The sequence below is a fragment of the Prosopis cineraria genome, unplaced genomic scaffold (genome assembly GCF_029017545.1).
Source record: "Prosopis cineraria cultivar Desert tree isolate PC_DT_omini unplaced genomic scaffold, ASM2901754v1 PC3, whole genome shotgun sequence".
NCBI classification, from domain to species: Eukaryota; Viridiplantae; Streptophyta; class Magnoliopsida; order Fabales; family Fabaceae; genus Prosopis; species Prosopis cineraria.
The window spans coordinates 18,738,188-18,810,276 of NW_026555334.1; the positions used below are offsets into that span (position 1 = coordinate 18,738,188).

A 72,089-nucleotide genomic window follows, 5' to 3' on the forward strand; every position below is an offset into this window, starting at 1 on the left:
CTTTATTTGAGTCAATAAATTCGGACCCATAACCTATATGGACTGAAATTCCACTTCCACTATCAAATCCTAACCATAAACTCATAAATGTTGAAGAAATGGGGAGATTAATGAGTGTGATACCTACCTTAGTGTTTGTAGCCTTTAAAATACTCCCAATGTCGTCTACTAGCAAACCTTAGCAGAGCTTGGAATGCCTCTTTTGATTTCTCTTTTTTTTCCTCTTTATTTTTGTCTCATTTTTGAGTCTGATAAATTGCAAAAAATGGTCATGTGCTGCGACGAACACACAATGCACCGTGGCGCTTGGCACAGAGAGGTCCTTCTCATGTCTAAAGTGTCTATGCACCATAATGGATGATCTCCATGCCACGGCGTGTGGCACAACCATGTCAACTCTTCCTTTTCTTCTCCTTTTAATGGTCAGGTGGCCCGCCCTAATACCAGACCCATAATTAAGGTTAAAATACCATCAAATATGATTATTAGACCTCCCTGGCCACACACCACTTCAACTTACTTAATTACTCTAATTAGGTTTAATTAATCTATGGATTAAAACTAGGATATTACAAAGATAGTCCATGTAAACCTAGAATAATCATCAACTATAACAAAGGTATAGAGAGTACCCCCTAGACTTTCTACTCTTGAAGGACCGATTAGATCCATATGAAGCAATTTAAGAGACCTTGCTGTGGATACTACTTTTTTGCTTTAAAATGTAGTTTTGGTTTGTTTACCTTCCATACAAGCATCATATAGCTTGTTAGCTTTGAATTTGATCTTTAGCAGCCTAATGACAAGTTCCTTCTTTACAAGCTTATCCAATTGCTTCATGTTGACATAGGCCAATCTTTTATGCCACAACCAGCTTTCATCATTCATAGAGATGAGACATTTTGTGTTAAATGAGTCATCATCATAAATATTTATTGAATATACATTTTGAACTCTCTTTCCTTCTAGGATGGTTTTTCCTATTTGTTCATCTCTCATAATGTAACTCACAGCACTAAAAATAACCTCATAACCCTTATCACATAATTGACTTATGCTCAAAAGGTTATGTCCTAAGCCATCAACCAAATAAACATTATCAATACAAGGAGAGTTGAATGTATTCTTATCAACCTTATCTATACCGAGAATTCTTCCCTTTTCATTATTTCCAAAGGTAACAGTTCCACCATCTTTAGTTTTTATGATATATAAAAACATAGAGCTATCATCAATCATGTGCTTGGAGTAATCACTGTCTAGATACCACTTTTCATTTGTGAGTCTCCTTGATACCTACACAAATGTCATGTTTTCTTAGGTACCCTAATTTGTTTAGGTCTTGGTAGGTTAGTAGACCCCTTTAGAAGCCACTTTATATTTTCACTCAACATTTGCTTCCTATAGATATATGACTTAGTCATGTGCCCTTTCTTGTTGCAGTAGAACAAGTGAATTTAGGTGAGTTAGTCATAGTAGCAGCAGGAACAAAAAAGTTCTTGTAATATTTTTACTTCTTATTTAGTTTATAGCCTATGCTAGATTTATCAAAAATACTTCTTTATTGACTCAAAATTTTATTTAAATTATCTTTACCCTTAACGAATTTTGCAAATGTATTTTTCAAATGTTCCTTTCTAAAATATAAAGAGAAAAATCAGTACATAAGGTTTCTTTTTCCAAAACAGTAACATTCTTTTTCAAAGCATCATTTTTAAATTTTAGAAACAAATTTTCTTTTTCAGAAATAGCAAGTTTCTTTTAAACTTGTGAAAGATTTTTTATAAAGAGAAATGACTCATTGTGCAGTTCTTCAAAATTAATTTTTAGCTCTTCAAATGTAAAATCAAATTCAAAATCAGAGCCTAACTCTAAATCATTTAACTTATCAAAATGGCTTTTAGCCATTAGATATAAATTTGTTTTTTATTCTTCTTCTGTAGATTCCTCATCACTGTCACCCCAAATTGAAGAGAAATAAGCTTTGAATTTCTTCTTGTCATACTTATAGCTTTTACTCTCTTGCTTCAAAGGGTGGTCAGCTTTAATGTGTCCAAGCTTCTTGCACTTGTAGCAAATTATCTCTTTTTCTTTCTTCTTTGAGAATTCTTTCCAAACTTTTTCTTCCCAAAGAATTTATCAAATTTCTTGACAAATAGCCATTTCTTTATCAAAGTTGTCACTATCACTTGCTTCAAACTCAGATTCTTCCTTTGTCACTTTTAAAGCCAATGACTTATTCTTCTTATCAACATCTTCCAAGGATGACTTCCAACGTGAGTTTGTGTGTGTGAGGATCCATTTTTATCTTATATGATTTCTAGTGCTTTTGTGAACATGAGTGACAAGGATGAATCTGCTAGTGTTGATACGAACTTTGTTTTAGAACTTATTAAAACACAGTTATAGCAGTTTCACTTAGAACTTGATCATAGGTTCCATAAGGAAGATAAAGATGAGTCGGAGACTTCCTCTTCTAAAGGAAAGAAGCATGAGAGCCCCAATAATGATGAGGAGTATGAAGAGCCCCCTTCTTCTAAGGGAAAGAAATCCTTAAAGCGTGATATTGACTTGCCAGAACAAAAAGTAAAGTATCCTTTATTCAAGGGTAGCAACAATCCAGAAAAATACCTTGGTTAGAAAATGAAGATAGACTAAATCTTCATGACTCTTGATTTGTCTGAGTCAAGGAAGGTAAAAACTGCTTCTTTGAATTTCACTGACTATGCTATTTATTAGTGGCAAGATTTACATTACAAAAGAAGCCAACTTACGAAAAAGTCTATTAAAACGTGGGAGAAGCTTAAAAGATACTTGAGAAAGGCTTATGTCCCCAGCTACTACTACACATAGTTGAATAGAAAATTAAGAATGTTTTCTTAAGGATATATGACAGTGGAGGAGTATGTGCACCAGTTGAATATCTTGAAGTTTTGTACAAAAATTCAAGAAAATTAACGTGAAGCAATGTCAAGAATTATGGATGGCTTGAGGCCAAAGTTGAGAGATAAGCTTGACTTGTACAGTTTTGTGGACAAGGAAGAGCTCATACACAAAGCTATAAAGTTGGAGCAGAGAAATAAGAACAAATGTTCCAAGTCTTCTTGGAAAGATTCTAAGGCAACTTCTAAATGGAAGGATTCCAAGGCCAAAGATACATCCAAGGCCAAGGAAGAAATGAAGACTAAGTATGAGGGTAAAACTTCTAACCCTAAACCTTATTCTTATTCATCTAACACTTCTCCCATTAAGTATTTCAAATGACATGGAGTGGGCCACATGGTGAGAGACTGTAGTAATAAAAGAGTTATGATCTTGAGAGATGATAATGGCGATGATAGTGTGCATGAAAGTTATAAAGATGATGCTGATAATGTTGATTATGATTCTACCTCCCATGAATCAAATGATGAGCTTGAATGCAATGGTGTAGTTGACTCTATCTTGGTGGCAAGAAGAGCTCTCAATATTCAACCAAAGGAGGATGATGAACATAAGCAACGTGAGCATATTTTTCATACTAGATGCTTCATAAAAGAAAAAGTGTGTAGCATGGTAATTGATGGTGGTAGTTGCACTAATGTAGCTAGTACTTTACTTGTAGATAAATTATCTCTACCTTTAATTCCACACCCTAAGCCCTATAAATTGCAATGGTTGAATGATTGTGCTGAAATTAAGGTTTCTAAGCATGTGTTGATTACTTTCTATGTTGGGATTTATACTTGTAATGTATTATGTGATGTAGCCCCTGTGCTTGTTAGACACTTGTTACTAGGTAGGCCTTGGCATTTTGATAGTAAGGCTACTCATAATGGTTTTAGAAATTATTACAAGGTGCCTTTTAAAGGCAAGACTGTTGTATTAAATCCTCTTAGACCCATCCAAGCATATGAAGATCAATTGAAGATTTCTCAAGATTACAAGCAAAGGATAGATCTCCTTGATTGTGGCATGAGTGAGAGAGAAAAAAAAGAGAGTATTACTTTACTTGAAAATCAATCAAAAGAAAGGAAAAAGAGTGGTGAGAAGGTGAGAAGATAGAAAAATGAAATAGTAGGAGTGAAAGAAAATAGTAAAAAGAAAATACTATTGTGTGGGAAAAGTGAGATTCAAGACGTTGTAATAAGTGAGCAAGCTCTTATTGTAATTTCTAAGAATATTTATTTTTCTATTGACACTCTTGACCCTACTTTACCTTCTAGTGTTGTCTCTTTATTACAGGACTATGGAGATTTATTCCCTGACAAGATTCCTGATAGATTTCGTCCTTTAAGAGGAATTGAGCGTAGGATAGATTTCTTACCCGGAGCTACTATTCCAAACAAATCATGCTTATAGGGCTAACCCTAAAGAGACTAAGGAGATCCGACACCAAGTAGAGGAATTGATGATGAAAGGCTTTGTGTGTGAAAGCCTTAGCCCTTGTGTTGTCCCTGTTATCTTGGTGCCAAAAAAAGATGAATCCTGGAAGATGTGTGTTGATTGTAGAGCAATCAATAAAATCACTATAAAATATCATTACCCTATCCTTAGACTTGATGATATACTTAATGAGTTGCATGGTGCTTCTATCTTTCCTAAAATTGATCTTATAAGTGGTTATCATCAAATTCATATGAAAGAGGATGATGAATGGAAAACTACCTTTAAAACTAAATTTGGATTATATGAATGGTTAGTTATGCCTTTTAGTTTAACTAATGCTCCTAGTACTTTTATGGCATTAATGAATCATGTTTTTAGAAAGTTTATAAGCAAGTTTGTTATGGTTTACTTTGATGATATTCTAATTTATAGTAAATATTTGACTGATCATGTGAATCATCTTAAAATTTTGTTGGAAACCTTGAGGGAATATAAGCTTTATGCTAATTTCTAAAAGTATTTCTTTTGCATGGACTCTGTTATCTTTTTGGGATTTGTTGTTAGATCACAGGGAATTTGTGTGGATGAGGAGAAAGTTAAGGCTATTCGTAAATGGCCAACCCCTAAGAATGCAAGTGAAGTGAGAAGCTTCCACGGCTTAGCAAACTTCTATAGGAGATTTGTTAGGGACTTCTCTAGCATTATTGCCCCTCTTAATGAACTTGTTAAGAAGAATGTGACCTTCATATGGGGTGAGACATAAGAAAGGGCTTTCCAAACCTTAAAGGATAAATTGACTAATGTCCCTTTACTTGTTTTGCCTAATTTCTCTAAAGCATTTGAAATTCAATGTGATGCTTCTAGTATTGATATAGGTGCTGTTTTAATGCAGAATTCTAAGCCCATAGCTTACTTCAGTAAAATCTTCATGGTGTAGCTTTGAATTATTCCACTTATGACAAAGAGCTCTATACTCTAAAGAGGGCCTTAGAAACATGGCAACATTATTTATAGCTTAAGGAATTCAACATTCATTCTCATCATGAAAGTTTAAAATTTCTCAAGTCTCAAGGTAAGTTGAACAAGAGACATACTCGCTGGATGGAATTTATTGAGACTTTTCCTTATGTGATTAAGCATAAGCAAGGTAAAGAAAATATCATTGCTGATGCCTTATCTCAAAAGTATACATTACTTTCCTATGTGCATGCTCAATTACTTGGCTTTAAGATTCTAAAAGATCTTTATAAAACTAATTCTGATTTTGAAAATATTTGGAAATCTTGTGAAAATCATGGATCTGGTGATTTCTTTAGATTTGATAGATTTCTTTTTAAGAAAAACAAATTATGCATTCCTATTTGTTCTTTGCGTGAGTTACTTACTGAGGAAGCACATGATGGTGGTTTGATGAGACACTTTAATATAGAGAAAACTTTAGCTATTTTGTCTAATCATTTCTCTTGGCCTCACTTGCAAAAAGATGTCATATCTATTTGTGATAAATGCATTAAATGTAGACAAGCAAAATTTAAGATCCAACCTTATGGACTTTACTCTCCTTTACCCATCCCCTCTCACCTTTGGAAACATATTTCTATAGATTTTGTAATTGGATTGCCTAAATCTTCTACAAGCAAAGATTTCATATTTGTTATTGTTGATAGATTCTTTAATATTTTTTACCATTGCAACACACAACACATCCACTATAATAGATGGCACAAAATGACCCAATCAAAATTAGCTCCTCAATTAGGCCTAGGTAGCCTAATATATCTCAAAACCCAGTCCAAAGGCTATTACCACATCTAATAGGCCTATCAGCTTTATCTAGAAATGCTTAATTTGGTTAATACACAATTATACTTACTTAATCTTGGTTAATTCATTTAATTTGAGAATTAAAATTAGGGACATTATAATTGAGCTTGCCCATTTACCAACACTAGTTTTAGACTTGTTTTCTCCCTTCAATAAAGCAAGGAAATAGGCGGGCTTGATACATATAGGCATGGCCCTTATAGACCTAACCCTTATAGACTCAAGCCCATAAACCTAATTTTCCTAAATTTGACCATTTTTTTAAGCCTAACCCTTATTCAAAAGGTTCAAGTCATACACGTAAGCCCATCTCTTTAAAAAAATAATTTTTAAAAATAAAATTTAATATTATTACATTACAAATTAATTAAAATATTCTAAATACAATAAATAAAATAAATCTAGATCTTCAATTATATTACAGTCATAATTCAAGCTTTTACATGCTAATCACTTAGATATACATGTATAAATTGTACATAAATAAGATGAGAGAAAAGAACAAATTCCAAATGATTGAATCAACCCAATATATATATATTAAAAATAAACTTCCATCATAAAGCCACCATCACAACTAATATACTCGCGTAAATTTAAATTTAAATTGGAAGTTAGAGGAATCAAATATCCCACACCTAACCTTGCTTAACAAATCAAAGAACCAAACCAACAATTGTTTCATAATAACACACTATAACAAAAACATTTTAAATAACAAATTCATCAAGGAAATAAAAGGTAGATAGAGTTCATGGCCACAAACCTTATTTTAATTCATAAAATGACCTAGAAAATGAATTACAAAACATTCATATTTCCTAATTTTTTTTTTCAATTTTTGATGTAATTTTTTTGAAAAAAATAATATAGACTTGAAGGGTCGCTCGAACCCATTTTTACAATAATTAATAGGATTGGATTTAGAAACTTAATCACACTAAAACTCCCCTGACTTTTAAAGGTAGAATATCAATAAATGACCCTTCAAAGAATTTAATATCAAGCAATGACTAGAATGGATCGAATACTTATTAAAACTTTAACTTCACTTGTTAATTGTTCATGTTTACTTGTTCAACTTATCAAATATTAAATTCTTTCAAGGGTCCTTCAATGATATTCTCCCATTGTTTAAATCTGAACCTTTATAAAAATGTATTTAAACGATTGATCCATCAAGCTTGACCCCTATTCTCAATATTACGATTGAATATAATGAGCTATTTCTTACTTTTAGGGTATCATTATGAAAGTGTTATTTGCTGTTTTCTTCAACATGATAATTAACAACCAATAAGGAAAGACTTAACACCATATGTTTTAACACATAAATATATATTTAGCTTAATTCTTTAACTATTTGCACTTTTGAATTGTCTCATGCATGATTGTATTATCAACTATGCTACAATGGTTCAGTTAGCCAATATTGCAACCAAAATTCATAGACACATATTTAGAAATAAGTCAATATGCTGGGAAATATTTAAAAATGTTACATTATCTAAGTGTGAGTGGACTTAAGATGATAGGGGAAGTCCTACATCAAATAAAATTGAGCTTAATGACTAATATAAAATAAAGAGAAATGATCCACAAACTTGAGCCTAATATTTTGAGTTAAGATATACCGTCCCTCTACAACTATTGTCCATCTATCCTCTTTTTGATCAGACTTGTGTGTATCGCACCATTTGAGTCCCTAAAATAATGACTTGGTGTTTGCAACATCTTTGATATAGGGAGCTTATAAGAGAAAGGATCCATAAACTTGAATCTTAAACTTTTGAATTAAAATGTGACATCCTTTGGCTATGTTTTCCCTCTTATCCTTTCCCTTATTACCAAGAAATGACTCTCTATTCCTAACAAGTGGTATCAGAGTCAGGTTTTGCTTAGAATTTGAAAGCCTATTAGTTCACACACATTTGATACCCAAAATGGAACTAGCCCTAACTATAGCAGGGAATTGTATGCACTATAATGTTGCATTTATTTCTACATCTCATATATAACTTTAGCAATATACTTAATCATAATTCAACCATCTTTTCACAATAAAGAGGATAAAATCCATATAAACAAAATTGTTCAAGAGTTCATATAAGCCTATAGTAAATGTTCCCAACTTTTCTAATGAAGGATATGTTTGTTGAGTCATAAAAGATGCCTCAGAGAAAATGTTGAGTAGATGATAATATAAAAAATTTAAATTTTAGACATAAAAATATTATTATGTAAAAATACACCCTTTGCCACCAAAGTATGTAATGTTGAAGCTGCCACTATAACACACCAAATTTTTTTTTTAAATAATTTAACTCAACCATAGTTGGGTTACAGCCACCCAACACATTTCTATATCAATAATTTCAATATAAAATATTTTATAATTGGTTTCAACTCACACACTATAACATTTCGGATAAATCGTTACCTCCCACATGCTATTAGGTTAAATCACATTTGTCCATCCTTATACCCCCAACAAGTAAACTAAATTACATTTGTCCATCCTTATACTCCCAACAAGTAAAATAAGCAATTTAGTCAATTTTCAATACAAGCCAGTTATTTGGCCTTATAATCATGCCATTTTAACCAATCCAAAGTAAACCAAATATTAAAATTACAGTCATCCAAATTGTACCAAAAATAGAAATAGTTTAAAAGACATCATTACATTTATATATTCATATAATTGACAATAAACAAAAAAAGTCCTAATATTGGCAATATAACACATTATAAATCATAAATCAAATACTCAAAAGAGACAGTGGATCTATGCCACTAAGCCTCTGGGACTCCTCCACGTGTCACTCGTGGCTCTTCTCCTGAAAATTGTTAACCACATAATGAGACTCAAAAGTCCCAGTAACCAAAGCCAATTTATGATAGTGTATACAAACAGTTAAGTGTGTGCTTACTAAGTGAGAATTAAAAATAATATAATTTCAACAAATATAAGAAATATTACAATACACACAAACAACCATCCTTATATCCCTCCATTAACCTCGAGCCGTAGCCCTCACTCAGTGCTAAATTATCCGGCCAAAGGTAGATTAGCCCGAGCCCTTACAAGCCACCTATTGAGCTCCAATAGGGGCGTACTACGTGGCACATAAATACAACAACAATAGCAAGTCTCCCAACACCTCCCACAATAATCAAATAAATTCATAATAATATTGCACAATTATATAATATTACAAAATTTATAATTTTCTCAATAATCACCCAATTAACATGAAGTAACACAAATTATAAATTAAAAGCATGGTTACCTTGTGGCTTTTTCAATAAATTATTCCTTAAAATTTCTCTCTCACCACAATCTTCACCAGTAATACAATCTACAAATAACATATTATTTATAAATATTCGTTTCAATTTTTGAAACTAATAAAATAATTTTAATAATAGAATTAAAAATATAACATAATTCCTAATTTCAATCTTAATACAAATCTAGAGTTAATACTATTAAGTAAAATTTTTTAACTCCTCTTTTAATTATCAATAAACATTAATAATCTAAAAATTAACTTCTAAACTAATTTTTATTATCAAAATTTTCTTTTTATTTCATAAATTCATACCTAAAATATCCAAAAATTAAAAATTGAGTCTCTAGCTTAGAATCATAATCCTATAACCATAATAATTCATTTCTCATCTCAAATAATCATCTAAACCTCAATAAATCAACATATATTTTCAGATCTAGTTTAGAATTTGATCCATAAGCCACAAATTCAAAGATCATCAACAAATTTATACTCTAGAACATTTATTATACTACTAACAACCTCAAAAACTATATTTATTCAACATAAATTCATCCCTCTTCCAGATTTTAAATTTTCTACCACTACAAACTCAGAAACAAATGAAGAAGGATGACTAAGAAAAATTTTTAGAACACTCACTTAGTCTTGAAAAGTTTAAAATCACACCCTAAATATCCTATTAAAAACTCTTACCTTAAAAATTTAGATATTTCGCACTGGCGACTCGCGTTCTCTCTGCCTCAGCACGCACGAAGGAATGAATGAAGAAACGAAGGAACATGTGAGTTTTTATAAAAATTCAGTGGGTCCCACATCTTTTTTTATTATTTCTTCTTTTCTCTCTCTCCCTTTTTTTTTATATTATTATTATATACAATGATTGCACGGACGCTGAAAGAGGAAACCAAACTTTCTTCTTCTTCTTCGTTTCTTTTTTTTTAATACCTTTTCTTTTTTTATTATAATAATAATAATTTAATAATATTTATTTTTTATTTTTTTTATTTTTTTATTTTTAATTTTTAATTTATAATTATATCCTAAGTTAGATTTAATAATCATCTCCTACTAATTTATTTACCTCTAAATATTTTTTAAAATTTTTATTAACCTAAATTAACTATTAAAATTTAAATTGAGATGTTACAGTCACTGTATGGCAACATAATGAATAATATAGCTAACAAAAGAATCAGCAGTCCAAGTAAGCCTTCCAAACCTCTCTGCTCGATATGTATGGGCAACATAACCTTCTTCACCTCCTGCCATAGTAAAAAGTAATTTAAAAAATATTAATACACAAATATAAATTAAAGAAAATATATATACTTAATATTGAATATTGTTTAACATTAATACATAAATATAAATTAAAGCAAATGTATATACATAATATTTTGCATCTAAATGCAATATATTATTCCCATCTTTTATTATATGTAAATGTCAATATGACATTTTTTATTGGACCAATTAACTTCATGAATGATATTCAATATTTTTACATGTTAATATAAAATTGCAATATGAATTATTGTTTTATTTCTATTTTCCACCTCCGAAATCAAATCTAGATACATGCTCAAGAGAACAATTAAAAACTCAAAATTTTCAACTTCAACAACACTAAACAAGGGTCCTTTTATTATTTCTTGTATATGTATCCCAGTGTTAACAATTTATAGAACCAAATCTCACATCTCAGTATAAATTGAAAAGCTTTAATCTTCATCATACCTAGATTATATATATAATTAAACAAATTAAAAACCAAAAGCTAAATAAGAATAAATATGCATAGATAAGCATAATTACAACACTCAGGTTCATTACGTTAATCGATTATTGAGTCAATATATTAAATAAGGAATTATAAAATTTTAGCTATAATTAATATTACACTATAGACATAGTAAAAACATTAAAAGCTTACAAACATTACCACTAAAATTTAAAATCTTCTTAATCAAGATGTACAAATTCTTCTCATTCCTTTTATTTTTTGCAAGAGTTAAATCTTTCATAGTAAGATCTAATGCTATGTACCTATAATTTTTTTAAAATAGTCAAAAATTAAAATTTATCAATACACTATAAAATATAGAGTTATATAAATGGATCAACATCAATGCTTAAAAAATAAATTTTCTTCACTTTCAATTAAAAGTCATTCCATACTAACATTAAAACATAAATTTCATATTACATTATAAATCAAATTTTGCATTTTTAGCTTCAAAGTTTTTTTAAAAAATATTGTAGATATATAACACAACATTTATCAAAAATGAATATATCACCAAAAATTCATAAAAAAAAATTAATATTACCTTATATTTTTTTTCTAATTTCCTGACTATATTTAAAAAAATTAAATAAATAAACTACAAAGGTGAATAATATCATTAAAGTAAGATAAACTATACAATTATAATAGATTTAATAACTATCAGAAAAACTAACTCTGATACCAATTGAAAGTTGGTATCAAAAATTTATTTTGATTAAATTCTATATACTTTAATTAAAAGATATATGTATTGTTATATGAATTTTATATATCAAAATTATTTTGTAAAGGTGAAAAGAGTAAAATTGATTCTCCCAAATTGCTAAGAAATTTATCAATTCAAGTATAGCATTGCATTCAAAGCCTAGTATACATGTTTTTTGTCTCAAAATTTACAATCAAAATTATTTTTTAAAAAAATAAAATAATAAAATGTGCTTTTTGGAAAAAGCAATAAATTTTAAAAAATTGATTTGTAGATTTTTTTTTTGAGAAAAATCTAAATTAATAGAAATATTTTAGAAGATTGAAAAATGTAACTCCCAAATTTTAGGTCTAGAAGTTCAAGAATATGTTAAAATTTATTAAGATGCTAGACCTAAATAATCAAAAGTCCATAAGATGCTTTGAAAAGATAAAATTGTTCTTAGGGATGATAATTTTAAAATCTTTCTTTGGCATAAGCGTAATATTTTTAAAGATTTTAAAGAAATGTTTAAAATTAAGAAATGAGAAATTTAAAGTCTAGAAATGTCTAAGATAAGTTAGAAAGGAATAAACAAAGCCTAAGAGAGCAATAGAGATATATAAAATCAATCTTAAAAAATAATCAATAAATTTACCAAATTAAATGGAGGTAAAGTTATTTGATAATGTTATCCTTATATCGTTAGTCTCCTAAAGAAGTATTATAATGAGATCTTAAAGATCATAATAGATTCAAAAATGGCTTAATGAGATCGCAATTAGATCTCATAGTCACAGTAGGCTTAATAGACCGTAACTAAGCCACAGAATATATAATAGTTCTGTAGGAAGACAATGGTCTAGAATGAGTTTAAAATACAAAAACCTCTTAAATTTGGCTAACTATATAGAGAGTATTCTTAAATTTTTATTAGATATCTCAACTATTAACTAAGCTAAAAAAGGAAAGAAAAGAAAAGTGAGAAAGAGTAATAGCTTATTAAGAGCCATATGATAATTATTAATGTTCAAAGGTAATCATACTTAATTAAATATAATGAGATTATGAAAAAATGTCCAGAGTTAAAAACAAACAAGAGTGAACATTAACTCAAAAATATCACACTCAAATAGGGACAAAGTGTAATTTTTGAGAGTTTTGGATCTTAAAACATAATTATAGAAAATTAACCAAAATTCATAAAAAAAAAACTTAAAAGAAATAAGTTTATGAAAGGAAGAAATATTTGGATGAACTATACCAACTTTATTGGTTAGGAATTTCTCAAAAGAATTACTTTACACTTTAAATTGCTCAAAAGAATTTTATTGGTTAAGATAATATCGATGCCTAAAAGTTAATTTTATCAACAGTCCATTTTGAGGGAGAAGTGGCGTCACATTGATATGAAGTCGAAGAAGATGTTGGGCAATTTACATAGTCTAAAATTGATTAAAAAAATATAAGTGAGAAATTAGATTTTGTGGATATTAGAATTTATCAAACATGGTTGAGTCATCCACTTAACCTCACACTCCACTGTTCCTCAACATCATTTTCGGTCACGAAGTACGGAAAATAGAGAGGGAAAGAGCTTGAGCTCTTCCATGGTGATTAGAGAAAGATTAAAAAAAAATCAAGCAAAATCTCTATCCAACCCTATTTTCATTTTAAAGTATCTTCACAAAAGTTGTTCCTATCATCAAGAAGAACATCTTTATGGTTTTACATTTTTCAAGAGGATGAGTTTAAAGTGGCAAAGATGGAGGAACGTTTGAGGAAAACAAGAATAAGATAGTGCATGAAGAACAGGTAAGCATAAGCTTTATTTTGAGCTACATATCTTGAAATTTAATTAAGTTTTCATGGTGCTAGTTAAAAGGAGATATTATGATTTTGATGATGTCAAGACCATGGAAATGATGTTAAAAGAGATTTAGACATGATAGATGAAGAGTTTAGCAAGTTTGTGAAAATTGGAAAAGTTTGAAATTAGGGAGAGGTGCTATCCAATTTTCTTTAAGATAAATGATGAAGTTAATCAAGTTTAATGTTCATGAAATATGATTTAAAACCTAACCTTAAGCCATCTAAAAATATATGAAGCATGAAAAAGCTTGGAAGCAAGCAAAATCTATGGTCTTAAATGCCCATAATTATATCCAAAGTTGGTTCAAGGGAAAGGAGATAGAATTTTTTACATTTGATTTTTGAGAAAAATGACATTACATGAATTTTTTATGACAAAAAAGGTTCATGTAAAAACTTAAAGAAAGCAAGAGTTAAATAAAGAGTGAGTCGTTATGTGTTGACAATATGATTAATGACTCTACAATTGTAATAAATATTCTATAATATATATTTATGGCCAATGAATATCATGAAAAAAAATTGAAAGTTTAGTCATGGGGAATCAAGTTATGGAAGCAAGGAAAATAAAGAAGAAATAGTAAAGCCAAAAGGTAGTAAACTTACCCTATATCATATACTTGGTATTTATGCTTGTATGATAATATGTATGTCTTGTTTTCTTGACTATAAGAATCATGAATGAATGTTGTTTTTTAAGTGTACCATGGTCTGTGTAAGATGAATGAGACATTGAGCATGTAACATGTGCCAATATGTTAATTGAAACATGCAATGCAGGCATGTCATGTATGAAGCTTTTGCCTTGTATACTTGAATAATATTGTTTACTACTAACCAATTACTAACTATTCTAGGTTATAAGCCTCCAAAAGAAGAGCTAAAGTAAGAAAAAAAAGGTAAGTGGAATAGGAGATAAATTTCCTATGGCATTACTTTTGGAGATGGGAAATGTTTAGATAAGTCCATAAGCTATGTAAATTTATAATAAAACCTTGGTGCGTATAAGTGATATGCAGTGATGTATGGTGGCCAATTTGGAGTCATAAATTAACTTTGAAATCATAATTTTAATATATATGATTGTCCAATTTAGGCTCTTTTCATAAAAAAAATCAATATTCCACTGTATAACATATAGTAATCCAAGTCCAATGCTTATGTGGATTTTTATGAGCAAGCTAGACACATCAAGCTTTCCAATAAGCCCTAAACTAGGTTATTTAGACGTATGAATCTTAAGTTATGAATTTTTTAAGTTATGGCACAAATTCTATTAGAGAAGTAGAAACTACATTATTTGGGATGCAAAAAAGCTTAAAATGTATTTTTATTATATAAAAGATTTCAATAGATTTAAAGATAAATTTAGATCTTCATACACATTTTTTAAAATTTAATGATTTTTCAAATTTCAACAAAACTATGTACTTATAATAATTTAAAAATTTTAATTTATGAGCTTAAATTTTCATTTTTCTCGAACCATAATCACTTTTAGTTCTATATGGAAATTGTTAAAAGTGAGGATTTGACAAATAGCTTGTCCAAGTATTTTAACCAAATAACTTGAAACAATGTATTAAAATAATTTTTTACAAATATATTGATGTCTTGTTTAGATTAGTTGAAATTTAAATTTAAACCAAATCCATTATTTAAATTCATAAAATCTTGTGAATTTAAATTTGATCCAAATCCAATCAAATTTCTTATATAATTCTTTTAAAATTTCAAATACCTAATCTTTCCTAATTATTTCAAATCCTAACCATACGTTTGTATTACTATACTTTCAGGTTTTATTAGTGAAAATTTTATGCTACCCAAATAAAAAATTTGAGAGAATCACATCTAAAGCCCTTGGAAGAAAGATAATTACTCTTAGGCGAAAACAATTTGATAATACTCTGCACGCCAACAAGCCTTATCCGTAATTAATATTAATGCTAAAAAGACTGAATTGCCTCTAAAACGAAAAAATAGAACCCACTGGAAAACAAAAGACGCTAGAAATTTTTATCTTCAACCTCGTGATGATTGATCTTCTCGTGATCCCCATTGGACATGTGCTCCAGAGCTCTAATGTTTTATTCACATTCTCGTTCAACTTTAGGGCTTTGAGAGGCATGGACTACCCCATTGCCATGCGACTCTACCTAACTTCGAGAACCATGGCTTCCAGAATGAGGACCATGTTGTTCATTCACTCGTTCATAGGCCTAATCTCAAGGGCTATGTCGATTAGGGTTCGCATCTTCGACAATTTCTCCAGCTTTTGCATCGATGTGTCCTCGATTTCCTTCCTCTATTTTCTTCTCTTTTGGTATTTAGACGACACAAACATTGATCACTAATCCGAATATGAACAAACGAAAGCATTGAATCCCCATACCTTATCAGACTTGTAATGCCAATAGGTGTGATCGGAGAGATCAAACTGTAGGCGTCTGGTTTTTTGGCTGGCCAAGACCTCATAACAGAAAATGCCATGGATGGGCATTAAGCCCTTGAGAGCAATAAGATAGCTTCGCGTCTTGTTCATGTGCAAGGTCAAACTGAAAAGGGGCTTCAAATGCGACAAAGAGGCGACAAGCCATTGCCTGACTCTCAACGTTCTTGTCGTTAATGTAGCCTCATTTTGATTGGCAGCTTTGATGATGACCATCTCGGTAACGGAGTTCCGAAAGCTTGTGGCCAGAGTGAACTTGGCTACCCTGATGCCGCCTTTGTCTTTGATAGCTCCAATAACCCAAATCAACTCATCCACAGCATCATTATGGGTCCTATTTTCCAAATCAGGGACAGTTAAATCTTGTCAGCTTCAAAATTAATTACAGATAAGGCCCTTGGGCCTACAATTGTAATTGGCCTAAAGAGTAATTATCTTCTTTCCAAGGCCCTTAGATGCAATTCTCCCTGAAAGTTTTTAAATACATGAAATTTAAGCTTAAAATCTAAATCTAAATCCATCTATCCAAATTTCAGCTGGTAGATTTCGACTCTCTCGTGTTTGATATATTAACTACAGGATGACGGTAAAGGCCCTTCTCTTTCTCGCCTAGAGCAAAAGAGAGTAGCAAAGAAAGGGCTTCCCAACAAAAGGGGCAATTATAGTCTCACCTTCACTTTTTATGGCCTCTCTCTCAAAAATACAAAATTTTTAATTACATATTTAATAATTAATACTATAAATGCAATAAAGCCGTAACATTAACACTTTAATCAAATGAAATGAACAATTGGGAGGAAGAAAAATTAGGAGAGAAAAATGTTATTAAAAAAACTCATAAAAATAGTAAAAAAATTACTATTTTTGAAAATTCCTTCTCCTACTTTTCTCTTCACCCTATTTTCTTCCCACTTTTTCTTCCATCCAAACCAAGCCATAAGAAAACCTGGGCGTATCCGAAGAGAATATTGCTGGCCAACATTTACTCTTCGGAGTAGCTGTCAACACTATCTTGCTCATATATCTGATATTCTTCATCACCAACATTTTCTTCTGCTCTATCCTCATCATATCCACTAGAGGGAAAGCTATCAAAAAGCTCCTGGAGATGGGTTCTAGAAATGTTCTCTGCGTTCATATCTGAACTCTACATAGGAATAAAAAAGCACATATGGATCCAAGGATACATGACATGAATGATATTTGAGAAACTCTAACAATACAAGCCTTGTCTCATTAGATGAGATCGGCTGTATAGATTGGACAACACCATTGTACACTATCAACAACCTGAACACAAGAATCATCAAGAAACCAAATTGAAATACAATTATTAAGTTTGATTATCATGGCATGACATCCGCCCAGACAATATTAGTGTAGAAAGCTGTAGCCAGTCCATTGTTTTCACTAAAAGCTTGAATTTATGAAATAACACATCAGATACAATACACGCAGGGTATACAATTAATATCAATATTAATATAAAATATAAAAACCATAGCATATTACGACTCCACCAACAGAGGTTAGTTTAATTAGTAAATATTTAACTCATAACTCACAAGATCATGGAATTAAATCCCACTACCAATGTAGAAACATTATTAGTGAGCGATTTATACGAACTTTTACAAGTGCTTTTTTGAGCTTAAAAACATGCCAGGCCCTTGTAAGCCTGGGACCCAACTTATCCAAAGTTTTTTGTTACACAAAAAAAAAAAATACGACCCATTCTTAATTCTCAAAATATTCATGCAATAGGAAAACTGGTTATGAGATAGGGGTTCATATGTCCAAGTCACATACTCATTAGTTTAAGTCATGCCCTAAAATAAGGCAGGTTTCAGTGTATTAAAAAGAGAAAAAACATTTCAAATAGATAAGGATACAAGAATGTGGTGGCAAAGGCATATCCCCATCTTCAGCCTACACAAGAATCAACCGCATCAATTAAAAATTAGTCTACATCAAAAGCCAGTAGGAATGCAGTTGATCGATGATAGAGTACTAATTATGTGGGATAATGAATAATTTAGGCAGTTACAAAAATATTAGGAATAATTATTTATTTTAAATTATTTTAGATATTTTTTATTTGATAATATTATTTAGGGTATTTTATGTTTTGTTGAGTTTCCTTTAAGAGCAGCGAGTGCTTGTAAATTAAGTCAATAATTATATTTATTTATTTATTTCAGGTAGTTATGCCCCATTGTGTGAGTTATGGATTAATGGGAGTCTTTTTTGGAATTATTAGTTATTTTTTTGTCTATAAATAGGGATACATATCATATGGAAATCACCTGGAAATAAAATCATTATTTTTTCATATTCATGGAGATTCTTCTAGCTTTATTAGCGGTACAAGTTAAAGATTCTTGCCCATCTTTATATAAGATTTCCCTCCTCCATTAATTTATGAAGTTAGATCCTGATTTAATATTTTAATAAAATTTATCTTTCTTATTTCTCTCTACCTATCGTGATCCTATCAATCAAATTCAAAATGAGGTCAGACACGGATCAAACCAAATCAAGTTCGTCACAAGCGTCCCATTCTTCATCGCTATTGTTAGCCTCAGCTGTATCTTCCTCATTATCTTCAACATCAATAGCTTCATCGTTCTCTTGCATGCCCAATATTCCTTTTACAAAATTTTCATTAATATCAGTACATAGTAAATATTATTTTGCAAAGTCTCAATAAGTAGAAAATGCATTAGTTTGTAATTACAATAAACATGAAATTGATTTTTATATAACAACTAAATAATCATGACATTACCAATTAATTAATTCAAAGAACAAGAGAGAAAAAAATAAGAGAAACCAAGATAGGTTTTTCTCCTTTTGTTCATAATAATGGGAAGGAAAAAAGGTTAATTCGGCATGTTATTTGAAGTAAAACATACAAGGAAAAAAAAAGGAATTCCCCTTAAAAAAACAAAAGAAAACGGATAAAAAGAAAAGAAAAGAAAAACCAAAAGGGCTGAGAAAGCAACAAATGCCCTACTCCTTTTCCAAAAGAGAAACCCCGTTAGATAAACTGATAAGAACATGAAATGCAATTCTCATTATAAAGGGAGATAAAAGTGATAGTAGGCAAGGAAAGTAACTCAAAATTATTCAGCAGCTTTTGATGTTGAAAAAATAATAATTTTATTGAAATAAGGAGAGAGTAAGAACATAGAAAAACAAGAAATTCTCCTAAAAAGAACACAAATACAGTCACAGAACAGAACTACATAAGAAATGTCCAAATTTAGGAGACCATGTGCAAAGAACAAAAGAGAAACCGTGAATACAATTTTATCCCATGACGCATTCAAAGGAAAAGAAAGAACCTTGAAAACCAAATAAACCACATAATCCCACAAACTATACATTGCAATAGATTTTTGCTTCTTTTTTGTTACCAAACCCTCAGACCGAATTTGGAGCAGAAGTTCAGTCAGAGCACCCAGAACTCGATAAAAATACCAAAGAACAGTTCTTTATCTAGTGACACTTGAAGCTAACAGATTTTCCATGGGCCCTTAAGACAGTACTGATACATGGCCATGTGACACTAGTTAATTTAGTCAGATTTGACAGCCTCTACAACACTAAGCAAAACGAAAATAAAGAAACTAGGAAGGTTGTAAAGAAACCTGAGTTAGCCTGCCGGTTGTCCTCTCCATCAAGCTTTATGTTCTCCCTACAGCAATCCCTCTTTAATTTTTCAAACCTTGAAGTAGCAGTTCTGAGTAAGTTTTCTGCACCAGGTTTTGGAAATACTGATAGGAACCTCATCATAAGACGTTGTCTAAAACAATTGAGTATGTTGTGTGAAAACCATCCTGTTGCAGACTATAAAAACGAGCATGTTAAAAGCAAATATGATAGTTTGCCAACTTTCTTATGATAACTTATAAAGAAAAATAAATCAAGTAGTTTCTGCATTTTTTTAAATTTGACGTAGTGTAATTAAAGTTGACATGCATGCATAATTTCAGAACAAAATAAGATTATACAAAATCAGGACCCAGCTTCATTTTTCTCAATAAATTGCAGCATAAATATTTAAATCTAAGATTTACCGCAAATTTGCAAAACTTGTTACCTCCAGACCGCCACTAAACATTACTCAGCTGCTTCTTTGATTGTTCAAGAATGCAGAACTGTATAGGACCTCATAAATAAACATAGATATCTCCGTCTTCAAGCTAATTTAATGCCTTATGACTTATGGAACCTACAACTGCTAAGGGAGACATTGAGTGTACTAGAAGTTTACTTATCTTGAAAGGCTAACAGGCTTTTAGCTTAATTACATTAGAATTAATAGACGTAAAGAAAAAGAAACAAAGGTTTAGTGGCGGGAACCAGAAACTTCTTGACAGAAGAAAAGGAAAGGATTGATTTTGTTTGAGGATGTACCTTGACTGCCAATAAAGAGAGAAATGGTAAGTTTTCACTGAGTAGTTTTGTGTTTTTATTTATTTATTTATTTTGGGGAATATCAAATCAAAGGGCTATTAGATGGGGAAAAAAAACACTGGTAGCCTAAAAAATGGCAAGAAACAGTAAAAATGCAAGGAAGGAAATGCCTCATCAAACAACCTAAGAAGGCCTCTTGAGAAAGTAATATTTTTCAAATAAAGGCCGTCGAACTATATCATATACTTTTTGTTTGTTTGAAATCTGAACTTGATGATCATTTTCTCATGGTTAAGCAGAAGCAGCACATACATTCAAGAAACGAACAATGTCTGAATCTGACATGTTAGATGCTTCAGACACGACATGAAACTTCATACTACATACAGGCACTTCAGATTTTGTTGTGTCAACAGTATGCCTTGTGGCTTGTGTTCATTCAATATCCACGATTACATAGATGCTTAGCAACAATATTTCCGTAGCTATCTATTGGAATGTCAATGATTAATCACGTTGTTAGGCTCCTTATTTATTGTATTGCATGAAAATGTGTTGTTCGTGGAAAAGAACTTGAGATCACTTCTTCCATTCCTTCCATCCTTCAACATTTTCCCTAATTTCCAACCCATATATACTCACAACCAGTCAAGAATCTGAATGTAACACAGACAGATCTGAAATCAGTAAAAATGCCATGCAAAAGCAAATTTTGAAAGTGTACTCAAGGAGGAGAAACGGTCTAGCAACTGGTCAACAATGTACAGCTGAAGAACTTTGCACACATATTCTATTCTAGGTGTTCTCTGATGCCAAGCAGTATGTTGGAAATGATTTGCATGTTCCCAATGCATTATGGAAGGGAGTAAAGATCTTGCACACAGTAACCCATCAGTCACTACTTCATAGGATAGGTTATCCCTTAAATTTCAAGCATTTGTTACTAGTGATTCTAATGAGAATTACCAAGGGATGAGAAAAATATGAAAATATTAACATAATAGCATCTGAGTCTATCAAAGAACTGTTATTGTCAGTGTACGCATTGAAAAAAAATGTTAAATGAAAAATCATACAATAACTTACAGTACAAGTTGCCTGCACAGGAAGCTTCTTTATTTCCAGTTGGATGTAATCATCAACAAGCTCAAATAACTGTAATGACGTTTGGATCTTGTGAGGGAAAACACGAAAAGTACATATGTCCTCCCATCTATGCTTCTTTCTGCATACAAAAGTAACATAAAAGAGAGAAACAGAAGTTAAAACATTGTAGTCAAACATACAGACATTAAGAATTACAAGATATGATATTTCTTTTTTGGCCAACATACAAGATATGGTATTTCATGCTAAAAAAATCGTCAGATTCATTAACATCATGTCATAAGGAATTGCTCAAAGTTAAACCTTCTTGGTAAAGGCAAAGATGAAACAAAGAAAAGAACTTACTTGTTGGCCAATTGAGAATCACAGTAACTTCTCAATGGTATTGGGACTCGATAATCAATTCTTTGATAACTGCGAAAATAAAGGTTTGAACATTAATAACAGAGTGAAGGCCCAATGTTTTTTTTTTAAAAAAAAAATAATAATAATTCAGTAGATAGTTAAAAAGGCTCCTTGTGGAATTCAGGCCTTTGATTTCGCATCCATTAAGTTATTATGTAGTAACCAAGCAGCAATAAGCATTTAAAGGAACCTAGACCATTATGACAAAGCTAAGTATGCTGAAGTTGATCAGCACTTTATCAAAGAAAAAATAGAAAAGCGGATTATTAAGGTAATTTATACAATTCTACTTCAACAAACAACTGATGTTGTGACCAAAGCTAATTCCAAGAACCCAATTTGACATTCATTTATCCAAGCTGGCAATGCTTCACATACATCCCCAGGGGGCATAATCATAATATTTTTGTTACGTCAGGCTTATAAATAGAATGAAATTATTGTATAGAATTTGCACCAGAGAGAGAAGCACAAACTCTATAAAGCTTTTTGTCTTTAAATAGGGACCAAAGTAGTATGGGGTGCCTAAGTGCCATATTAAATAATATGGACTGTTCAATGAAATATTTCAAGTAAGTAGGCTCTTTCACTTCAATAGATATCTTTCAAGGATGGGCTTTTCACCCCAATCTAAGCTGTTTGGAGTGTCTAGTTGGGAGAAACCACTTCAAGCTAAAAGCTTATGTTATTAGAAGGCCCATGAAAATTTTTGCTAATTTTCAACATGCCTAAGCAAGATTATGAACATTGAACCAAACAACTTTCTAGAATTCTTGTCCATGACAGATTGAATTCTTTTTTGTTACTTATGAAGGTAAGAATATCCATGATATCTTAGTATTCTAAAAAGTCTGATAATATCAATTAGAATTTATTAAACACTGAAACTAAACAAGAGTGTAAGAGTGACCAAAGTACAAGAGATTAATCAAAAGTATAACTTACATGCGAGAATCATGATCTTTCCGTGGGTCATATCCCTTCTTGATCCAAAACCTAAGAAATGGTCCGCTAGAAAAGTAGTAAGCGATTCTAGAAAGAAGCCTGCAATAAGAGAGAATAGAATGTTACCGTCAGGAATTCAACCACTACAATTTAAAAAATTTAGTTCGTAGAACTTAAGCAAAAAACCTTCTAAGCATGTCATGTGAAAAATTTAAGCCTTTGTCAAGTAAGCATTCTTTAATAGAATCTTTTGGCCAAATAGGCCGCTCGTCAAAGAGCCTAGATATAGCCTTCTGTGATTCCCACTGATCTGAGCCTTCAGGCACATATTCCTCCCAATTCACTATCTTTGGAATCTGTAAGAAAGTTAAGCATAACCCAAAACCCAAGAGTGCACCATTCATTGCAATATATCTTAACAAATTTTTATTTACTTTTCCTTTAAGACGTCAGCAAGAAGCACCAACGTACTGCAAACCTTTTGCATGCAATCCACTATATTTTAAAATTGACAGAATTATCAATGCAAAGGAAAGTTTAAAGAAAATAAAATACATGATCTTACACTCCCAATGGAATAAACATAATTAGCAGGTGATATTTCACGATACTAATTTGAAAGGAATTCATTCTAGTAGTAACGTTTTGAGACCACAATACTTTGTTTTTCATTTTCAATGTAGGAGAAAACTTGTCTTATTTCTTGGCATGCAATCAATTTGCAGTAATATATTCACTTACAAGTTAAAAGATTCCAGAACTGCCACTGATTACTAATCTCAGTAGAAGCAGCTTCTAGAGAAACCTTCAGGTGTTAATTATTCAAATTATATACAGAAATTTGGGGGGAGAGTTAGACAAGTGAGCACAAAACCAAAATGATGGTTCTTAGAATGAAATCAAAAACAAATTCTTAACTTTCTTCTCTTGACACCCCTCAGGAAATCTGAATTGGGAAAACCAGACAGCGATAGAAATCTGAATTAGGAAAACCAGAGATAGAAAACTAGACGGAAATTGGTTAACTTTCCTACCTTGAAGTTTGGTCACCCAACATATTTTTAAATGAAATTATATGAGCTCATCGCACCTCTATCCTAAAATTGATCCCCTTCACTAGATAAACAGTCCGTGCAACCTAAAATATGTCCTAAACTAACAGCTTTTGCCAGTCAACAAACACCCAAGTAATTAATTAAAGACCCCAACTAAACAATAAAACAGAAAATTTAACCACATAGTTCCAATAAAAAGCATCTGTCGTTAATAGTTGCTTACCCTTAGAAAATAAAAACATTCATTAATAAAGGCATTGAATTTTGAGCCTCAATAACTCACAAAACGATTATCTACTAATTGTGATAAGGATATCTTTAATGTCAAAATCAATTGCAAGAACTGACTCTATGTCCATCTGCACCAAAAAGAACAACAGTAAGTTTTCTTCATGCAAATATAAAAAAGGTAAAGGTGCAAATCAAGCCATGAGTTATTTTCTAAGGACCATTGGGTAACTTGTACTATGAGGTGGTACCAAAAAAAAAAAAAAATATCAACTATAGAAAAATGAGCATCCATAGCCTTCCATCCATTTTGGCTAACGTCTGTTTTTATGCCTCGCTCTTTCACTCAATCTCTCTCTCACTCTCTTCTTTGCCTCTACCTCTCTTTCACCCTCAAACCTCCCTCACTCCCAACGAGAAGCGTTGCAGATCATCAGCAGAGGAGGAGGGGATGCCTATGCTCCTTTCTCTGACAACAACTCTCCTCCAGCCAACAATATTTGGAAACATCAAGAAAGGGACAAAAGAGGTCAAATAGTAGTCACACCTGTGGGACGATTGTAAGAGGGCTCCCATTGCGCAATGGCAAGTCTGAAACATCAACAATATGTGAAGGTGAAGGAGAAGGGTATCTTCCGATCATTACTTGAATGATATCCTATTGGAGAAGCTGTCGCGAGAACGAAGTCAAAGACGTGCCACAAAGGCCTACTTGGAGAGCATTTCAAAGTCGATCATTAATTGATCTATAATGAGAGCCACTTTCTATTCTTTAATATATTTTAGCTTGATCAAAATCTTTCTACTTAATTTACTCTCATGAGGCTGCTTCTTCTTTCTACTTAATTTTTGTGCTTCAATTTGCCATCATCATCAAAGAGAGGGGAAGAAAGAGAAGGCAGAGAGAGAGAAAGTCACAAATGACAAAGAAGAAAGAGGGATCAAATGAGGAGACATGTGGCTTGATAGTCAAATAAATGTTTGTTTGTTAAAAACTAATGGTAGGCATCCCATACTCCATTGTACCACCTCATAGTATAAGTTATCACACGCTCCTCAAAAAAAAAAAAAAAATCCCAGTCAAATTTGCACCTTTACCCATATAAAAAAATATTATAAAGGCATTCTTTCATGATATTGTACATGCACTTATAAAAGCCCCAATGCAAACATGTACAATGTTTTGATTGGAACAATTTCTTTTAATTAGATTTCGAAGTCATGGGCAGAAAAAAAAAATGTCAACTGTGTAACAGCGTGCAGTCTTTGCCGATACCTTATCATGAAGATGTGCCTGTAAACAAACAAAATCAACCATTATTTCCAACTGACTGGTGCATTCTAATATAACAAATGTTTTATAGTCTAAGCCTACATCTCATTAAGAAATTAATTCAAGAAGAGTAATACCTCAAATTCACGTTGTGGGCTAGCCTCTTGTCTCTTTTTTGAACTCGATGTTGATGGTGGTCTCAAACTGAAATATAGAAAATATGATTTTAAAAATAATTAAAAATACTCAAATCATGAATATATATGATTAGAACTCAATATTTTAAAATGTTTTGTTTATTAAAATTATGTGTCATTTTACTTTGTTATATTTTATCAAGGATTATGATCTTGATAGGATTTTCATGTTATCAAGCATTCTAGAATGCTCTCTTTTGGGATCCATCTAGAGTCCTTATTTAGATCACTTTTCTGAATGATTACTATTAATAATATATCAGTTCTCTTCCTCCTTCCCTCCTCTATTTTGCTTCATGTTGGCTACTAGTCTAGCACAACTCCCCCTCGCAAAACACTGAGGGTTTCTCTTCATATGACCTGATAGTATATTTCATCCACTTAGGAAAATAAGCAAAAGTCTTCAATTGTAATAGATGATATCTAACCAGATATTGCAAATCAGAAAGTATGCAATCAACTAAACAGGAGAGGCTGCAGGAACTTACACTACATTTTCTGGCACATCTTTTGGGGAAAAAAATGGAGGCACTATAATCATAACATCCTCCTGATCCACATCCATGAGACCACCCTTTTCTATAACAACACACAACCAAATACAAAACCACTGCATCGGTCAGTAACTATTACATGCATTTCAGAAACATATACAAACACAGAAACATATGGTACCCACCAAAGAGAGGCTCTTCAAGTTCTGACCAGTTTCTCTTTCTCCTCTGCGCAATATTGGCATGAACTGGAATAACATGTTGGTAGTCTACCATTCCTTCATAATTTTAGAACACAACAAAAACAAGTCAAATTACTTTAGAAGTTGCATAAATTTAATGAAAACTACCAGATCTCAGCATGAGGCCACTTAAAAGTAAAACAAGCCAAACCTATGTTTCTAACCATTAAAACAATAAGCTTCAGGAACATGAGCAACAATATCAGCAATAAGATTTGCCTCTCCATCTGCAGATGTACAGTTATCTGTTTCTTCAGCGGTAGCTGCCATATCAGTTTGTGATTGAGTTGTTTGCGCCCCATTTTGCATCTCATTATTTGACAATCTGTTAGAAGTTTTAGAATCATGACAAACATGTGCTTTTTCCCTAGATATTTTAAGAAGAAAATTCTTGCAAGGACGAAGCTCCCCAAATGCAGGATGTGAATATGGATCTTCAGGGCGGAAATGGAGCTCCAATTTCTCAGATTGTGAACTGCGAGCCTGCAAAACATCATGCCAGACCATAATATAAGTGAAAATGCAAAGAAACTAAAACCCATTGACAAATTGTTGCGAAAGGGCCTAAGGCGCCATAAGCCCAAATCAAGGTTAGACCTATTTTTCCTTATTTAAATAAAATCTGCTATCTGTTATTTATATCTGATTTTATCTCTCATCAGCACCTGATTTGATTTGCCAAGATTATAGGAGAGATATTAGTGATTGGTGTAGCTTTTCTTCCTCTCATCTCTTCTATATATGTAAACGCTTCTTATGAATAAAATATCAGTGCTGTTCTACACTAATTATAACACAAATCATGAATAAGGGCCCATTTGTTTCAAGTTCATTATGAAAAAAAACAAAAAACTTCAGTAATTTTGAGAAATTTTAGAATGTTTGTTTAAACTTTTCAAAATAAATAAAATCTTAATAAAAAAAGATTTCTAATTCTTTTACGAAGTTATTCTGAATGCCTTCTAACTATTTTGAAAAGCACTTTCAAATAAAAAATAACTTCTGCATTTTATTAAATCTCTAAACAATGAATCAAGTTTTTATACAATTTAAAAATCACTTATTTTCTAAACATAAACAAAATGGGCCATAAACGTTAGTATTGTGAATAAGTGAATAAAAGAGCAGAACTAAATTGGCAGAAATAAAATTTACTTGTACCTTAAGGATGCCTTGAATTCCACCAAGAGTATCTACTGCACGAGACATGGATGATGGATAACCAGGATAATGGACTAGAAATCCACAGGGGCTAGGCAGAAACCCCGAGACTGTGCCATCTTTAATCACTCCCATCAGATATACAATGAAGCTTCTCCAGTTCTACTCTGGCAAAACAAGTTCCCATGTTGTATTAGGTTGATCTTTCAGAAATGTTTAACACTCTAACCATAAAAAACAAGGTAGCATGCTTACACTATATTGGACATAGATATTTAATTTACTAAAATATCCACAAAAAACGGCATATATGAAAGAAACACTGAAATGGAAAATTTCAGACAGCAATAACCATGCTACTCCAATTTCCTTTGAGCTGTGCTTCACAAAGCTAGAGGTACATTAATATTTAGGAACTAGGAACAAATTATCAGCATTCTACATTCCACAAATCAATTGGACTACACAGGAAGAGCTAAATTATCAAGGGCCTGATGCAAATAATAATACTCATATTTCAGAGCAGCCTATGATAGTAATCTCATAGCATCCAGTCTTAATGACAATAAAATCTGCCATCAAATCTCAAAATGACAATAATGTGTATACTTTCAAGGCAAAAGAATGATACAAGCAGCAACAACAACAAGCTTTTATCTCACTAAGTGGGGTTAGCTATATGGATTGTAAGACGCCATTGTACTCTATCATTTACCAAGCTTTTAGAAATATTAATTAAGAGATCACGCTCAACAACTTCCAAAAGTATTCTCTTAGACCTTCCTCCACCCCTCTTAACAGGGCTCAAAGTTATATGTTTTCTCTTCTCACTGGTGCCTCTCACAGCCTTCTTTGTATATACCCAAAACATCTCAAAGATTAATTTAAAAGATAAAGACTCAAAGATGACCCCTGATGTGGTCCAATCTTTATAGGAAAGTTCTTTGTTTGACCACTAGACGTTCTTATACTAATTAACACCCCTTCATACACATCTTGTATAATTTTAATGTAAGCAATCCGTACTCCCTTCTTTTCCAAAACTTTCCAAAACACTTCCCTTGGTATACGATCATAAGCTTTTTCCAAATCAATAAAAGTTATGTAAATCTTTATATTTACAATGATACTTTTTTATTAATCCTCTTAGTAGATAAATCGCCTCTATGGTCGTTCTACCTAGCATAAAACCAAACTGATTCTCAGAAATACTTGTCTCCAATCTCAACCTATGCTTAATTACTTTCTCCCACAATTTCATTGTGTGGCTCATGAGTTTAATCCCTCTATAGTTAGTACAATTTTAAATATCTCCTTTATTTTTATAAATAGGAATTAATGCACTTTCCCTCCAATTGTCAGGCATTTTCTTGGACCGTAAAATCACATTAAATAACTTAGTTAACCATCTCACCCCTTCTTCACTTAAATATTTTCACACTTCAATAGATATACAATTAGGTCCACTGGCTCTACAATTTGCCATTTTCTTAAGAGCTTTCTTTACCTCCTTATCACATATTATTCGATAGAATGACAAATTTTGTTCTCCTTCACAAGTTATTAAATCCTCCAAGTTACTAGACGAACCCTCTCCATCATTAAAAAGTTTGGAAAGGTAAATCTCCCATCTATTTTTAACTTCATCTTCTGTAACTAAAATTCTTCTCTCTTTATCTTTTATACACCTTACATTCTTGATTTTCTTTCTCTACTCTTAGTAATCTTATAAATGTTTTATTCTCCTTTCTTTGTCTTAAGGCTCTTATAAAATTCTTCAAAAGCTTTAAAACAAGCTTCACTCACAACTCTCTTAGTTTTCTTCTTATCCATACGGTACCTTTTTCAATTTTCCTCATTGTTACACAAATGTATGGTTTTAAAACAGTTCTTCTTATGTTTGATTTTGTCCTGTACACTATTATTCTACCACCAAGACTCCTGATCTCTTGGACCAAAACCTTTTAATTCTTCCAAAACTGCTTTTGCAACCTCCATAATCTTTTTAGCCATATCCTCCCACAAGATGTTAGCACTCCCCTGAAATTCCCAAATTCCTTTATTCAAAAGATTCTACTTAAAAATATCTTACTTCTCACCTTTTAATTGCCACCATTTAATCCTTAATGCTACTAGCTATCGACATTTTTGAATTTTACTCATAATACACACATCAAGGTCAAGGACCCTATGTTGTGTCATTACAACATCCCTGGGAATCACCTGGCAATTTTTACAGAGTCTTCTATCCGTGTTCCTCAACAAAAAAAAAATTCAATCCTTGACCTTAAGGCTCCACTTTTGTAATTGATGAGATGCTCATCTCTCTTTTTGAAACAAGTGTTGGCAATTTTAAAATCAAACGCCAACAAGAAATCGAGAAGAGTTTATCTTTTATTGTTTAGCTCTCCAAACCCAAAACCACCATGCACCCTCACATATTGACCAACCTCCCTCCCGACATGCCCATTAAAGTCTCCTCCAATAAAAATCTTTTCACTATGTAGTATGTGTTAAATCAATCCCTCCAAGTCCTTCCAAAATAATTCCTTAAGACTAGCTTCTGTCTTGATTTGAGGCACATAAGCTCTAGCAATTTTAACAATCCCACTTCCAACTATCATTTTTAAGGAAGTAATTCTGTTTCCAATTCTGCTAACTTCTACAATATTCTTCTTTCACTCCTTATCAATAATGATGCCTATCCATTGAGTGTGATTACTTTTTCTATATACCAAAGTTTGAAACCTTGAATATCCTTAGCTTCTTCTCCATCCCATTTTGTTTCTTGCAGCCATAGGATATTGATTTTCCTTTGAATCATAACCCCCACAACCTCTACAGATTTACAATTCAATGTCCCAACATTCCAAGTACCAAATATAATATTGCTCTCATGCACTAACTTCTTTAGCCACGCATGTCCAGAATGATCAGTAGCCCTTGCTCATTTAACAATACATTTGGGCACCAATGCAACAGCTCTAACTCACTTATCACTGTACTCAAGCCATGCAACGCGTTACTTACAGGAAACGACCTAGCATTAGCATTATAACGTCTACCTAATCAAAGAGCAATTTATCGTTCAGCTAATGACAAAGCCCTTGAACTTTCACACCTCTACCTAAATGAAAAACATAGAAAAGAACTGCATATGGTTTCTCAGGCAAAAAATGATTGCCACTAATTGACACACTCTGAAACCTAGACCCTTATGGATTTTGGGAGAAAAATAATATTTCTCATTGATTAAAATACTGAGTACAAGTTGACTATATATAGACAAGGGAAAATAAATACCATTAATGTCTAATAAAGCCTAATAATAAATACCATTAATGTCTAATAAAGTCTAATAAAGACTATACAATATTTACAATAAATACCAAATATTCCACACTCCCCCTCAAATTAGATTATAGATGCTAATCATGTCCAACTTGTTTATACAATCTTCAAATGAAGGGCCAAATAGTCCTTTAGTCAAAACATCAGTTGCTTGCAACTTTGTAGGCAAATATGCAAGCATATAATTCCTTCTTCCACCTTTTCTCTGATGAAGTGGCAATCTATCTCCACATGTTTAGACCTATCATGTTGTACAAGATTTAAAGCCATGCTTATGGCAGCTTTATTATCATAGTAGAGCTTCAATGATGAACTTGCTTCAACCTGTATTTCATTCAAGACTCACACCAACCACAACTTCTCTGTTATTCCTTAACCTAAAGCTCTTAACTCAAATCCAGTACTACTTCTTGAAACAACTCTTTGCTTCTAGCTTCTCCATGTGACTAGATTACCCCACACAAATGAACAATAGTCAGAGGTTGACCTTTGATACCACCCCAACTTGCACCCGTGTAAACTTCTATAGATCTTTGTTCATGTTTTCTAAAGAACAGCCCTTTACCAAGAGTACCTTTTAGATATCTCAAAATCCTATAGACTACTTCCATATGACTCTTCATTGGGCAGCTGATATATTAACTGGCTACACTGACAACGAATGCTATATCTAGCCTTGTATGGGGAAGATATATTATTTTTCTAACAAGTTTCTGATATCTCTCCTTGTCAGTACCTTCTTCTTTTTCTTCTTCATACTTCTCATCTGAGTTTTTTTCCTCCTCAAAGTCTTTCTCTTTTCCATTCTTGTTCTTAGGTTTCTTCTTTAGTTTCTTGACCTCAATAAGAGTTTCAACAAGTCTACAACCTAACATACCTCTCTCAATAAAAAGATCAAGTATTTATTTTCTCTAAGAGACATAAATTCCTCTCCTTGACCTGGCAACTTCCATCCCAAGAAAGTACTTTGGCTTCCCGAAATCTTTGACTTCAAATTCCTTACTAAGGACCACTTTTACTCTTTCTATCTCATCAAGTTGATCTCCAGTGAATATTATGTCATCAACATGTACAATAAGAATACATTTCTTACTTCCCTCAACGTTAACAAACATTGTATGATCTGACAAGACTTGCTTGTCAAACCTGTCAAGCCAAGCTCTTGGTGACTGTTTCAAGCCATACATAGACTTGTTCAATTTACAAACTTAATTTGCCCTACCTTTATCGAACCCAACAAGTAAAGTCATATACACTTCTTCCTTCAATTTTCCATTCAGAAAAGCATTTTTGATGTCAACTGGATAAAGAGATCACTCAAGATTAGCTGCCACAATCAATAACACTCTAATAGTGTTCAATTTTGCCACCAGAGCAAATGTTTCTTTATAGTCCAAGCCATATGTTTGGATAAACCCCCTTGCAACCAAGCGTGCTTTCAACTTGTCAAGGGCTCCATCTACCTTGTATTTTGGGATAAACACCCACTCACAACTCACTGTTCTCTTTCCTTTTAGTAGCTGACCAAGTCACCATGTCTCATTCTTTTTTAAAGCTCTCATTTCTTTCATAACAGTACTTCGCTATTTAGGGATGCTTAGAGCTTCCTGCATAGTCTCAAATACCTTCACTTTATCAAAATTAGTAACAAAAGCCTAATATTGAGGAGAGAGTGCATTGTATGAAACAAGCCTCTCTATCAGATGAAGAGTACATGAGCGAGGTTGCTTCCTCCAAACAATAGGAAGATCAATAGATTCACTTACTTATTTTGTACCATCAAGCATTGGGGTTTAAGGAGTTATCCCAAATTCTAAGTCATTATGAGTTTCTGCTTCAAGAGCTACCTCTAGTATCGACTCTCTAGGTGCTTCAGGTACAAGTTGCTCACTATCTTTCGATTTCTTTTTTCCAGTGTAAACTAAGAGTTCTCCCTTTTGTGGTCTTTTTGCATCTCCTCCTGTTTGCCTATGTTCCTTAGATTGTGGCATAAGAGGAGATGGTTCTGGAAGGGATGTTGGAAGGGTAGATGAAGGTAATGGCTTCGGTTCAGTTGGTGCAAACCATAGCTCAAAAACCACCAGTTCTCTGTCATATTTTTGTTCCCACGTCTGAAATTCACATTTCCTCTCCCCCTGAATTGAAGAATTGGGATAGAATAGAGAAGCTTCATGAAAGGTAACATCCAGGCTGACAAATGTGTGTTTTGTAATAAGGTCAAAGCATTTGTATCCTTTTTGAGTAGGAGAATAACCAAGGAATATGCATTTGATAGCTCAAGGTTCAAGTTTGGTGCTCTAGTAGTTATGGACAAAGGCTATGCAACTAAACACATGAAGTGGAAGATTGGTTTCAATATGGAATGTTGAGAAAATACTTTGCAACTTGTGAAGAGGAATTTCAAAGGATGAAATCCAACTAAGCATATAATTGATCAGGTAGGTTGCAGTCAAAATGGCATCCCCCCAATAAAATTTAGGCATATAACAGGTCAACATAAGTGCTCTAGCAACATCAAATATATGACGATTTTTCCTTTCCACAACCTCATTTTGTTGGGGTGTATGGGCACAAGAACTAGTATGGATAATACCATGCATTTGGAGAAAATAACTCAGAGATTGGTTAAAATAATCAATGCCATTATCGATGTGTAAGACTTAGATGATAGTGTTGAACTAGGTTTTGATCATGTTGAAGAAAGTCATGAACATGAATGCAGCCTCAGACTTGTTCCGTAAAAGATAAACCCAACTGACACGAGTGTGGACATCAATAAAGGAAATAAACCATGTGGCTTTAATACAATTAGATGTATGGGATGATCCCCACAAGTTACTATGAATGGTTGTGAAAGGTTTGATAGATATATATTTGGCTCTCAAAAGGATGTTCTATGGTGTTTAGCTAGTTCACACACCCCACAATGAAAGTCATTAACATTCAGGTTTGGACATAAACTTGGGAACAATCATTGCAGGTAATGAAAATTAGAATAACCCGACCTCCTATGCCATAATAGAAAATCATTAACTTTAGAGAGAGATGCAGAATTACCAACAATCGGGGAGTTACCCACTCGAGTGGTGGCTTTGAAATAGTAAAGCCCCTTATTCTCCTTAGCACTTCCGATTGTCTCTCCAGATGATAGATCTTGAAACACACAATGGCATAGGAGGAATTTAGCATAATAATTTATTAAAAGTAAGTTACAATCAAGTTTAGGCACATGAAAGACAGATGCCAACACTATAGAATTAGAAATTCAAATACTCCCTTTTCTAGCTATAAGTGCTAAAGAGCCATCTACAATCTTGATTTTAACATTTCCAGCATAAGGAGTGTAAGTAGTAAACAACTCAAGACAACAAGTCATATGGTCGGAGGCTCTCAAATCAACAATCCAGACTATAGCATTGCAAGATGTTTTTAGGGCCTGAAGAAACATTCCTCTTTTGGCAATTTTTGCTTTAGGCCTATGTTTTGCCACTGATACTACGGTCCCATATCTGGTCAACTTCATCAGAATATTTAGAAGTCTCCAAATGACCACTTCTAAGACTTCCCATGACACGAAACCCATATAGCAGAGAATAATCAATAACAATATCCCAAGAGCACCCCAAATTCCTTCAAACAGACTCCCAAACATACTGTAAGGGTAAGCCAATGTTGAGGAAAGGGTGCCTAGTCGTGGATGAGGCTTGGATCTCGCAGAAGGGTCTGCATTGCCAAAAAAGGGAGTCATGGCCTAAATGGAGGTGGCATGCCCTGACGCGCTACTAGGCTAATTCTGACAGCGAATCTTCAAGTGGCACATGTGGGCCACACGCACCGATGATCGTCACGTCCTCCGAGGGTTTCGCCGATTGGAGCTTTCTAAACACACCTAAGGGTTCGGTGAGAACCACAACAATCTCAACCAATACTTGCATCACAGTCCTAGGATGTTGTATAGAGTACCTTACATGAACCATAACCTAGGAAACCCTAATGACAATTTTAGGAGAAAAATAACATTTCTTATTGATTAGAATACTGAGTACAAGTTAACTATATATACACAAGGGGAAATAAATATTAATAAAGCCTAATAAAGACTATACAATATTCACAATAAATACCAAAAATTGCCATAACCCTAGTGTTAGGAAAGTGTTAGATAAAACCTTAAAAGAATATGGTATAATATAAAATACAAATAAAGCATTTGTATGGATAAGTTTAATCTTTGTAGAAGCTCACATGAGCACTTTGCAAGCTCCTTACTCAAAAAATGCCTGACACAAGGTGTTCATCAAAATGTAGGTTCTTTCAAAAAAATGCCTCTCCTCTTCATTTACAATTGTGATGAGACAAATTCATAACTTTAAGAGTTTGATATAGAATGAGAACAATGATGTCAAAGTCAACTTGAAGCTTTCTTAGGCATGACTCATATTGTTGATATATAATTAAGATCCACCTTTCCTCTCTAAAAGGAGAAATTTCCTTAGAAAAAGTAGAGAAAGTGTCACGCCCAAAATACTGAGCATGGCTGGCAGAAAATACATGGTTATCTTAGCTTCATAAGCCCAACTAATTTATATTTTCCTAAGTACAACTAGTAAAAATACACTTCAGTGGTATAACATCAAATGATATTATAATATTCACTCATGAATCTTTGTAAAAATTTTCAGCAGATCTCCTTCAAGAGTCAGATAATCTAAAACAGCAAAAATATTTATATCAAGTCAAACATAATATAAGCGCTATTTCCTCTATCAACAAATAATACAAATAAAGAGGTGGATGCCTTGCATGTTACTTGGAGCAACTATTGAATACAACAAAAGGATAATTCAAATTTGCCATAAAATTTTCTTTGCCATAAAAATAAATACAACCATCCAACGAGTAGGTGATCCACTTTATATGCAAATGAAGTGGCTGTAAGTTTTCACTATTTGGATTACAAATAATTTAATAAGTAAATGATGTCTCATAATAAGGCTCGTTCCTAATCATTCTTGTTTCTTGAGATGGATACATATTTATCGATATAATACTCAATATAAATGCATAAATAATATCGTAAAGAAGTATATGAAACATATTTGCGAACTCATTACAGTAACAAAAATAGAATTTGAAATAGTTATCATGGGTTCAACTTACTCAAAAATTTAAAATAAGAATTTCTTCAGTAATAAAAATAAAGTTAAAAACACTTTCTTGAAACAGTAACCAGGGTTTTTGGCATGGAAATCCATGATATAAGACTACTTAATATGTTCAAAACCAAAGAGAGGTGTCCTGCAACAAATCTTAAATTTTATATGAAAGAACATGAAAATGTGATCAATTTTAGAGGCATAAATCAGCAACAATATTTAAGACAACAAAGAAGATTTTCTCCTGCAAAAACAACATCAAATAGTCACACCTATGAATTTATTTCAATTATAATCATGAATATAAAGACCTGCAACAAAGGACCACTGTCAGTCCTAAAATTACAGTCTCTCATGCAAGGAAAAGCAAATAACAACACCAACAAAAACATACTCATTACAACTACAAATTGCGTGAATGCAAGTTCTGTTTTCAGTTCAAAAAAAATCATATAGCAAGCTTTCCCAATGGACTGGAATTTCACACAATACTATAATATGAATTAAGATTCACACATGCTAGGAGTCAAGAGATGGAGATCATTGTGCTAAAGAGCAACATCAACAACTTAGAGATAACATAATCATGTTACAACTTCTTTTGATTTTCACAAAGTATATTCAGCACATAGTTGAGCCAAGAAAATTTAAGAGAACGAATAACTAACTAATATGACCATTATTTAACAATATAATCTAAATAACATAACCCTTCACCAAGCATTTAACGAAACTTTAGGAACATATCGAACACTTGTACGCCAATAAGGAGGTTAAATAAGACTCAATTTAGAGTAAAACCAAAGTTGCAACCATGTTGGCTAACTATTAATTACAATTCTCAAAAATTACTTTTCCAAACATTGCATCAAACAATTCATATATACCCATAGGCTAACATAAGAACAAAGAAAGTCCTAGAATTAATAACCAAATGCCTTTCCAATAACTCCCTAATTTCATTTCCAAATTTTATGATAGAGAATAATTGCCTCCTATAATTTCATATTCAATTGTAAACTTCTTAAACTCTCCTAGGTTTCAAATAAATCAATTAATTACCTTCCTTTTTAATCATTAGCACAATAATAACCCTCAAATGCTCAATTCAATAAATTTTCTTCCTTATACATTTTATCAAACATCTTGAGTGCAAAATTTGAACCACAAAACAAACGTCTCAATTCACAAACTACCAACAATATTTTTCCAAGCATCAACACAATCTCTTAAAAGTTTTCATAATCAATTTTCTTAAAGAGGTTTTTCTTAAAATGAAAGCGGGACACGACCTTGAGATCTTTATATCAGTCATATAAGTAAATTTCTTAGTCTACTAATTTCCATCAGCTCACACTTTCGCTCCTTTCTTTTCTCCCAACCAGCAGCAACCACAAGAGAAAGAAAAGAATTTGGACATACCTAACACGCAGAGCGAGCTACAGAGCCAAAAATTCTCTCTCACAGCAAAGAAGAAGAGAATGTTCGGTCCTGCACTATTACAGCGGAGAGTGGACAGCCACGAGAAGAAAAAGAAACGAAACTCTGCATAACAGGGAGGAAGAAGACGAACTCGCGAACCCCAGACGATTTGAAGCAGCAAATGAAGAAAAATCACTCTTGCTCGAGAACTTAAAGTACAAAGTTTTGCACAATGTTTTGGACTGAAATAATATAGATTAAAAAAATTCAAAATTTTGCACAACTTCACACGCACAACGAACTCGTATCTTTTGTGCATGTGTCCGAAGATGCTAGAGAACGAAAGCTATTACGCGCTATTACAGATATATAAAATGAATGGGACGCTCACAGGCGTATATAGCATCAGCACAAAGGGAAGATAGAGATAGATTAAGAAATCAAGACAGAACCAGACAAAATTGAAAAAGCTCGCTGCAGGAAAAGGGGGAGGATAGACAGTGTCAGAGACCAACCTGACGGTGTTGTCCAAACCTCAAACAGACTCAAAATAATGCTCTTGAGTGGACAAGCGGAGCTCCCGGCGATGATTTCCAGCCGTCCGTGACCTACTAGCCGGTGGTGAGTGGTGACTCAGGTTTTGAGTGCGACGATAATATGATATAATTTTGTACATTGTATTTTTAAATTAAATATATATATATACACATTCTTACAATTTCATTTAATTTTAAATTAAATATTTACAATTTATTTTATTTTAATTATTCCTCATAAATTAACTAGTTAAATTTTTTAATTTTTTAAAATAAAAATTCTTATATTTTTCCTTTTAAAAAAAATTTAAAACATTTATATTTTTCTTAAATGATTATATGAGTTTAGAATTAATTATATAATGTTTATAACTCAAAATTTATATAATTAGGTTATCTTCTAAATATTTTTTATACGTGTAAAATTTTCATAAAAAATTATAATAAAATTATAAATAATGGATTAAATTAAATTTTTTTATTTTGGCTAAAAATATTAAATTAAATTTTCTACAAACTCCAAGAGTATTTTTGCTTTGTAAAATTTAATAATTCATTATTAATTTTAATATTCAAGAATCCATATATATAATAGATGAAATTACAAAAGCTTGATTAAAATAAAATAAACTGTAAGGACCTAATTCAAATTTAAGTGAAATTGTAGGACTTAAAAATCTATTTAACATTAAGAGTGAAAAGGTTACAATTACTTTTAAACGTTACATTCAATGATATGTTCAATCAAACTAAGTGTGTGTTTAGCTTTTAGTTTGTCAAAAGTTTATTTAATAAAAATTTATTTGGCAAAAGTCAGTTTAATGAAAATTAATTGTTATAATGAAATTTGTATTTGAATATATTTTTTCAAAAGTCAATTTAATGCACTAAAAGTTGTTTGAATTATGATAGTGAAATGTGCTTTTAAATATACAATTACTAAAAAGGACATTGATTTATAATGATTTATAATTTTTATTAATGTAATATATTTGAAATATTTAAAAAATTTGATAAATATTTTAAACAACATAAAATTTGATTCATAATGCTAAAAACTTGATCTCTAATTATTTATACTTTTTAATTTATAATTTTAGAAAATGTGATAAAAATTTGTAATTTTTTATTATACATTAATACTAAAAATTAACATGATTAGTTATTTAATTTATAATGCTAAAAACTTGATATCTAATTATTATTATTAAATTTATACCTGATTGACCATAATTAATCACAATCATATTCATATATCGAAATTTGACCCTTCTACAACTAACTTTCACAATTCACTAACTTCACATACTATGCTATTTCTTGACATAACATAGCCCACTTGGCTACTTCTCAACTCATATACATGCAATCCTATTTATAATACAGTGTTAGCCTCTAAATTACTCATGTCATTATAATTTTATCTTTTGGCTTAAGATTCACCCATAATAATCAAAATACAATCTTAGCCCTCAAATTACTCATTTCCGCATAATTTGTCCTTTGACTTAAGATTCACCAACACACAACCATTGCATCCCAAATATACTCAAATTAAAGCCCCTTTGTCTTAAAAGACACATATACACATAATTCGGGTTTGATTTCACAAAAAACTCAATTCAATACATGCATGCAACCTATAGCAACTCATATACACTTATATATACAATATTTCAATTCAGTTCATTACACAACCTCAGAGTACACGGCTTCTCAACTCAAGTCGGTCCAGACTCTCTTTCCTTGATCTGCTCACTTCCCGGTCCTATAAACATGTAATCACAGGGGTGAGATAAAAATCTCAGTAATAGAATAACTCATTCCTATTGACTACTACATACAACAATATGAAAGTAAATATAGTATACCATTAAAACCTCATAAAGTAGTATTTACATCATATCACATTTCATTTTCTACTTTTCATCATATCATAAAATACTAGCATGATCTCTACCAACCAAACCTCCAAATCACCCCAACATGAAACCATAAGCTCATCTCAAACTAATGTACACTCTCATCAGTCTTGAGCTCACTTGCAGTGGTAGAATCACCTGACCAAAAATGTTCTAACGTACAATATGGACTATGATTTTCCCCCAATACACACAATGGGGCGTCATTGACTCCCACCCGTATCACAAAGATACTAAAAAATCTTTCATCTCCAACACAGTACCTTAATAGGCACTTAGGAGATTTTCTCTAACATAGCACCTTTCAAGGTACTAAGGAAAATTGTTTCCAACACTACACCTTAACAAGATATTAAGGAAATTTTGCCATATGATCTTTATCATCCCCTATACTCGAGTGAACTCCTACCACTCCGATTATGCTTTCTCAAACCATTTAAGGTTCTCTTTTCACAATTTACTTTTTCTTATACATAATATATATATATGTATCACTTTACATTATAAAACACAATTTCAATACTCATTTCGATCAAAAGTTATTTTACACACACTATCACTCAATGCTACAAAACATGCTCAATTCAAAACTAGTTCATGCATTACATAGCATGCTAACATATAGTTACAATAAACAGTCAACAAAAAGAAGTTATTCGGTTACCTCAACCCTTCTGTCACTAGAAAGGTTACCCATGAATTTTCACTATTGTACAAGCTTATCTCAAGCTTCCTTTCTCTACTCACTCGTCTAATATGCCAATCTGAACACATTTGGCACATTTTAGTTATTTGGCCCATTTTGACCAAAAACTCATTTTTACTATTTAGGGCTATATTCATCCATAAACTCTTTTCCATTTATCCAATCTAAGTCATAACTATCCAATTACTACTTTACATTGCCTCAATCGGTTTTATTTCACTCAAGATAGATTTTGCCCTAACTTTCTCTCTCTAAAGGCCTAAAATTAAGTCTCCAGGTTCAAAGCTCTACCGTTCAGCTTTAAACCAGTCATAAAGCTCTAATTTAACTTTCAAGAACATTTTTATTACAATTGAGCAAGAATCAAACCCCTCAAATTCCACCTATTCAATTTTTCTATAACTCATTTTCAGAGAAATTTGTGTAGAATGGAAAGTAAGAGTTATACGTAGCTTACCTAGCAAGTTACCAATTCGAATCACCTTCCATCGCTCCAAAATGACTTAACCTATCTTCTCAACCCTTTTCCTCTCTCTGTTTCGTGTGTTTCTCAATTTCTCTCTTCTGAAATTTTCTAAAATTCATGACTTATGAACTGAATTTCTGGTCCATGTGCCATGGTGCATGCAGCACAAGCCGTGGCACGTGGCACAATGAGATTTATTCTTACCACGGGCACTTGCTTCGACTCGAAACACACTTCTATCACCCATATTTGTTCATCCAACACATGAACAAGCTAAAATGCCAATTAATCATCCGAATCTCTAATCTTACTTTAATTTTCACTTCACCCTTGATTAACCTATAAAATTAAGATTAAAAAATTCAGGATGTTACATTAACATCTTTAGACATTTTGTATGTAAACTTATATGCATCTAACCTAACTAATTACATTTAAGTAGGAACTTATAATGGTTTATTGCATTTGATCTAACCATAATAATTTAGTGAATGGAAGAAAAGTATTGACAAAAAAACAAAAAGATTGCATGTTATTTTGTAATTTAATGTTTTGAAAAATATAACTCATCCCCATGCCAATAAATAAATAAATAATGCTTCATAAATAAAGTACTCAAAAAAGCACTTTCAAAACAAAAAAATTGTTAATTAAAAGAATTCATTAATTTTCCTTAATAATAAAATTCACATTATATTTTTTTTTGGTAAAATTGTATTATAATTTTAATTAATAATCAATCATGTTCTAGAAAATTATAATTTTTTATTGTTATAAATTTATGTCATTGAAAAGTGGCTATAAAAAATGTTTACAAAAATTATTCTATTATGAAAATTAACATATTTTTTTATATAAAGTCAAAATTTAATACAAATATAATTCATAGGAAAATGTCATAAAATTAGAGTATTGCAAAATAATCAAGAAGAGAAACTAAATACAAAAAAAAAAACTTCTTAGACGACTTGGAAATGAGTGCTAAAATTTATGAAGCAAATGATTAATGCCCAAGACTATGGTGTCGAAACTACTATCACAGAATGCTATTAGAGAAAAGTATGGTTTATAAATGTTGTTAATTTGAATTGCAGTATTAAATAGATCATGATGAACACAACAGGAATCTATCCACCAAAGAGCAGCTCTCAAGCAAAGGAAAGGAAACTGAGATGCATCTTGAATCTATTTCATCATCAACTTTCCATTAATAAATTGAGAATTGATGGAGACTGCAATAAAGTAGTAAAGCTTTCTATCCTTTTTAAATTTCTAGAGCCATATTGTCCATAAATCAAACTTGGAAACAAAAATAGGATGAATTGCAACTAGTTGTGAACTTGATGAAGAGAACCTTAGTGTCAAAGAAGAAGACCAATAGCAGATATGGTCAATAAAGTAACATTGACTCTTGAAATTCCTTAATAGAAGAGTTGAGTTGGGAGCTAAACCTTGATGGACGATCGACTTCCTCAATAGTCACAATTGATCAATTAAAATGAAGATGTGCCTAATCAAATCAAAATGAGAATATTTGAAAAGTTGCTTGAAAGTGAATGTTAACCAAGAGATAAAACTACTGTCCTGGAAGGTTGAAGTCTAGATGTTCAAAACCATCGAACACAAGGGATTGATCAAGTGCACAATGAGCAAAGACGTGATCAATAGTTTCCTCACATTCACAACTAAAAGGACACAAATTAGTATTAGCAAGGTGATGCTCTCTAAGAATTTCACCAGTTAGGAGAGCTTTATGAAGTAATTTCCATACAAATAGAATGTGTTTTAAAGGGAGGTGAAATTGCCAAAGAGATTTCCAATGAGAAAAATTCCTTAATAGAGTTGGATTTCTAAGTTGGGAAGCAAGCACTTCAAAACCTTTCTTAGCAAGATATTCTCTTGCCTTATAACTAGTCTAGCATAATTGATCCTCTTGTTGATAGAAAGAAAGAGGAGTGTTAAGAATTAAATTTGACACCCTATGACCATAAAGAGATTGAATAAATTGTGAATTCCACTGTTTAGCAAACCAACCACTAAAATGGTGAAGAATTAGATCTTGGACATGAAGTGATGTAGGATTAGAGGTGAAAGAAGAGAAAGAAGATATAAAATTTGGTCTAAACCAGAAGGAATCATTCAAAGAGATGTTTGAGCCAAAACCCACTTTCCATTATAAATTGGATGTAATCAAGTCAATAGAAGAGCACGTTCCTTTCCACAATCAAGAAGAATTGTAAGGCCTTTAATGATGGTTGTGGAATTTAAATTTCTATATTTGATCTTTAGAGTAGTAGATAGCAAAAAATTAGCATTAGCATTCATAACTCTCCAAACTTAGTTGGCTAACAAGGATTTATTCACTAAAGATGTGTGTTGAAGACCTAGGCTGCCTTGACTAATAGGCAAAAATAGAATATTCTTGTTTTTCAAGTACAAACGCCTAGTGTTCTCATCATAGCACACAAAAAAATCAATGCAAGCAGCATCTATAGCCTAACAAATAGATTTTGGGAGTTTGACACATGAGATGAGATAAATGGTAGAAGCTAACAGAACAAATTTAGTTAAAATCAACCTTGAAGACTATGAAAGCATTTTGCCTCTCTAAGAATTTAGGGGGAACATCCAGTCTATCTAAGTTCCAAGATATTTTCCCAATTCATCTGAAAGATTAACTCCTAAATAAACCACCCTCTCATATTTAAATTTAGGGGGAACACTTGGACTGTAAAGGAGAGAAAATTTTCTATGATTAATGGCATTGCCTAACTACTTGCAATAAGTGCCTAACACATCCTTAACGCTCAAAAAAGTGTTGACCTCAAAAAAGAATATCGAATCATCAACATATAGTAAATGAGAAATGGGGGAAGATTTAGTACAACTTTTGATGCCATTAATCATCCTAGAGGCCTTGGATTGGGTAATGAGACAAGATAGAATATTAGCAACCAAAATATATAATAAGGCAAAAGTGGATCTCCTTGTCCAAGAACCTTATAGGGGAAAATAGGAGCAAAAAGATTACCATTAAACCTTAACTGTTATTGGACTATTGTAAGGCATTGCATAATGACATTGTTCCATTTCTTGGGAAATCTCATTTTAATCATGGCAGCTTCAATGAAACTCCAAGACAATCAATCAAATGTTTTTGAGAAATTGACTTTCAAAGCAGCCTTTTTTTCCTTTCAAGAATTGGATGTGTGAATTTGGTGCATGAGATCAGCCCCAAGATATTATTAAAATAAGTCATTTTGGGAGAAAAGCATTTTAGTGAGGAGACACTACAGAATAAAAAATCTCTTTGAATCTAATGCAAAGGATCTTGGATATGATCTTATATGAAACATTACAAAGACTTACAAGTCTTAAGTCTTTGATCGTTTGCACATTAAGATCTTTTGGAATGAGATTAATGTGAGTTTTGTTGAGGCTTTTGAGAAGAAATTTAGAGTTCTACAAATGAAGCACTAAGTCATAAGTATCCTTACGTACAAGTGACCAAAATTTTTAGAAAAATGTGCATGAAAATCATCAATACCCAAGGCACTATCTTCAAGTAGGCTGAAAACTGATTGTTTGATTTCATCAAAAAAGGGGAGTCATAAGCTGAGTAGCCCGGGCATTTGAAATCATAGGCAATTACAACAAGTTCATTTCAACTAATATTTCATCAATACTATGATAATTAGGATCACACTAGAGACCAGAATAGTAGGACCAAATTAATTGATGCAACTCTTATTGATTGTCAATTTAGCTATCATCATCATCATTCTTGAGACTTTGAATAAAATTCCTCGTAGCTCGTTTAGACACCATGGCATGAAAATATTTAGTATTTCTTTCTCCCTCAACTTTCTATATGAGTTTTGCCCTTTTTTTTTTGCCAAAACCTATTTTGACAATCATAAAGAAATTCAAGGTGATGTTTGCATGAGAGAAATGAATTGTCAGAAATGAAACCATGAGGATTTAAACACTGAGTCTATAAGGAACTAAACTGTTTTTCCAAATCATCAATACAACCTTTAAAATTACCAATTGAGGATCTGTTCCAATAATCCAATGCAGAAAGAGTAGAGCTCATCTTAACATTAAAGATAATAATAATAAAAAGAAGTTGGGAAAGTTGATGTATAAAAAATTATAAAACCAAACATAATAACTCTATTGTTGAGAACTATTTTTTTTTTCAAAACATCAAATATGATGACATGAGTAATAAATAAATAAAAAGCATCCATTGCCTTTTTGAAAATATGGGCATTATAGCATAATTCTTAGCCAACAAACCAATTTAACAAATTTTAGATAATCCAAATATAAATCTCACTAATTCATAAGAGTAGGAGCATAGCATTTGCAAACCAAGTACATGAAAATAGTAACAATTAAGAACAGAAAAAATCATTTTGTGGCAAAATTAATTGATCCATCATATGTATGAAATAAGCACTTGAGATAAAAAAATAATCATAAAAATAAAGAATTGTAAATCAATTAAAAATGACAAGTAAAAACACAACTATTCAAACTATAATTAAATCAATTATTATCTCTAAATCTAATCCTACATAAATAGAACTTACTAACACTTTCATACATTGTTGCAAGTATGCAATCACAAATTTCTTAGACACACTAGCTTAGTAACCTATATCTTATGTATTAAATTTAGCAAACATGAAGCACCCTTCTTGAGTTTCAAATTTGTTACTTATAAAAGAACATAATTTCATGCTTAGTATCTGACATTTGACACAATCATATCAACCATATTTATATTTAAACTCGACCCAACTCTTTTTCTATTTCAAATATGAAAATAAAAACATATCTTTTTCTTGAATATTTTTTCCATAACATTATTCAAATATTAATTTTATCTTGAATAGAAAAAATTAACTTTGACCACTCCACTTTCATGAGACTTAAAGTATGTAGTGGAACCAGTAAATTATTAAATTACAAGTATAACCAACTTTAATTCTCTAATTCAAGACAAAAATGTGAACAATGTCCTAATCATGGTGTCAATAAGGGAATTAATTCCTACGCCCTTTTTAAAAAAAAAAAGTATGGACGCTTTTTTTTTAAAAGTGTGGACATTGATAAAGAAAGATTTCAAAAAATATACTGAAGGACAAAGGGATTTGCCATTCCTATCTTTCTAGTCCAAACACACAAGAAATGGCCAAAGGAGTCAAAAATAATACTAAAGGCACCTCTAATAGCATACTTAACCTAATCCTTTAAAAATTTGTCTACGCGATACTATATAAATACCTAGTGTTGGAGTTTCATTTATTTTTATGCAATTCAATAATTAATATATGCAGTAAGCAACTACTAAGTGTCTACTGTTAATGTAGCATATAGGGCTTGGTATAAAATATGATTTATTACATGGGACACTTGAGTCTTTCAAATTCACAATAATTAACCACAAGTCTTTTTACATCAAAAGCAATTTTATCCCCATCATTAAATTCTTACAATTCAATGACTTGAGAAAGTAGATTCATTCTCTTTCCTAGTGTCAGCTGGTTGCTGTTGATGTTTTCCCTAACATTTGGAAAGAAAAGGAAAATGCTAAGCAAGTCTAGGAAGCATGCCACCACTTTGGGCCTATACATATTTACACTACTAATCAATTGAAACAAATCAAGTCAACTTTCCCTAGTAAGAAATTTGGCAGCATGGATAGAAAATACTGCAAAATATTGACATTATTGCACTAATACATTTAATTGATCAATCCCATCAACATTAGCCAAAAATTACCAATAGTGTCTTAAATGATCATGTATAAATGTGTATTATAAAAGATGAATATTGACTATGAGAGGATCTCTTAAAGATAATCATAAGATATGGTTAAGATTTTTGGGCAAAAATGAATTGTAAGAGTCTGGATAATGATAAACTCCCATCTTTTAAAAGCCCAACTTTAAGGCTTCTTAACAATGTAGCTGAAGACAAAATCTATGCACTTAAGTTGATAGAATAGAATATGATAAAATTTAAAACTAGAGAATAATTAACTGTCTTAGGTTGCATTTTTGTTGTATCAACTCTGTAATAATCATCAAGAATTCAAATTCTTAGTGATTGCTCATATCAAATCCTAGCTTTATTTCCAAATTCTTAGTGATTTGTTAAATCAACTATTATGTGATTTCATCAATTTGTGCTTTTGTATAATTCAATTAAAATTCTTGCCAAAGCTTCCCCTCCATGGAAAATAAAAGTAATTGAAAATTAAGTTTATCAATAAATGTTGAAACCATTAATTAAAATACTTACCCCAGTACAAGAATAGAAACTATTAGGAGGTTTAGCTCAAGATTAGGCTCATGGTTTGTAGACACTATTATGTCCTCTGTGTGTTATGTCGTTTGACAAAAAATAAGTAAAAAGGTAGCAATAACATTGTCATTGATAGGACATGAACTTGTGAGATTGCATATAACCATGCCATTTGAGTGCTAAACAAATAATATTGATCATAATAATCAACAAATTAGATTAGTAGTAGAGAGTAGAAGAGAGCAAGCAGCTAAACATAAAATTAATATTTAACATAGTAGTTGATAATGTGTGGTGCCCAAGTGACCAATAGACACTCTTAAAGGCTAGAGTGTAGAACTGTGGGACATGGATGGCACATTGTAACATTGAAAATATGCACATATATTATTTAATTAAATAACATCAACTTAATACTTTAACAGTAAAACAACACAAACACACACATGCAAAATTAAATCATACTTAAATATGACTTCAATAGTCAAATGATAATATATTATGATACACCAACATAACAATACACCAAACAAATGGCAAATGCAACATATTTACGATATGCTAGACATGAAATGATTTTATCTATACCAAGAATATTGTAAGATAGACCATGATAGAAGAAACAACAATTTTAAGTATCATCATGACACATCAATAGAGAAAATTTAACAATTAATTCATACACTAATATGAAGCTAGGTTATACCTTCAAACTAACACCAAGGAAAGGACAACCAAATAAAGATCATAGAATGGAAGTTTTCATGTTATATGCTATTCCAAATCCAATTTTGGCTCCCTTATAGCTTTCAAATATTTACAAACAAACACAATAGGAAACATTACTTAGTTTTAGAGAAAGGGGAAAAAGAGTAAAATTTGAAGTTTGAGGGCAAAGGTGCTAGTTTGTATAATAGGGGTAAAGCTCTAAAACATAGGTGAATGATCTTAGAATCTTCATTAATTTCCAAAATACTGACTTCTTTTATGCCTCTATGCAAGCCATCTATAAGTTTCTTGTGTATCTCCTAGAGATATAACGTCAAAGATGTAACCATAAGATCATTTTCTAAGAACTTAAACAGCCAGAACAAAATTAGAAAAATGACACTTATTGATTTTAGAATAGATATGGCATCAATGGCCAATAAAAATGTATTTTTTGTGGTTTTCATACTATCATCTAGATTTATTTTTTTAAAAAATTGAATGTACTTCAGCTTCATCACTACTTGAATTAAGAGGAATCCATAGCACTCTTGCATGTATCTCATCTTCTTCAGCAAATTATGACAAACAAGGGAACATATGGAACTTTAGTTTCTACCATTCAAGTGACTCAAATTATTAAACTTCAAATACTAAATGAACATGCAAGTTGTACACTAGTAAATATGCACATTATAAAGAGCAAAGGAAAAATATTTATATGGACTGAATCCTCTCATTCTTTTTGGAGTTAGTAATATTAGATTAATAGGCCTAAAAATCAAAGTTAACTCTGGAATCATATATGGAGGAATTGATTTTCACTTCACCAGTTGCACAACAATCACTATCTTGGAAAATATTTAGAGATTTAGAAAGGAAAAAAATAGAGGACAATGTAGATATCCGATACCTCCACAAAATTGCTTCGGATTCCAAAAATAACATCTTCATCGAATAGCTTTGAATAGGAATGTTCACTCAATTGGTCATTCAATTCATCTGGATTAGGAGTTGAGATATGAATAAGGCTGTGGTGATTTTGGTGGTGGAGCAAGGAAAGAGGCAACGCCCCAGAATTGGTGTGATATGGATTTAGTGAGCTTGGAGAGATAATCATTGACTCCCCATACAGACGGAGTAGGTGTAAGAGATTATGATTCTGAATTGGGTTGAACAAACTCCAACTCGAGTTTGAGAAGTGACTCTTGGTCACTATCATAGTTGATGTTAGGGTTAGCATTTTGAGCTTCATTTTCATTTTTCATTGTCATTATCAAGCCTAAGAGAGTTTGAGATAGACCTTATACATCATTAAATGTTTTTGAGTAAGAGCCTAAAGAAAACACCAATGGCTTGCACCTCATGGAAACACAATCTTCCCTTTAACAAAATGAAAGACCCTAACTCTCGCCAACACAAAAGCCAACCCATAAGACATGAAAAGAGGATAGCTGAGGGAGGAAACATAGGGATAGAATTGATTGTTTGAGGAAAAAGGTGGCCAGCTGGGGAAGCTAGAATGAATTGGTGAAATAGATGAGACTGTAGCAAATTCGTTAAAGTAAGTTTTTTAAAGGCTACATAACAACAGGGGGCATGCCATCTTATTGGAAGAATTCATGGGAACTAAGTAAAACATTGGCATGAACATAGAGGACAATGACAAAGCATGGATGAACGAAAAGTGTGATAAGAAAAAAGAAAATAGGAAGACAAAAATTTTAAACCAACCTTCTAAGCCTGCCAAGATAGTTATCAATAAAAAGCACACGATCGCCTTAAAAGTAGGCCCCACTCATGGTGTACTAGAAGACAAGAAAAAAGAGATTAAAAAAACCTTCAGCCTTGCACCTTAAGCATATTTAGATTTCAGAATGAAAAGCATAACATATGGGAATTAAATGAATTATCCCCCAAAGCAAACTCAAATGAAAAGATGGTTCAAGATTATTATCATTAAAGTACTGTAGGTGGCTCATCAAATTTTAGATATAGAATTGATGATAATATATATATATATATATATATATATTCCTTACACCCTACTATTTTTAGGTCCAACAACTAAACTCATGCTTTCTTTAAAGTGTCCACTGACACTCTAAGGCCTAACAAAACTTAGAATGTTATAGTTTCTAAAATTAATTATTAATATATCCAAACATAGACATCTTGGTTTAGAGAATAAGTGGAGTAGATAAGTGCGACAAAAATCACAAAGAGAAGCAGGAGGTGTCTCAAGTAGAAAAAAAACAAACGAGCTCAAATTAGAACATCATGGCCTATAAAGTTTTTATTTTTTATTTTTATTTTATATTTATTAAAATAAAAATATAAAATTACAAAAAAAATTACATAAATCTATTCATAATCAACTAGGACAATGTTGATTTAATTTGGATATTCAAATCTAATATTACCAATTTTAATAATTTTATAAATTGACTTTCAAATTTACTCTGGACTGTCCAAATTTAAAATTTTTAACTTATACTTTTTAAAAAGTGACCATTAGGGGGATTATCTTTATTTTTTGTATTCTAAATAAAAATTTATAAAAAATTTAATATTAAATTCATACTGTCCAAACTCTATTTGAATCCTCTCATTTTCTCCTTTCTCCTTTTTTTTTCCCCTCATTCCATCTCCACCCTTAAAAATAGAATAAATGTTTCAAATTTAATTATATTTTATAAAATAATTATCAAAATATCATATAAAAATAAAAAAATAAATAAATAAATTTAAACATTTAAAATTTGACCTACATAGTTCACAGTTGTATGCTATTATTAAAAATTTTATGAATTAAGTTTTTTAATTTATTTGATTGTAATTATAAAATGTGTAAGAACAAATTTTAATGATTTAAAATTATTTGTTTATTTTTTAAATATAATATTATGATTATTATTTTATGAAACAATAAATCTGAGCCATTTATTCCTTATCTAATGGTAGAGATGGGATGATGAGATTGTTGAGTCATATATTTTAATGATTACAAAACCAATAGAAGATGTGTGTCTTATATGTGTAGATGCATAAAGATTCATGGATGAAGACAAAACCTCAAGAGTATGAAGAATCAAGAGAAGAAGAAGAATTATAGGATAATTTATTTATTTTCTCTTAAATTCAATGTGAAAACTTTGAGAGCTTAATTACATGTTATCAGTCTTTAAAGTGAATGCATCATCTTAGGCTTTTAAGTCTTATTTATACATATTAGGACTTGTCTTAGTGAATTCAAGCTTATTTAGGATCATAAAAGTTGAGCTTTTTACTGATTGATGATTCACATGTGATTTAGTATGGTCCCTATGTGTGATTTGTCATGTTAAGCACACTAACAGACATTTCACACCTAAATCAGCAGTGATCTATGCATAATTTGTCACTTGTATTTGTGTGATGCCTTGATAAAGCTTATGTGCTCCAATTCACATAAGTTAACCTTGTGTACGCACGCTTGAATTGTCACCTTATGTTCCCATATATATTGTGAAGTGCCATTTCATGCTTGAATAAGAAGATATTCATGTGTGTTTTATCACTTTGTCTTTTGAACACATTTAGCCTAAGTAAGTCCCAAGCCATTTCAATCATATTTCATCTTGTACACTTGCATGATTTTTCACTTATTATTCTATCTTTTCAATTATGCAATCCACGATTGAGTGCACATGAGTACTACGCATGATATGTTTCTTAGAATGGCTTAGTTTTGTAACTAACTATTTCACACGTGTGTGATAGAATGTTCCACGCATGATTTGTCTTCTTGAATGGATTGAATTTTATAACCAGTCATTCCACACGTGTTAGTAAGTTCAAAGTTATAATAGTATCATGCCTATCAGATACATGAACTAAACAATAAAAAATATTAAGTTTTACAATACTAACATGTGTGGAATGGCTGGTTATAAAACCCAATTCATTCAGAAAGACAAATCACATGTGGAACACTCGATAACACATGCATGAAATAGCTAGTTACAAAATTAAGCCATTTTGAGAAACATATCATGCATGGTACTCATGTGCATTCAAGCATGAATTGCATGATTGAAAATACTTAAAACAATAAGTGACAAATCACATAAGTGTATAGGATGAAACATGCTTGAAATAGCTTAGGATTTACTTAGATTAAATGTGTTTAAAAGACTAAGTGATAAAACATGCGTGAATACCTTCTCATTCAGGTGTGAAATAGCACTTTATAATATGCATGAGAACAAAAGGTGACAATTCAAGCATGCATGCATAAGGTTAACTTACGTGAATTAGAGCACATAAGCTTTATCAAGGCATCACACAAACATAGGTGATAACTCACTCATGGATCACTACTGATTTAGGTGTGAAACATCAGTTAGTATGCCTAAGGTGACAAATCATGAATGGGACCATATTGAGTCACGCATGAATTATTAGACAGTAAAAAGCTTAACTGATATGATCTAAAATAAGCTTGAATTGATTAAGACAAGTCCTAATATGCACAAATAAGACTTATTAGCCTAAGATGATGCATTCGCTTTAAAGATTGATAACATGTGATTAAACTCTTAAAGTTTTTACATTAAATCTAAGAAAAAATAAATAACTTATCCTTATAATGCAGAACATTAAAGACATTGTAGATAATTTAAAAGTTACAATAGTATCGGATAGGCACAATGAAATAATACATGTTATGAGAACTATCTTTAGGGTGAGAGGCATACATATTGCTATAGGCATGTTAAAGAGAACCTCAATATAGAGTATGGAAAAGTTTTTCGAGGTGTCATAAGCGATACTACTATGAGGAAGGATGATGTGTTGAATTTATTAAACGTAATTGCATATGTTAGACTTGATAGTAAGTTTGATAGAATAATAGCTAATATGCATTCCTTTAGCCCTCAACTGGGCTAGTAGATTGAAAATCATGGTAATGTTGATTGTTGGGTATTGTCAAAATTTTCATTCTAAAGGTGGGACAATATAACCTCAAATCTTGCTAAATCTTACAATGCATGGCATTCATATGTTTGTTAATCTTGCAACTAGGGAGTGCACTTGCAAGGCATGGTAAATTTTTGGTATACCATGCCCACATGCATATACAACTATCAAATACATGTAATACTTAAAATGATCTAAAATTGATCATTAATTTGAAGTGTCACTTAACCACCCTCTTGGACACAAGCATTGCACCTCCTCGACTATAACAAAGAATGAATCAATGTCAATGACTTTCTCCTTCAAGAAATCATTATATCTCCGCTAGGTTACTAGGTGATACATGCACTCTACCTCATTGGGCTTGCCACCCTTCGTAACTTCTATCATAAAGGATGAAAGTATTGCAAGTTTTATCACCCTTTAAGACCTCCTCTATAACATCCCAAAAATTTTTCCTATGAATTTATTAATTAAATAAAGGGTAATTAAGTAAATTTAAGTATAATTATGTTTGAAGATAGTTAGAGATCATTAATGGGCCTATTGGGTTTGCCTTTGGATTGGGCTTAGAAATGAATTGGGTCACTTGGGCTCAAATTGTAAAGAGAAAATAGGAATTGGCCCATTGTGCACTACATTGTAGTATAATTAATTTATGCCACAACATAATTTCCTAAGTCAATTTAAAAAAAAACACAAAAAATGTTTGAAATTGAGGGAGGGACACCAAAAACAGAGAGGAAGGGACAAAAAGAGTATTTTATCTACCAGGGCTTTAACTTTTGGGCATTTTGGAGGTGATTAGAGTTTGATTTCACTTAGGTATGCCTTCTTTATCTCTTTGTCTCTTTACACATTTTGGAAGTAAGATTTGATGTTGAGAGATGAAGATTTTTAGACCTAAGACTATAGGGTTAAACCCATTAGTCTAAATAGGACTAATGGGAGTTGTTTAAGTATTTTACATATAATTTAAAAGTTTTTACAAATTTGTGAGCTTGGGTCATCCATTTTGGATGAACCCTAAACCTCTAAACTATGATTTTGAATTGTTGGGTATTATATTAGTTATTATTTAAGTTAATGGAAGATAAATAGAGTTAGTAGGAGTTAATAAACCTAATGGTTATACTTAAGAGCAAGAGATTGAAATGTTAGGTAATAAAGTATTGATTAATGTAAGTTGAAAAAGTGTTTATGATGATATTAATTATTATTAGTATGATTAATTGTAGATTAATCATCTTGTGCACCATTCAAGCTTTAGTATAGCTTGTAAAGTACTTTTATTGAGTGGTAAACCTTTGACTTCTTAAAGGTTTGAGGTAATTGGGGAAAATTTAGTTTGTGCATTTGTTTGTTAATTAGTTATAGCCATTTATAATTGAATAGAAGATATGAATATGTTTTTTAATATATGAAAGAATGCAAATTGTGACATAGAGTTAATATTTAATGGTTTTATTGTGAAAAAAGAATTTGATTGCGTTAATTATTTCTTATGCTTTTTTTAAGCATGATTTGAAGAAAACATGGATTTTGGAAGGCATGAAATTGTGATGGGAGTATAGAAGAGTATGAGAAGTAATGAGTATGATATGAGTATGATACCTGTATGCCATATAGAGAACTTGATGAATGATTGCATATATTATATGTTAACCATGATTTCATTGCATGATCATATATGGGGCAGGGGTTTTTCCTATAGGAAAAGGAGTAGATAGTGAAAATCCACATGGTAAGGCCACTACCTAGAGCTCGATAGCTTGTCTCTTTATTTATTATCCTACTTATTCTTTAAGGGATTGTTCTACTTGTTTATCTAGGGACTGAAACCTAACTAGTCTTGATTGATTCATGAAGAGGCTAAATTAGGGATATGACACCCCATTATTGTTAGTATTGGGGGTAAATTGTGACTAAAAAGTAAATGTAATAGCCTTAGCTGGGAAGCTCCTTACAAGTGGAGGGCTTGGGTAGTCTAATGACAAGGATGAATCCTATTAAGTAACCACCAATTTCATGTTAGAGGTATTAGGAGGGTATAAAGTTAGCATTAATCATGCATATCATTACATAGCCACATGGTTGTTATTTTTGTGGTCTTACACGTTTTATAAAGAGCACATGGTTGTTAGTGAGGTGACCCTTGTATATTAAATAATCTAATGTCATATGGTTATTAGTTTTGTAACTAAATGAATTGGGTAGTTTAATATATGAATATGTTTCATTTGAATATGCTATTTGTATTATTGTGATTAATTAAAATGTATTTGCATAAGCTAGATTAATTTTAGTTACTGAATGGTTGTACTCACCTCTCTCTCTTTAACATTATAGGTGCCAGCTCATTAGAATAGGATTGAGGGAATGTAACATCTAAAAAAATTAATCAAGGTTAAGCTAATTTAAAAAGAGTAATTAATTAAATTAAGTGAGGTGTGTGTCCAAAGAAGTCTAAAAAGTGTGTTTAACTGTGAGTTCAACCCTATATGTAGGTCCAAACTGAAGTTGGGCCATCTATGTATCAAAAGGTATGAAAGAACTGTAGAATGGTCCTCTATGCCACATGTCGTGGTGTGAGGAACGTCCGCCATGGCACACAGAGGCAACTAATGAGGGATGAGCCTCTCTATGCCATACACCATAGTGTGGGCTGCATGCACTGTGATGCATGATCAGAATTTTGCTTAAACTAACTTATGTCTATGCAAAAAAAAAAAAGAAGAGAGGAAATAGGAAAAAAATGAGAAAACACCATTTACTCTATTAGGGCACAAACTTAGAAGGTATTGGAAACATTTTGGAGCTTTCTAATACTCAAGATAAGTGTATTATGCTTCTCTCTTCACTTGCCTTCCATTTTCATGAAGATTAAAGTTAGAGTTTGAGTTGAAATGAGGATTATGGATCCATGTGAACTATAAGTCCAAACCCATTAGCTAAAATAGAAATAATAGGAATAGTTTAGAGTATTTAAACCTCACATTAATGGTTTTTTAAATTGTTAGTAGTTGAGGGCCATTAATGGTTGAAAATGGTGATAAATATAGTTGTTGGTGTTTTGTTCAAGCCATTAATGGTGATTGTTGACTCATTAATGACAATGTAGGTTATTGAAACCTAGTAATCCATTGGGTATGTTAAAGAGTGAATTTGTGATTTTAGTTAAGAGAGAATTTGGTGTTATAAAGTTGGAAATTGCCCAAATATAGGGTAATGATGTTATCCTTGTGATATAATTATAGATTGACCAAATTATCACCATTCAAGCTTGAAAAGAAATTTTAGACGTGTGTGTTTTGAGAGTAAACCTTTGACCTCTTAAAGGTTTGAGATAATCGGGGAAAAATCTAGTTTGTATAGTTATTTATTACTTAGTTATTTGTTGAATTTAATGATTTAGAGCTTGTTTGGTATTGTCTTGAATTATAAAGAGTAATATGCATCTTTATGTATATGTGACTAGGGATGATGATATAAGAATGAGTCATTGTGAAAATGATAAATATGTGATTCTTGGTATGTGGATTTGTGTAAAGAAAAAGAAGTACGTGTATGTGAGATGATGTAGTTAATGTTTGTTGAATGGCGTACTACTTGTTATATTTGCATAAGTATGATTATTGGCGAAAGTTTCAATTCGGAAGAGGAGTAGATTGGTGTGGTAGTAGCTGCTTACTGTTGGAATCAAAAGCTAGCCTTAGCATTGACCGTTGGAATCAAGAGGTAGCCATTGTCCTATGATTGATTTGGGACTGTCCCGATAACATCCTAAATTATTTCAATCCCAAGAACTAGTTACTAATCAGGGGTAGATTAGTAATTAGTGGATTGATTGTGATTTGGATGTTGAGTTAATAATTTGTGTTGATTGGATGTTGTAATGATAGCATTGAAGGGTAGAGAAACAATCCAGGATAAATTGCGCGAGCACAAGTGAGAATTTTCTCACTGTGCCACGCGTCGTGGTGGAAGCTGCACGTGTTGCGGCATATAGTGGAGAATTTTTATTTAAAGGTTAAGTCAGATCGTGAGAAATAGAAAGAGAAAGAAGGGGAGACGTGTGTGAAAGGTGAGGAAGCTTGGGATCTGCTAGGGCAAGCCATAAATTGAGGTCTAGAGTCTGCTTCAATTAGTAACTTACTGGGTAAGTAACATGTAGCCCTATGCTTTAATTCTACCCCTTTTTTATTGAATTTTATCGATTGAGAAATCAAATCATGAGATTCTTAGATGTTGTAATCTAAAAGAAATGGTTAAAATAAGATATCGAATACATAACTAAAGTTTTGTGACTAATATGGAATTGAATGGTTGAGCTTTGAGCATTTAGGTTCAAAATAGCCTAAAAGCTAGGTCAATAGGGTGAATTTGGGTGAATGAATGGGTTAGGAAGTTGTTATGGTTAATTGAGTAGCCTATAGGGTTAGTGGCCATGAACAATGGATAAGTGAATTAAAAAGGGTTCAATTGAACTATTTTATGTGTTAAGGGATTTGGTTTAGCCGAATTAATGCCTATGAAATATGTTGGAAATTGATTGAGCAGCACTGTGTTATGTAGATTGAGCACCTGTAAAGTTGCTCGTGAAAATTAACACCTTTGAAAGCTTAGTATGATTGGTATCCCTTAGTATCAAGGGTTAAAGGTAACTAGAGTAACCCTTTTACTTATTTGTTTATGAATTTGTTTTCAAGTATTTTGTTATAACTACATGCATGGTATTGTGAAATGATAGAGTAATAGCATTATGAAAGTATATGCATATAGGTGTGTAAGTATTGAATGAAATGAATTTGAAGTGACATGTGCACTGACATTCATTGCATCTGTGAGATATACCATGGATTATGGTAGGGGAAGACGCAGCCTTATCATCAAGAGGTCCAAAACATCTTAATGATCTAGAGTATAGAGCTTGACTTTGTCATGACAGCTCTAAGATATTAAATGATCTGTAAGGTTACCCTAGACTAGGGTAAGGGGCTGTGGTCCTACTTTATATAAGGCTAGGAAGTCTTCATGATCTAGAGCATAGAGATTAACTCTGCCATGATAGACTTAAGAGACCACACATACAAAAATGACCTGGTTTGAGTAGTGGTAAGGTAGGCCTTGTTCTTTGTGATTGGATAGCCTAGTTCGGGTGTAGAGTTTACTTTATTATGAAGAACCAGGAATGCATTGCATAAGCATAACAAGATTGATGAGAATGAATTATTGTATATGCATATGTTATTGCTTTTATCATTACTCATGCTACTTTATCACATGTTTATGATTTTGCTTACTAATCAATAATTGGGGTTACCTTTAAGTTACTGGGATGCATGTCTCGCTCTATTACTTTTGAAAATAGGTGAAGAAAGCTTGAGAAGGTCGGGAAAGGAAGTGACGAAAGAGTAGCCTCGATTGGCAGTGGTATAACTACCTTTGAGTAAAAATGAATATATAATGTGTTAATAGAGTTTCAGTTGCCAACTAGAATGCATAAATGTATGTGAACTTGAGAAAGTAAATTATGATGCAAATCTTACTTATATATATATATATATGATATTGCATTATGCCGAGGGTGCCTAGTGAAGGGTACGTGGATAGGCCTAAATGCGAGACAAGTAAGTATATGATGTTGTAACTATTCCACTAGTGTGTATATGTGTTGATTATAATTAATTATGCGAATTGTGTAACATCCCGAATTTCTAATCTTACGTTAATGACTGAATAGGGATGAATTAGTGATTTAATGTTGGATTAGGTTCTGAGTGGTAAAGTGTTATATTGACTCATTGGGATGTTATATGAATAGATATGAGTAAAAGAGTAGAGTCTCAAAGCAAAGTGTGTGAGCATAGTGAGGATTTCCCTCACTGTGCCACGCGCCGTGTATATGATAGATGTGCTGAGGCATATAGAGTAGAAATCAGATTAATGGGGATGTGTCTAGCTAGAAACAGAAGGAAGAAACATGGGAGGAGAGGTCTGGTGTGGAAAAGAGAAAGGATCTTCTAGGGTAAGCTAAATCAGGAGCAAGGACAGTATCTCCGACTCATTACTTACTGGGTAAGTCACATACTACTTTAACCTTTAAATCTACCCTATTTTCTCTTAGTTTTAACCAATGAGAAAGTAAGTTCGGGAGTTTTAAGGAGTTGATTTCTTATCCAATAGTAATAAAAAGGTTCTTTGGAGTTAAACTAGTGCTTTATAACTGGTTTAAGTTGAAATGATAAAGTTTTAAAACTCTAGGCAAGAATTGCCTTAATCTAGAGAGAGAGTAATGAGAGAAAATTTGCTAGAAAATGTTAAAGCTTGAAATGAGGGGTGATCAGTGATAATGTGCATAATTAGGTATGAAATGTGGATTTAATAGAGATTAAGTGTTTAAAATGCGATAATTGGCACTTTTGGTCAATAGAGAAATTGATTCTGAATGCCAATTCTATATAGATTATAGTGTGTGATGCGAATTATGAGAAAGGAGCTTGAATATGGTTAAAGTTACATAGGTAACCCTTTCTATCAAATATAAGGGTTGAGATAATCATATAGTTCATTATGTTTTTGTTAACTATTATAACTACGTAAAAGTGAATATCAAATGATAAATTGTGAATTTATGAGTTTTATGCATGATTGTTATTGAAATGGTTTTGGCATGAATTTTGCATTGTGAAATAAATTTGAAAAGTTAGTGATTTCAGTGGATATGTATATATATGTTGTGGAAAGGTGTATAAGTAGCAGAAATTGTGAACGAGCATGATCATAGGGGGTAGGAGTTCACCCAGGAGATGTGAGGATGTGTGTATGTGTAGAGATATGAGTGAAAAAACCATATGGTTGGGCTGGCACTATGGGACATCCGATGTAACATTGTAGGGGCTATTACGTTAGGTAATTCGATACAGCATATTATGGGATTATTACCATAGGACATTCGGGCAATTTGCCAACTCCCTAGTGCCCATTAGGGTGTAGTTAGGAGCCAACGACACCTCTATCACAAGTGTGTGAAGAAGGAGACTGTAACATCCTAAAACTTCAAATCTGGAAAAATGGGTTAATTAAGGGATAAATTAGTTAAAAATATGATTAATTTATTTAATTATGTTTTTGGGTGGCTAATTGGATTTTTGGGTCATATTTGGCTCTAAATTGAGATAGAATAAAAGTCGGATCAAGTTAGGAAGCATCGAGGGGAGTAAAATCAAGTTGTTGCTCGCTGTTCCGTGAGCCGTGGCTTGCGTGGTGTGCACTGTGGTGTACGGCACAACAGGCAACTTAAATTTTCGGGAATTATAAAAAATGGACAGTTTTGGGGTAGAAAACCTAGAGCACGAAAGGGGCAACTTTGGGCACTGCTAGGGCATCAATTTGGAAGGATTTTCAAGATCATTTGAGCCTTCAAACTCTTGGGTAAGTTTCCTACCCTTCTCCTCTACCTTTGCATCTCATTTTCCATGGGATTTGGAAGAGTGAGAATTTGGTTTGATGGGATTAAACCATGAGTCAATGTTTTAAATGTTTCTATTGACTCTAAAGGTTTAATTTAGGTTTATTGATCTTGAATATGTGGTAATAGGAAGCTACTTTCTTATTTGGTGGATTTTAGATTAAGCCCTCACTTGATCATAGGATGTTTAAGTGTGATAAGTTGAGATATTAAGTTTTATATTGTGATAGAGTTAGAAAGTGACTTAAAGGGATGATGTGAACAAATTCTAATCTTGACAAATCTATTCGTTGAGAATTTGAGTGAGAAGTGGGAGAATTGGGAGGTTATTATTAGCTAATGGTGCTTGTGTTAATTGAAAATTAACATATAGTACTTGTTGATGTAGATTATGGTGTGGGAAGACTTACCTTGACACAAGAAGAGAATTTTGTACCACGAGTAACCTTTTTAGTAACAAAAGGGTTGAGGTAACTAGATAATTTGCATTGTTTATTACCTTGTATAAGTTATTCTCAAGTGCTTTTCTATGATTTGTTGAGTATATATGTATAAATTCTTTGAAGGTTAACTATTTTAAAAAATGAGTGGAGTATTGGTTTGTGAAATTCTATATTTTTAAAGTAATGGTAAGATTTGTTATATTAGTTTGGAAAGTTGTTTATGCATGGTCAAGTGGAGATATGTAGTGAAATATGGCATATTAAAGGGTGGGAGGTCACCCTAGTGGAAATAGTAAAGATTAAGTCCATATGGCATTGCTGGCACCTCGGGACACCAGGTGCAGCATTTACTCTCCTTAGTGCCCAAGAATGGGTGCGGTGTTGGAGATTTACTCTCCTTAATACCTAAAAGGGTACGGAGTTGGAGACTTTGCTCCTTAGCATTCGTAGGATGCGGTGTTGGAGTAACGACATCCCAATTACTTGTAATAGGGGGAAATAGTAGTCTAGAAGGGGTTTAGGACACCTTGGCCGGGTAGTCCTACCATGGATGGTGAGCTTGGGGACCATACATGTGGTTTGGTTTTGTGAAATAGCCTACTGGTTCGGTAGGGAGTAGTGGAGGACCGGATGGTTAGGGATCATGCATGCAAATTTGTGGTGATATTATATGATATGATTATATTACTTATTTTAATACTTGTTTATAACTTGGCTTGTTAATCAATAATGTAGATTATCTTAGTTACTGAGATTTTTATCTCACCCTGTGGATTATCATTTTACATATGCTACCAGTAAGACTGAGCCAGGGAGGAAATCAGGCAAGGGCTAGCATATCTGCTACATTCTGAGTAATGCCCGATTTTGGTTTGAGTGGTGTACATAAACTTGTTATATGATATTATATGTTGTTAACTAGGAATGCATATCATTTTGATTGGTTGCACTTGTTTCATACTATGTTGTTGTGTATTTTAGCCCAATATTGTATATGAGGTGAATATTGGGAATTTTTAAGGTGATGGGATAAAATACTAATACAAGTGCAAGGAATGTTTTATCTAAGTGGTGATAATATATTGGTAGTGTATTATGTGACAATAGAGGCCAAATGTTGCTTGTAGTGCTAATTGTGCACTTTGGCCATATTGGGCAAAATAGCCATTGAGTGGCCAAATTTTATGTTTGGTATGTTTTTATGTGTTTGATTAGTCACTCAAGTGTATTTTAGTCCATTAGACTTGGTTCAAGCCTTACAATTGATTAATGGTATAAGTTATGAGTTTTAGGTACTTGGATGGTTGAAAATTTCTTTAAAAAACTGACTTTTGCATCCGAGTGTCTAAAATTCTCATACGATGTTGGATCGTGACGAAAGTTATACCATTAGCTAGCTTATTGAATAAGCTTCACGTGGGCGCTTGAATCACTCCAATCGGACATCAGATGTGAAAATGGCGTGCGTTCGAAGTTCATCCAGAAAAGCTGTCATGGAAAGGTGCGCTTGCTATCATGACAGGTGCACTGCAGTGCATTTCATGCAAGCCGCGGCGTACGGTACAGCAAGAAAACATGGCATTCCATGCCATAGGTCGCAGCGCATGGACCACGAGCCATGGTGCATGGACCAAAACACTCAAAAATGATATTTTTGGCCCTGTTTTGAAGTGGTTTCCTTACCAAAACTTTTTCATGCTTCCATACCTTTATAAATCATTAAGTTTGAGCTCAAACTATTAATTTAAAGGGTTTTTATGAGATCCCAAATATTCCTCAGTTAATTTTAAAAGATTATTAGTTTTAACCCTTATATATATAATGTGAGATTAGGAGCAAATCCTTGTTCCTAATTATGATTGTTTGTTGTGATTGTGTGGTGAATTTTGGTAATGTCAAGGTGGACATTATAGAGACCATAGTCCGTAGGTAGGTTAGATTACCTTTGGCTGGGTGTTTCTACTACTGAAAGTGAGTTCAGGTCAATAAGTGATTGATCCAGAGGAGCCTATGGTTTCATGTCAGGGAGCTTTAGAGGATCAGTGGATAGTTGATCATGCTAAGGTGTAGCAGTATTTGAAATGTGATTTATATGAAAAAGTGATGATTTAGTTATGATATACTATATGTGTGTGAGTGTGTTATATGATGATTTTAGTTACTTTGGCATAGTTATTTGTGGTAATAGACATTTAATGAGCTATATTTGGTTACTGAGATTTTTATCTCACCCGTGGTTATTTACATTTTTCAGGTTTTGGTATTAGTAGGTCAAAGGGAAAGGATATAGGCTGAATTGACATCTCTCACCTAAAACTCTGTAAGATATGGTGTAATGGTTTGTAAATTATTAGCCAAAAGCATGTATAAGTTGACTTAGGACTTGAGCATGTGTATATTGTGGTAAATGTTGTGTTTTGTGATTTTTGAACTCCCTAGCCCTAATACATGTGTGAAAGATTAAATGACTAAATGAGCTAGTGGATGAATGTAATTATGTGTGAATATGAGATGGGTGGAGATTATTTGTAGTGTTTTGGCCATATATGAGATTAAAGAATTAAAATGTGAATAAAGGGTGAAATTGGCGTTTTGCAGGCCAAATTTGTGTACTTATATTATATTGTGCATGTATATGGTCAACTAGGTGTGTTATGTCCATTTGGATGTGGTCAAGGTCCAAAAAAGTGGCTAATGACATTTGGTTTTGAATTGAGACACTTAAGTGACAAAAAATTGACAGAAAATGGTTAAAGTATACTTTAGTGTCCGATTTTTGATAGAAATATCAGATTGGGATGAAACTATTGTCATTAGTTAGATTTGAAACAAGCTTTGTGTGGGCGCTCGAATCATCTCAATTGGACCTTGTATGTGGAAATGGGGTGTATCTTAATTTCATATCAGAAACTGCCATTTGACAGCAAATTCAGGTGTGCGTCGTGGCTCATGTACTTGCATGCTACGGCACATATGGCCCAAGCCGTGGCACACGGTGCCAATTTTTACTTTATTTTTTTCGTGATTTACATGTTTTCTAGATCTTTGATGCACAATGCTTTATTGCTTCCACTGTGTATAATAAGATTTATACTTGCGTAACTTATATAAAGATTTTTGAAAAATTTTTACTGGGATCCCAATGTTTTCAACAATTTCAACTCAAATATTCGAAATAATTAGAAAGTTTGTAGTGGAGCGTATGGTAATGTCAATGAAGGCATTACAAATTGAATGTGTGTCGTGTTGTGAGATGAGAAATTGACACAAATGTGCGTGCAATCCTATGCTTTAATTTTATCCCTTTTTTCATTCTTATCAACATTGTCACTACTACTACCTTGCATCATAAAGAAAACTACATAAGCTTGAAAGCCTTCAGAAACTAACCTCTTAGCTTGCACAACTAACAATAGCCTTAGTTGATTAGCAGTTACTGTACAAATCATAGTAAGTATTATATGAACTGGTAGTAACACCATCTTTTTGACGCAATCTAAGGAAGCATTATTTCTTACTAACCAGTCCATTTCAATGATCACATCTAATCCTTGCATAGGAATCAGGATCAAATCAATCACTGAAGTCTTGCCTTCGAATCACAACTCAACTCTCTTACATACTTTACTAGTCTTATCCAGTAATCCAGAGGCTGTAGACACTTTAACCACATAAGGCAACTCATGCATAGGAAAATTAGCTTTTTTACACTACTGGCCGCTGCTTAGAAGCTCCCCCTGGATTCTTAGGGTAATCTTTTACAAAATGGCCCATGCCACCATAGATGTAGCATGTCTAACACCTTTCAGGATGATTTTGGCAATTGCACACATAGGTGAGCGTGGAGTGCTCATGCGAGATATAAGGGTAGTAGCAGTGTGATTCGACTGGTCTGGAGCTCTAAAATCTCTAGCCCCACTAAATCTTCTGCCTTGGCCAAATAGTCCTTGAGATTGTGATCCTTTATTAAATAGCCTCTTGCCTAAGGATCCAAAACCATTGGCACCAAAACTACCTTTCTTTGATACCCCTTCAGTTAGGCCTAATGGAGTAGAAAACTACCCATAACTGTCTCTTCTCTTCTCAACATCTAGTTCTCGACCTTGTCTCACAGCTATATGAAGCCGGTTATAGGTTTCCTCATATGTAGCCTCTCCTAATAAGGCTATCTGCCTTTTGTACTTAGGGTGCATCTTTTCTATCAACCTCTTAGTTCTCCACTTACTATCATCCTTCTTGTGTAAGTAAGTCATAAATTTGGAAAGCTAACTGAACTTCCTTATAAATGACTCCTTATCCAAGTCTTCTTGCTAAAAAGCATAAAACTTAGCTTCCTTTTCATCTCTGAACACTATAAGGAAGTGGTAATCAAAGAATCTCTCTCTAAATTGCTCCCAATTGAGCCGACTACCACTAAAGGGTCATATTGAATGCTACTAATGCTTGGCATTCTCAATCAATTACACTATGGCCAACACCACTTTTTGTTTAAAGGAACACAGAGTAACTTCAAAAATTGTCTCCATTCTCTCTATCCAATTCTCCACATTCCCCTCTCTCATACGGCCATTAAAGGTTGGCAAATTCAATTGTGAAAAAGTCCTCCAAACACGATCTATAGGAATCTCCTAATCTTTCCAACCAGTCACTGGCCTACTCCCTTAAGCATGGGAGGTCGCTGGCCACAATGCTGTATCTCAAGCTCTACTCTCTCTTTAGGCTCAGGCCTTGCCTCTTGCTGTGGCCTTGGCTCTTCATGATCCTTATTATAGTCTAAGGCATCATGGCCTACTAGACTTCTCTGAATGTCCAGCATTACTTTTAGCATATGTGCCATGATAGGATCATTACCTTAAGGTTGTTCTCGTGGCACCTCCAAATCTTATAGATTCTAGGCATGTTGAGCTCGTGTGCATTGTGAAATTCTACTATATCCTCTTATAGCTCTATAGCAATGTTACAATATGACTATAGTAATTTCACATACCTTTCACACCATGCACCGTGATGCGTAGCATAGTGAGAAAATTCTCACTTGTGCTTACGCGTTCTGTCTCGAATTGTCTCTCTACCCTTTAATCCTATTATTACAACATCCAATCAACAAAAATTATCAACTCAACATCCAAATTACAATCAATCTACTAATTACTAATCTACCCTTGATTAGCAACTAGTTTCTAGGATTGAAATTCAGGGTGTTACAGTCCCACTTGTTCTTTGAGGGACTATAACCTAACTAGTCTCTACCGATTTATGAGGAGTGTAACATCCTAAATTTCAATCCCAAGAACTAATTGCTAATTAAGGGTAAATTAATAATTAATGGATTGATTGTGATTTAGATGTTGAATTGATAAATTTGTGTTGATTGGATGTTGTATTGACAGGATTGAAGGATAGAACAACAATTTGAGGCATAAAGTGCGAATATAAGTGGGAGTTTTCTCACTGTACCACGTGTCACGAAGGAAGTTGTGTGCGCCATAGTGCATTGTGTAGGAATCACTTAAAGCTGATGCGACCAACTCATAAAATTAAAAAGAGAAGAGTAGAAAACATATTTGGAGGGGTAGAGAAGCTCAGCTCTGTTAGGGCAAGCCATATTTGGAGGTTTAGAGTATGCTTCGATTAGTAACTTGTTGGGTAAGTATTGCGTAATCCTACGCTTCAATTCTGCCCTATTTTCGTTGAATTTCATTGATTGATAAATCAAATCATGAAGTTTTAAGGTGTTAGAAGCTAAAAGAAAGGTCTAAAACAAGCTATTGAATACGGAACTAAGGTTTTGTGACTAATATGAAGTTGAATAGTTAAGCCCTTTGAGTATTTGGCTCAAAATAGCCAAAAAGTTAGGTTAAATGGAAAAATTACAATTGAATAATGTGTTAGGAGATTATTATGGTCATTTGAATAGGCTATAAGGCTAATGACTATAGGTAATGGATTAATAAATTTAAAAGGCATTAATTAGACCATTGTGTGTGTTAAGGGATTCAGTTTAGCTGAGTCAATGCCTGTGTTAAGTGTTGAGAATTGATTGAGGGGTACTGTGTTGTGTAGATTGAGCACTTATGGCATTGCTCATGAGAATCTACACCCCTGGGAGCTTAATGTGATTGGTAACCCTTCGTTAAGGGTTAAATGTAACTGGAGTAACCCTTTTACTTATTTGTTTGTGAAATTTTTTACAAGTATTTTGATATAACTATGTGCATTATGTTGTGTATTGATAAAGTAGCAGCATTCTGAAAGAATATACATGCGGGTGTGTGAGTATTGATTGAAATAAATTTGAGGTGGCATGTGCATTGACATGCATCACATCTACAAGAATACCCTGAGTTATAGTAAGGGCTCAGCCCTACTGTGAGGAGATCCAGGAAGTCTTGATGATCTAGAGCACAGAGCTTGACTCCGCCAGGACGGACCTAAGAAAAGAATCCTGATAATCCAAAGCATAGAGCTTGACTCCACTATGATAGGCTTAGGATATGGAATGATCCACGAGGCTACCCTAGACTAGGGTAGGGGGTCATGGTCCTCCTCTGTATAAGGTTAGGAAGTTCTAATGAACTAGAGCGTTTTGTTTAACTTGTCCATGACGGACCTAGGAGACCACCTATAACATCCCAAGTTTTAATCCCCTGATTAATTAAACCTAATTACGATAATTAAGTAAATTGAAGTAGTGTGTGCCAAGGAGATCTAATAAGCATATTTGATTGTATTTCAGCCCTAATTATGGGTCTAATATCAAGGCGGGCCACTCGGATATCAAAAGTTGAAGAAAAATAAAGAGTGATATTGTTGTGCCACATGCCACAGTGTGGAGATCATCCGCCGTGGGGCACAAAAACTTATGATGCAAGGGAGGACCTCTCTGTGCCATGCGCCGCGGTACATTGTGCGTTCGCCATGACACATAGCCATTTTCTGCAAATATCAGTTGCGAAAAATCAAAAAAAGAAGGAAGAGAAAAGAGAAAAAGGATAGAAGTGCCAGTGCTCTGCTAGGGCACAATTTAGATGAGAATTTAAGAAGGTTTAAAGGTCTAAATCATCCAAGATAAGATTCCTAAACCCTTTTTTCTCCTTTTCTCTTCCATTTTCTTAAGGATTTAAGTTAGGGTTTAGATAAGGATGGTGATTTTGATCTATATAGGGTATGGATTTGAACCCATTGACTCAAATAGAATTAAAGGGAGTTGTTTAGAGTATTTAAACCTAGGTATAATGAGTCTTAGTGTCTTAGGTTGTTAGGCACCATTAATATCCAAAAATCTCACTTATTATGGGTGGTTGGAAGATTGTGATGCCATTAATAGGGATTTAATGGCTCATTAATGTTATTAGGGACTAAAGGTAAATTATTAAACCCAAGGGATAGGCTCAAATTCTTGTAAAGTGAATGTTAGGCAATTTAAAAGTAGAGGATTCAGAGTGTAAATGCTTGAAATGGTAATGTTGATGAAAATCAACTTGGTTGATTATAGTTTTGGCTTTTGCTCACCTATTGGATTGGAAAATTTAAGCATGGAAGTTAGTAGATTAAGGGGTAAACTTTTGACCTCTCAGAGATTTGAGTTAACTGAAGGAACCTTACTTTGGGTAGTTATATGTTAATTGATTGTTAAATGTGAATTGTGAATGTTACATGTATGGGATTGATTTTAATGTAAAACCATATATTAGTTTTAATAAGTGTTGTGAACATTGTATTTTATCAGGACATTTTTTAAATTTAATAAAAATAATAATAAATAACTAAAATATATATAAGAATATAAAAATTAAATTTAATCCTTTTTAGGATTATATTTTCAAAACAAAAAAAATTAATTTAATTGATAGGATTTATTTAATTTTAGATAATCTTTTGTTAGTTAGGATTTTATTTCTTTTAGTTCATTAAAAAAAAACCAAAAAATAGAAAAATACAAAAAAAAAATTTTAATCCTTTTTAGGATTATATTTTCAAGAAAAATCTTGCTTAAGTCTTTGAAAAATATCTCTCAAATTATCCCAATCATTCAACATATTGGGAATCAACTTTTAAGAGTTAACTTTTTAAATCTTGTTGTTTTTTATAAAAAATAAAATAAAATAAAAATATATTTCAAAATCAAATTTTTCTCTCTCTCCCTTAATTTGATTAACACAAAAAAGGCATTAAAATAAAAAAATAGAAATGAGGAGGGTGAAATTTTCACCCAACCTAAGATTGCTTTTGGTTGGCAGAGAAACGGTAGGGTAGAAGGAAAAAAAGGGGCTTTCACCCAGCACATCAGAGGGAAGAAAGAAAAGAGAAAGCATAACATTGCCAGACACAGAGAAGACTGAACGAGATGAAGGAAACACACAAAAAAAAGAGCAGAGCAGAAATAGTGAGAGCAGAGGGAACCTAGATGTACACGGCAAGAGGAAAATCCCGAGCTTCAGTGATAAATTGATCTCTCATGCAAAGATTAGAGGAGACCAAATTTTTTACTTAGACGGAGAGCAAAGGAGAGGCGGAGAGAAGAGAAACTAGGGACAAGAGGCACAACGAGTAGAGGAGAAGTTAAAGGTAGGATTGGAGTTGAAACTTAAGGTCCTACTGCTGTTATAACGTGCACACTTAAAGGAGGCGAGAAAGAAGAAAAATAAAGCAAAGAGACAGAGTAAGAGAGGAGGAGCATCTAGAACAAAGGAACAAAGGGATTGATGGTACATTGATAGCAAAGAAGAAAACATAAAAACAGAAGCATACATGCACACATGGGTTTTTAGATTGAACAAGATCATCATCTTCTTCTTCCCTTAGTCGCATGGGTTCGAGTAGAGAATTTACCATAGTCACTTGAGTTTGTTTGCCTCATTTCCTCTTAACTCGAGTTCATTTATCATCATAGAAAACTCTCATCTCTCTCTTTCTCAATCATAGTTGGACTATGATAGAAGAGAGAAGAGGGAGTTGAGCACATTAAGGGAAAAATGGATAAGAGAGATCGAGAGTAAGAGAGCACGGAGATGAGAAAAAATAGAGTGAGAGAGCAGTGACAATGATGAGGGATGAGAGAAAACTGATGACGAGAGAGAAGTTTTGAGAAGGAGAGTCAAAAAGGCCCTGGTATTTGCTTTTGGGGGTTTGAGCAAGAGAGATTTAGAGATGATAGGAGGAAGAAGATGAGAGATCTATACAGCAAGAGAGGGTCATCATCATCAATGGCACCTTCAGGCATGCACCAAAGGTTTTGCCAGCAAAGTGCAGGTTTTGATTTGGTCCATCGATTGGAGGAAGTGATATGGCTTTAAAGCACATCTTGAAGGAGCTTAAGGACTTGCAAAAAGATCTACCAACTTCATTTAGCATAGGTTCTAATACAGGTTTTCACAACTTCATGCAACCTTACATTATATCATTTCCTAGCCTCAATGTATGCATAGCTAGTTATAAGATACTATAGTTGAAGCTGATGGATATATCACTACAGATTTGATTTTGGCTGCCTATAATTAGAACTTAGACAGACTTTTACAATTAGGTTTTATTAAGCTAAAAATCTTGATTACATAACGAATGTGTTCTTGAATAATCCACATCATAAGAGGAAATTAAAATCCCCATAAAATGTTCCTCTATCATGTAAATCAATAAGATTTTACAAGTATGAAAATCCAACTTGTGTATTAAAGATGGGTTCTAATGGCTCACCATTAAAATTAACTCTCCTTTTATAATTTAAATCAATAAAATATTTAAGTCTTATGTGAGATTTCAAGAATCTTCATAAAGAATTAAATTAAGTGCATTGTCATGTGGGATAATAAATCCTCGTAGATATCACAATTCTCAATTTATATGAATTTTGTAAATAAATAATAAACATTTTTATAATATTAATTAATTAAATTAATAAATTTAAAATATAATCATATTTCTACTTAGATCTTTTGGTCACATGAGATTTTTGGAAACTCTATAAACGTTTAGGATAATCATACTACCGTGTGAGTTAATAAGGCTTCGCAATTATAATAATTAAAATTTTTATATTTAAAAATATATGTTGTATAATTATGCATTAAAATATGTTTAAAGGGAATATTATTTAATCTTTTTACTGTGAGAGACTTTGAATCTCTGCAGATATTTAGGATAATCTCATATCATATAAATCAATAAGATTTCGTAGATACGAGAGTAAAACTTATATGTTAATCTGGGTTCCAAAGGCCAATCATTCAAATTTACTCTCTTTTTATAATCCAAATTAATAATTTATTTAAATCTCATGTGAGATTTCAAGAATCTTCATAGAGACTTAAGTTAATCACATCATCATGTGGGATAATAAGTCCTCGTAGATGTAGTCATTCACAATTTCTATAATGAATAAATATTTTTTGTAAATAATGATATAATACATAATTTAAAAAAATTAATTAATCAAATTAATGTATTTAAATTATAATCACATTACCGATTATATCTTTTAGTTATGTAAGATTTTTTAAACTCCATAGACCTCTAAGATAATTGTATTATCGTATGAGTCAATAAGACTCTACAGATATAACGATTAAGTTTTTTAAATATGTATATATATATATATATAGATTATATATTAAATCGATTAAATTAAAAACCTACTTAAGTGTATATTATTTAATCTTTTATTGTGTGAGATTTTGAAATCTTTACGGATATTTAGAATAATCGTATTACCATCTAAGCCAATAAAGTTTTACAAGTATGATGATTAAGATTCTTTAAAAATATATAAATACATGCTTAAACCAATTATTACTAACACTTAAAAATATAA

General features: G+C 32.4%; 1 protein-coding gene across 12 annotated transcripts; it reads right to left on the reverse strand.

Annotated features, from left to right (window-relative positions):
• Positions 1-15,700: 15,700 nt before the first annotated feature.
• LOC129304555 (uncharacterized) lies at positions 15,701-38,402 on the reverse strand. Of its 12 annotated transcripts, none has more exons than XM_054944250.1 (18): positions 38,263-38,402; positions 37,748-37,989; positions 27,819-27,985; positions 26,822-27,140; positions 26,601-26,693; positions 26,410-26,500; positions 25,862-25,928; positions 25,728-25,745; positions 24,539-24,582; positions 23,355-23,525; positions 23,169-23,267; positions 22,164-22,232; positions 21,798-21,936; positions 19,943-20,141; positions 18,822-18,937; positions 18,182-18,218; positions 17,236-17,429; positions 15,701-16,623 (listed from the first exon to the last, which is right to left on the reverse strand). In XM_054944250.1, exons 3-17 carry the CDS (start codon positions 27,951-27,953, stop codon positions 17,272-17,274), a joined length of 1,755 nt encoding a protein of 584 aa, XP_054800225.1. In that variant the 5' UTR covers positions 27,954-27,985; positions 37,748-37,989; positions 38,263-38,402; the 3' UTR covers positions 15,701-16,623; positions 17,236-17,271. The 12 variants fall into 12 exon arrangements, with proteins under 12 accessions (XP_054800225.1, XP_054800219.1, XP_054800220.1 ...); XM_054944244.1 differs by adding an exon at positions 34,227-34,322 and having other exon boundaries at positions 15,701-17,429; XM_054944245.1 differs by having other exon boundaries at positions 15,701-17,429; positions 27,819-27,980.
• Between the last annotated feature and the right edge of the window lie 33,687 nt (positions 38,403-72,089).

What these genes read in the sequence shown, in the direction of transcription:
- LOC129304555 (XM_054944245.1), bottom strand. Translation starts at nt 27,953, where the DNA reads ATGGGAGTGATTAAAGATGGCACAGTCTCGGGGTTTCTGCCTAGCCCC. An exon ending in ACTTGAAGAGCCTCTCTTTG is followed by an intron (nt 26,501 to 26,600) that starts GTGGGTACCATA and finishes GTGTTGTTATAG; the next exon opens with AAAAGGGTGGTCTCATGGAT. An exon ending in ATTGATTTTGACATTAAAGA is followed by an intron (nt 23,526 to 24,538) that starts TATCCTTATCAC and finishes AACTTTCTTACA; the next exon opens with GATTCCAAAGATAGTGAATT.